The 72,089-nt window shown below is 36.7% G+C and overlaps 2 protein-coding genes and 1 non-coding gene across 3 annotated transcripts; all 3 read right to left on the bottom strand.

Annotated features, from left to right (window-relative positions):
• Positions 1-20,462: 20,462 nt before the first annotated feature.
• TRNAP-AGG lies at positions 20,463-20,534 on the bottom strand. The gene has a single exon. It is a non-coding gene; the product is annotated as a tRNA-Pro (tRNA).
• Positions 20,535-20,691: 157 nt separating this feature from the next.
• LOC113330848 (probable cinnamyl alcohol dehydrogenase) lies at positions 20,692-22,623 on the bottom strand. Its single transcript, XM_026577655.1, has 4 exons — positions 22,455-22,623; positions 22,258-22,371; positions 21,623-21,850; positions 20,692-21,530 (listed from the first exon to the last, which is right to left on the bottom strand). Exons 1-4 carry the CDS (start codon positions 22,553-22,555, stop codon positions 20,888-20,890), a joined length of 1,086 nt encoding a protein of 361 aa, XP_026433440.1. The 5' UTR covers positions 22,556-22,623; the 3' UTR covers positions 20,692-20,887.
• Positions 22,624-28,830: 6,207 nt separating this feature from the next.
• Positions 28,831-30,678, bottom strand: LOC113293055 (transcription factor MYB44-like). Its single transcript, XM_026541827.1, has one exon. It carries the CDS (start codon positions 30,477-30,479, stop codon positions 29,394-29,396), a length of 1,086 nt encoding a protein of 361 aa, XP_026397612.1. The 5' UTR covers positions 30,480-30,678; the 3' UTR covers positions 28,831-29,393.
• Positions 30,679-72,089: the final 41,411 nt, after the last annotated feature.

The following is a 72,089-nucleotide window of genomic DNA, read 5'->3' as shown; positions in this document are numbered from 1 at the left end:
AACCTAAAAGAATAAATCGTACATTCCGTCCAGTCTAGACTTACTCAGTTTTCTGGGTCTTCTGATGAAAACAAGATCCTTCCCGTGTAAAACCGGCTTTGTATGTAGTATTGTCGTGACTGCGGAAAGTCCTCAGTCGCTTTGGAGCTTCCTGTGAAGTCCCCAGCCATCTCTTTGCGGATCACGGCTGGTAACCAGGTTGTCTGGTAATCGAGTTATAGATCCCAAAACAAATCGCTTATTTTCGCCGTCCTGAGGTCTGGATCGAAGTATAGATCGAGGATTGAAAACTGGCATTGTAACTGAAAGATCAATCTCCCACTGTGGTCGCAATTGTTTATGGTGTGAAAATCGTTTCTGCCGATTTGGTAATTCCGGTGGTGTAAGTGAGATAAACAGATCTAAACCTAAACAAATGACTTCACGGGGAGTACTTTAGATTCGAGAGATCAATCTGTACACTCGGCCTAAACCAAGAAATGGTCGTTCCGGATTTGCTCGTCACAAAGAGGAGGAGAAGGGCAGGTTTAGGGAGGGAAGCGAAAGAGAGTGTTGAGACCAAAACAGTTCTGGAAGAGTATTTGACTTGTATCAGAAGGTGAAAGCTTTTGGGAAAGCTAGCAAAGTTGCCATTTCTGAGATTGTATTTTCTGACCAAAAACTTGTTGTTCTTGGTGGAAATAGGTAAGACTATTATACAAGTATAAGTGAAACGTACTCTGGCCTCGTAAGAAAAAGAAACGGATGAGTTAAATGGGAAGAGGTGGTAACGCCTGGTATTGATGAATTTGATGGAATTGATGTTCCATAATGAAAGAGAGTTTCACCCATTACCTGCATTACTAACGTTTTATTCTTAATACACTGTCTTGAAACGGGAATTTGTGTATGCCGACGCTGAAAATGCCAAACCAAAACCCTAAAGAGCATCCCCCAGTTTGTGACATGTATTGATGTCTCGAGTGTTTTCGTGGAAAACGTGTGTAGCATGTCGCGTGGTGTTTGATAAGTGAGCTTCAGAGATGTGCGGCTCAGTGGCGACCTTCGACGGTCGAGATTTTGCATCTTAGAGAAATGGCCTTTGATGTAGGCGCGGGCATGCTAAAGTGCAAGGGTTCACGGCATGTGCCAATGGCTTGTGCGGAATGCCTTGGTGTAGGTTGCACATGGGGTGCAAGTGTGATAATGCCAAAATGCAAGTGTTGCATGGCATATGCCAATGTGCGCGTAGCGTCTTTGGCCCTAGGTTTGCACGGCTTGGCATGCTAGGTTTGCAAAGGGTTGGCTTGGCATGTTGCAATGGCGTGTGTTGTGACGGCTTGGCACTAGGTTTGCACGGATTGGCATGCTAGGTCGCAAGCGTCGCTTGGAATATTCCATGGCAACGTGTGGCGGCTTGGCCCTAGGTTGCATGGCTTGGCATGCTAGGTCGCAAGCGTCGCTTGGAATGGCCAATGGCGAGTTGTGGAGGCTTGGCCCTAGGTTTGCACGGCTTGGATGCTAGGTCGCAAGCGTCGCTTGGCATGTGCCAATGGCGCGTGTGGCGGCTTGGCCCTAGGTTTGCACGGCTTGGCATGCTAGGTCGCAAGCGTCGCTTGGCATGTGCCAATGGCGCGTGTGGCGGCTTGGCCCTAGGTTTGCACGGCTTGGCATGCTAGGTCGCAAGCGTCGCTTGGCATGTGCCATGGCGCGTGTGGCGGCTTGGCCCTAGGTTTGCACGCATGCTAGGTCGCAAGTGTCGCTTGGCATGTGCCAATGGCGCGTGTGGTGGCTTGGCCCTAGGTTTGCACGACTTGGCATGCTAGGTCGCAAGCGTCGCTTGGCATGTGTCAATGGCGCGTGTGGCGCAATGATTTTGCAGCTCGAATTTGGCACGGTTGTCGTGAAGCGCAATGATTGTGCGGCTTGGTTTTGGCATGGTTGCCATGATGCGCAACGTTTGTGCGGCTTTGGTTTTGGCATATTTGCCATGATGCGCAGCGATTGTGCGGCTTTGGTTTTGGCATAGTTGCCATGATGCGCAGCGATTGTGCGGCTTAGGGTTTTGTGTGTCGAAACCCTAGTTTAGCATTTGAAAAAGATACCTTGTTTATTTTTTACATTAGTGCATTAAATGTTCTAATAAATGTGTTTAGCGTCACCGGTGACGTCATGCTATGCGTAAGGTTTTACGATTTTACCCCTTGTCTAAAAACCACCATCAACACAAGTACTATGCAAAAATTATAGCTAAAACAAGTATGAAACCGACACTCAAAACATGTAAATTAGGCACTTATCAAGGATCTATACATAATCTTATTCACATACTATCTCACAAGATTTGTGCCAATTTTTTTATAAAGTTCAAACGATAATGAATTTGAATCTCTAAAATAAGCATGAATGACAACGTTCCTTCAAAAGATAAACAATTTTTTGGTAAAACAAATTCTATAAAGCTCAAGCGAAAAAATTTTGAAGCTCTAAAATAAGCAGGAATGATAGGTTCCTTCATACGACTTTGGAATGACCTCATCTTTTTGCATTGGGTTCGTATTTCTATTCTCTCCAAGATGATGATAAAAATTCATGGATATGAATGAGCTTTATTTGTTCCTTGGTCATTTTAGCACTTTGTAGCTTCTTCTTGGATGATTCTCCTAATATGACACATAAGATATAAAAAAAATGCAATAACAAGTACTATGCAAAAATTATAGCTAAAACAAGTATGAAATTGACACTTACAACACTTAAATCAAGGATATATACATAATCTTATTCACATACTATCTCACAAGATTTATGTCAGTTTTTCTATAAAGCTCAAACGATAATGAATTTGAAGCTCTAAAATAAGCATAAATGACAATGTTCCTTCAAAACATAAACAATTTTGGCAAAAATTATTGTATAAAGCTCAAGCCAATAGATTTGAAACTCTGAAATAAGCAGGAACGATAGCGTTCCTTCAAACGACTTTGGAATGACCTCATCTTTTTGCATTTGCTTCGTATTTTTATTCTCTTCAAGATGATGATAAAAACTCATGGATTTGAATGAGTTTTATTTTTTTCCTTGGTCATTTACAAGTATGACCGAGTATGTTGTAGCTCCTTCTTGGATGATTCAACTAATGCGACACATAAGATAGAAAACAAATGTAATAACAAGTACTATGTAAGAATTATAGCTAAAAAAAGTATGAAATTGACACTCAAAACATGTAAATTAGGAACAAGGAATGAATTTACAAGTATTAAACATGTAAATTCTTTCTATCTGGTCCCCTTTCTTTCTCTCTGGTATATCTCTCTCTCTCTAGTGTACGACTGCACCTTTATCATCCCATTTTTTCTTTATCCTCGGAAACCACCCTTTGGGGTGGTTTTCTCTTACATCTTCCTCTTTGATGCCTGAAAACCCTCTAAAAGAACCGTTATTGTGTCATTATATACCGAGAAACCTGGGATTTAGAACTGGTTCTGATCGGAGGTGCCGGGAATCAAAACCTAGATTCATGATTTAATCTACAACCCTTTGTCAAAATCTCAGCAATAGTGTCTTTCAATCTACCAAGTATTGATCAATAATCATATGTTACAAAGACATCAAGATACTTCTTAACTCCGACACACTCGAATTATTTTTGGGAGACCGAAGACACCTAGTTACTAAGACTTTTGTGATACTAAAACTCTAATATTTTCTGTTACAAGTACCTAAAGAATCAAGACCCATCAAAAAAACAAAAAAAAGGAGCAACGTTTTTGTTCTTGACCTGAAGATTAAGTCAACCGAAGACTATTGTCCTCCGATCCACTTTATTTTTTTCCTCCTTCTTTGATTCATATTTGTTTGCAATTAATCTGCTACTTGTTTTTCTTTCAGTTTGGTTTCCCTAAGTTTTATTTGCCATTGCATCACTTATGATTTAAACTGTTATTATTGATTTATTTTTTAGTTGAATTTGGTTGAGAATTCTTTGTTGCTTTCTCTAATATATATTTCACACCCCTTTTCAATCTCTTTTCCCTTTTTATTTGTCTCAACAATTAAACTTCGGTACGTTTGTTTTTTGTTAGCTATACCTTCAAATTTCTGACTCACTTAACTTTTCAGGTGCTTCTCAACTTTTGGACTAGATGGTGCCTAATTGCAGCTCAAAAAAGAGGGTGTGTGTTCAACTCTGAGATTCGGAGACACAAAGACCTTGAAGATTCTTAAGACTCTATATCCCAGAGTTTCTGAGACTCAGAGACTCTAAAACTCCCTAAGGTGCAATTAGGAGCATCTGTTTTAGGCAGGCAAGAGTTGGAGCTGTTTCCAGGTAACAAAAGCTTGAGGATAATTCTTGTAGGTCTTGCAAGGATAGGATTTAATATCCCCAAGTTTTTGATTTCTTCATATTTTTCAATTTTTGATTGATGCTTGTGTTGCTCTGCCTTATTCTTTCTATCTTTTGACGATATTTGTTTAGTTTTTAATCCTTATGCTTTCTGGTCCTAGGCTTCAAACCTTAGAGTGTTAGAGCATAGCTCGGTTGAACCCACCAAGCGTTGGTATGTCAAGTTTGGTTGTCATATTTTAGTGAATCAAAGATCATTTAAAGAGTCACTTGATTATTTAGTAGAGTCAATTTCGTATAGGTTAGCTTGAAAGTATTAGGATATGAGACATTACAAGTATTACGTGAAGACTTGAAGAATGTGAAGAAGTAAGGATCTACGATGACGACATTATCCTTCCACTTGAGGTTAGTAATATTTGACTTGAACTATTTCATTCCCTAACTTATCTTTCAAGTCGTGCATATTGAAAACATAACTGCAAAGATGTGAATAATTATACTCTAGTTAGACGTAGTATTAAGGAATACAATACGAAGTATAACGCTTATCTTTTGAACTTCGTATATAAGACGTCGACATGATCGTTTGAATGCTATTGTGATTATGTATGGGTATGAGGTGAATATTTCGTCTTAGGAAACAATGTTTTACATTCGTTTAAAGGAAGTACATTCATAAACTTGTTTTGTGAATCGAAAGGTAAATCGCTAGGCTTATTGGTATTTGTTATTCATTGCAAATATTTTGAATTACCAATATGTGTGTTTAGTATAACCGCTCATGACTTGCTTATGTTCTTGGTAAGACTATTCACAAGGCCTGACTTTTGTATTGGTATGACTTTTATTGGTGAAACCGATCTTAAGTAATCACCTAAGATGGTATGATCGATTTTTTGTAATTGGTATGACCAACTCTAGTCATTGGAGAACCGATCCTAGTAAGAGGTGCAACCAATCACAAAAGGGGAATCGATCCTTGTAAGAGGTGCAACAAGTTTCTAGTTATTGGGAACCGATCCTATGAACATGTGCAACACGTTTTTAGTTATTGGGAATCGATCCTATGAATATGTGCAACAAATACAAGTTAGATACTACATATATATGGGAACCGATCCTAGTACCTAGTCAACCAAGTTTTGGTAACTAGCGTGACTAATTCTAGTACTTACATGGAGGTAGAACCGAAACTTGTTTTGGTAGAACCTTGAAACCCATGTTTGGTGATTTGATAGGATAATCAATCACATAGTGCTTGGAAGTCAGATGAACCAATTCTAAACTTGTTTTGGAAGTGTGGCAAATCGGTTCCAAGATAGTAAATATGAAAAAGGATTTACTAAGTAAAGATGTCGACATACTTTGAACATATATGCAGTAACGCTTATCTTTTATTGGTCAAAGATATTCCTTAATAGCTAAAGGAGAATCCCGGATCGAAATAAATTGAGAATCTTTTAATTAAGGTTTTTAGTTTTATATGCTTTTAGTTTCCATCAATTAAAATGCATATCTTTAGAAAATAAAAATTGGTAATGTACATTTACTAATTGGATATTTTCCTGAGATTTCAGTCATTATTTGGACAAAGCTGTTAGAGCATAGCTCGGTTGAACCCACCAAGCGTTGGTATGTCAAGTTTGGTTGTCATATTTTAGTGAACCAAAACTCATTTAAAGAGTCGCTTGATTATGTACTAGAGTCAAATTCGTATATGTTAGCTTGAAAATATTAGGATATGAGACATTACAAGTATTACGTGAAGACTTGAAGAAGTGAAGAAGTAAGGAGCTACAACGACAACATCATCCTTCCACTTGATGTTAGTGATATTTGACTTGAACTGTTTCATTCCCTAACGTATCTTTCAAGTCGTGTATATTGAAAACATAACTGCGAAGCATGAATGATTACACTCTAGTTAGACATAGTGTTAAGGAATACAATACGAAGTATAACGCTTATCTTTTGAACTTTGTATATAGGACATCGACATAATCGTTTGAATGCTATCGTGATTATATATGGGTATGAGGTGAAGATTTCATCCTAGGAAACAATGTTTTACATTTTTTTAAAGGAAGTAAATTCATGAACTTGTTATGTGAATCGAAAGAGAAATCGCTAGGCTTATTGGTATTGTTATTCATTGCATATCTTTTGAACTACCAATATGTGTGATTAGTATAACCGCTCATGACTTGTTTATGTTCTTGGTAAAAATATTCACAAGGCCTGACTTTTGTATTGGTATGACTTTTATTGGTGAAACCAATCTTAAGTAATCACCTGAGATGATATGATCGATTTAGTATTATTGGTATGACCAACTCTAGGAAAAGGGGAACCGATCCTAGTAAGAGGTGCAGCCGATAACAAGAGGGGAATCGATCCTTTTATGAGGTGAAGCAAGTTTCTAGATATTGGGAACCGATCCTATGAACATGTGCAACACGTTTTTAGATATTGGGAACCGATCCTATGGACATGTGCAACAAGTACAAGTTAGATACCATATATATGTGGGAACCGATCCTAGTACCTAGTCAACCAAATTTTTGGAAAGCTAGTGTGACTAAATCCAATACTCACATGGAGGTAGAACCGAAACTTGTTTTGGTAGAACCGTGAAACCCGTGTTTGGTGATTGAGTGTTCTTAATCAATCACATAGTTCTTGAAAGTCAGATGAACCAATTGTAAACTCGTTTTGGAAGTGTGGCAAATCGATTTCAAGATTGTAAGTATGAAAGAGGACTTAAAAAGTAAAGACGTCGACATACTTTGAACATGTGCAGTAACGCTTATCTTTTATTGTTCAAAGATATTCCTTAATAGCTAAAGGAAAATCCCGGATCGAAAAATAAATTGAGAATCTTTTAATTAAGGTTTTTAATTTTATTTTTGGAAAATGAAAAATTAGTAATGTGCATTTACTAGTTGGAGATTTTCTAAGAGATTTCCGGTCAATGTTTGGACAAAGCATTTCCAGGAATTATGGAAACCAAATTTGGAATATATTGCATATCTTGAGAATATTTTCGGTTTTGGAAATTCCTTGGAGTCCAAACTTCCTTGGTCTATAAATATCAAAGTTTTCATTTCGAGCAAACTAATACTCAGAGCTACCAAAACTACCTAGTTGTGTTGTTACTGGTGGAGCCGCCTATTCAGAGAGGAAAGTAACCTAATTAGGCGATATCTCTTACAACCGCTCAGTTTAAAGACTTCTTTGGGATTGAGAAGCTCTATTAGTACCGTTGGTGGGAAACTAGATAATTGCGGTTTATTATTAGTTTTCGTTTGATTTGATTGACTAACAGTTGTTGAACTTTGATTGCACCTAGTTTGTTTATGCTTGAGAATCTTCTCTTCTGATATAAGATTCACTCAAACTATATCGAAGTTTCGACAGGGATCTTTAGACTGTTTGTAGATCTAAAGACGTCTTGTGATAATCCATTGTTAACAGACTCCGTTCTGTGCATATAAGAGATTCAAGTTGATTGTGGGCAGGTGTTTATTGAAGATCTAAGAAGATTTGAAGATAAAGAAGACTTTGAAGATTTATGATTTGGGTTCATAATCTTTGGTGTGCACAATACTTGTTTCGGTTAAAGAGGATCCAACTATAATCGGTTTATCCTTGTGGAGATTGGATTGCTTAGTTGAGTAGATCGGCATCAATACAATTCTTTGTGATTCAAAGTATTGATTGCAAAATCTTGACAATTACCTTGGTAGTTGTTATTAGATAGATCTAAGGACATGACAAAAGAGTTTATTAGGATAAACAGAAGAGACTTTTGTCGAACTCATATCACTTGGTTGAAAAGAGTTGTTACCAAACAGATTTGTTGTTCCTCTACTATTTGGAATACGAACCAAAGGAATTGTTCCAAGTACGTGACTTATTACAAGTTGGAGGCGTGGAATACAGACGGAACTAGGTGAACTATAGGTTTAGTTGCTTGGTCTCAACTATACGAAGTTGGTTTAATTTTGTATAGCGGATTAATCCCGAGAGTATTCAATTCTGGACAAGGTCCCGGGGTTTTTCTGCTTTTGCGGTTTTCTCGTTAATAAAATATTGATGTGTCTTTTACTTTTCTATTTCCGTAATTATAATTGTTTTTATTATAATTATAAGTAAAATACACAAACGTTAATTCCTATTTACTTGATAGTAATCCTATTGTGTTTGGATAAGTCCGAACCCTTTATCAAGTAAACATACTTCGTTGTTGTATTGTCTCGATCTCGTATCCATAGACGATCACACGAAGTGTGAACCGATTAGTTGTATTGTCTCGACTCAGTCCATAGACAATCACTTTCAGAGAGAGGACTTATAGGTGGAAAAGTTTTAGATTGAGGTATATTTGGGTACCATCGTCTTTTCAATTGGTATCAGAGCAGGCAAACACAAAAAGATCTAACAATCTGTGTTTGGTGCAACCCAACCTATAAGAATGAACTCGAGTTCTCACGAATCGACTTCAATTAACGTACCGCCAAGATTTGACGGAACAAACTATCTATGGTGGAAATCTTCTATGAGATATTTTCTTCAATCACGAGACTTTAATACATGTCTATTAGTCGCCGATGGCTATATTCGTCCAAAGATAGAAAATTCGGAAACTGAGTTTAAACGCTTAGTAGATTTTTCAAACGAAGAAAAGGCTCTTGCGAAGCAGAATTCAGATGGTTTGAATGCTATAATACATGTTGTAAGTCGTGATTTAAAACATCATGTATCAACATGTCAAACTTCGAAAGAAGCTTGGGATAATCTTCAGATCGTATTCGAAGGAAACACTTCAGAGAAAGAAGCTAGACTTCAAACTCTTACGTCCGATTGGGAAAACCTTCAAATGGATGACAACGACACTTTTGAAGAGTTTCATCTTAAACTCTCTGAGATAATTAATGCTTCTTTCTCTCTTGGAAAGACTATTTATGAAAAGGATATAGTGTGCAAAATTCTCAGATCGTTGCCATCTAGATACGATTCTAAGAAGCATGCAATCATAAAAGCAAATGATCTTTCAACCCTCTCACGAAGCACACTCGTTGGAAAGTTAAAGATCTTTGATCATGAATCACAGTCTATTCAAACAAAAGGAATCGCTTTTAAAGCTGCAAAAGTTCTGAAAGCTCCAATGGAGAGGAATAGACAGATGGATGATTCAGATGAACAGATTGCACAAAATTCTGATGATGAAATTGAACAATCACTATCATTGATTATTAGACAGTTTCGAGATCTCTTAAAGAAACGAAATAAGAGATTCATAAAGGATACTCATCGATCTTCTCGCCCACATGATCGAGTTCCTGTCAAAAAGGATCATGAAGAAGATGATGAATATTAGCCGCAGTACTTTAAGTGTAAAGGGTTTGGTCATATTGCTAAAGACTGTCCCAATCTTAAGAAATACACTGGAAGCAAGGCTTTGGCTGTAACTCTAAATGAGACCTCCGATTCATATGATTCTGAAGAAGAGGAAACAACTAATATTTCATAAGTTGTCAATCTTATTTCTTCCTCCTCCATTAGTGATTTACCCATTTTAAAAATGGACCTGTCTTCCGATGTTATTAAATCATCTAATGGTAAAGGGAAAAATAAGACAAGATGCAAAAACTGTCTCAAAAACAGAATTGCTAAAAGTTGCATAGGCAACTGTTGATGGCGGTCTTAGTTCAGGGTTAAAATTGTAAACCTTTCTTTTAGTATGTCGTCACTCTGCAAAGAAACGGAGCCATGTAAAAGTGATGAGTGTTCAACCTCTTCACTGGCGCATTTATTGAGTAACTCAATATTTTCTTATGAAATTTACCCAGAATGGTGCATGTAGCAACAATCCCAGATATTCTGTAAATTTCGGCACCTTGCCTTGCCTGTATTATAAGCTTCTTTGAATACTTTTTGTGCTATGTTCCCCGGCCGAACCCTTAATATTGATATGGCATGACAATTTATGTTCACTCGCAGCAGAGTAGCGCGGATTTCCAAGTATCGAGGTTAAGGTCCTTGCATAAAAGTACTCAATCAGAAAGCATACGGCTCTCTGGCAATAAACTTAAAGAACTCTGTGTCAACACATAGAATTCAATCAACTATGTGATAATTCACAAGATTCAAATATTACCCTGATTAATTTGCAGAAATTAGGGTTTTACGCCTTGCGCAATATATTAGACCCCGTTGGTCAAAATTAAGCTTAGGCGAACTAAGCAATTAATCTGCCATGGATTAGTAGGTGCAAAATCCTACCCAAAATCAGAAAACAAGGAATAAAAAGAGTCGCAGAATAGGAGCAGCAGCAAAGGGAGGTGTGTCCATGCCTTAGGCCAGCCAGCGCCATTTGCAAATTAGCCACGCCCCCATGTTGCCCGAACGGACTTATTTCCCCGTCGACCAATCAGGTCACCTTAAACCCGCCACACGTTGGCTGGGCCCATACTTGTCGGCCCTGTTTCCCATCGACCAATCAGGTCGCTTTAAATCTGCCACACGCACACCAGAAGTGTGGCCACGCCCATGCTTGGCCGACCCCTCTTTTTTCGACCAATCGGGTTGCTCTAAACCTGACAAAATATCAAAAGAGGAAAAGTTGCGCCAGTAGGTCACAATGCCAAATTGGTTTTCCAAAAGCCGTGCCAACGTGCTAATTGGCATGCCAAACATGGCAAACGTCGCAGTAGCATGCCGATCGTGTCAACACTCCATAAATAGCGCGCCAACGTGCCAACCCACTTCTTGTTCGTGGCCAAACGCCATAACATATTTCAGTTAGGGTATTCCAAACACGTCTTTGCCTTAGTGGCATTAGTCGAAACCCTAATTTCCGGTCGTGGCCCAATTACGCCACTTTGGCCCTACAACATGCCACGAGCCATGTGGGACCCGCCAAATCCTAAAAATGGCGCCATTCTATAATCACCCGTGGCCATCCTTGTGCCAGTGGTTATTTCCATATTATGGCCTGCCATGATTCCTTTAATGTGGCCATGACACCGATTGCATAAAGCGCCACCGTGTCGCGGCCATGCCGTACGCGCTAATTAGGTTTTTGATATGCCAAACCCTAATTTAGCTAAAGTTGCCACGCCAATTAAGTCAAGTAATTCCCCTAAGGCCTTAAGTTTGATATAGCAACAGGGCCAATGTTTCCAGATCCATATTTGGGTCTAACATCAATATGCCAAAATAGTTGTCGTGCTACGCCAGGCGCCACTGGCATGCCGCTACATGCCACTGCACCATTGGCACGTGCCAATGACGCCACTGTTCTACCATCAGGCGCCAACAGAATGTGGCCATAACTAATGGCTACCCTTTCTCATGAGTTACAATCTCATCAGTCCAAATTCTCCACAGAATGGACAGGCCTGTGGCAAGTTTTGGGCGACCAACTAAGACAAGCCAAATAACATCACGTGTTATTCTCTTGTGGCAAGTCTCCTGACTTTGACTTGCCACACATAGCAACCTGCTACATGTTTTCCATGAAAACACTTGAGACATCAAACATGTCACAAACTGGGGGATGCTCATCAGGGTATTGGTCTGGCGTTTACAGCGTGCGGCGTGAAACACGCCCATTATAAGAAAGTGTCAGAAAGCTGGGCAGTTAGTGGTGGTAAGAAGTAGTGGGGTGTAAACTAACCAGTTTCCTCCATGGTGGGAACGTGGTCTCTAGCATTTACACATAATACCATTTCTCCATTACTCAATCACTCCCACTTTCTACGAGATCATGGTGCGTTCAATATGACTTGTATAAATAGGTTTTACCTATTTCGACCAAACAACAAGTTTTGGTTAGAGCAAAAACACAATATCCAGAAAATTACCAAAGAACTGATAGCTTTCATTCCGCAAGCCAGTTCCAAATTCTGAATACAAGTCATAAAATAACCACACCTTCAGAATTAACCATTCTGGTCTCAACACCTTCTTCGCTTCCCTCCCTAAGACCAACCCTTCTCCTTCACTTTGTGACTGAAGCAAGATTGGAACGACCATTTCTTGGTTTAGGCCAGGATTGTATAGATTGATCTCTCGAATCTAAAGTACTCCCGTACAGTGCATTTGTTTTAGGTTTAGATTTGTTTCTCATCCACACACCCAAATTTACCAAAACCAGCAGAAACGGTTTTTACCCATAAACAGCAACGTAAGTCAATCTCAAGATACTTCGCTAGTCCGAGGTAACAAGAGGAGAATTTCTCATACGATACTAGATCAAGGACACTCTGGTTGTTCAAAATTCCATAATGAGAGAAAATATCATACTAATACCACCTGATCGGTTAGAATTCTTTCCTCACCATGTGTGCCAAATTTTTGTGAGGAAGAAGAAAAATCAAGGTACTTATGTGTAGATTATGGGAATAAAATCTAGTATTTGAAAATATTTGATATATTCGTATTTATAGGAATATTATATTTTCGGAAGTATGAAAATTATAAAAAGATCCTTCTCTTTCTTTGGTCATTCCTTGTCCGAACCATGAGTCTGGATCCAACATCTTCTCTTGGTAAGATGCTAGATCAGAAAGATCAACTTAAGATTAAGTCGACATCTTCTCTTGATATTAAGAGCAAAATCAAAAAGAGAGATTGGCTTAGCAAGAAGGAAAGAGAGAATATGTTGAAGAAAGATCAGTGTATTGAAGCATTGACACACTTTTGTGTTCAATCAAAGACAAAATTACATGCTCTTGCAGAATCCTTCATGAAAATTTCTCACCTGCAAGAAATTCTGGTCAAGCAACAAGGTTATCTACTTGAAGAAATTCACAAGCTGAAGACTGAAAGTAATAATCTGCCTTCATTTAGCACTGATATGAAGGACTGATTTGCAAAAAAAGTATTTGTGGTTTCCTTGTTAACAAAATCTTACTGCGTCTTTTACTTTTCTACCGCAATTATAATTTTTTTATTATAATTAGAAGTAAAATAAACAAACGTTAATTCCTATTTACTTGATAGCAATCCTATTGTGTTTGGTTAAGTTCGAACCTTTTATCAAGTAAACATACTTCGTTGTTGTATTGTCTCGATCTTGTATCCATAGTCAATCACACAAGTTATCTTGTTGTCGTATTGTCTCGATCTCGTATCCATAGACGATCACACGAAGTGTGAACCGATTAGTTGTATCGTCTCGACTCAGTCCATAGACAATCACTTTCGGAGAAAGGACTTATAGGTGGAAAAGTTTTAAATTGAGGTATATTTGGGTACTGATGAGTGCTAAAAAGTGCATATTTCTATATATTTTTCTTGGAATTTAACTCATCTTTTGTGCATTAATTCTACATTTTATCCCATATTCTGTATTTTCATTGTTTTCAAGAATAAATATTTTTATTAATTAATTTTGCATTTTTAGGTAATAAATAAAGTTTGGATGAATAGCGGAGCGAAAAGAGCAGAAAAGTAGTGAAAAGCCGGGAGGAATTACACAAGGAAGCCGCGAAGAATGTTGTGCACAAGACCAAAAGGCTAGAAGTGGGCTTGAAGAGGAAGAATTGTTCTTAAACAAGATATGGGCTTGGCATACCCAAGGCCCAAAACCCTCACCCAAACCCATTACCAATATCCATACCCGCATTCATCTTCAGCCGTCAGATTGGATCATCTCAGCATCCTACGGTCGCTTCATCGTCGTGCATCGAAGTCTGAAGCTCCTGTCAAACACTACAACACCTAACTCCATCTTGGACCGTCAGTTTTGATGTATTCCATATCCAACGGTCGCTCCACATCCATTTACATCACATCGTTGGATCTTTCCCTCATCCTATCATCCTACGGATTCCCCTCACAAAACATCGAGATTTGATGGGTCTGCTCAACACCCAAACAACCAAATACCATATACCCAAAACAAACACACCCTAGCCAAAACCCATCGAGCCATCTCCTTCTTCCCCTCTTCTGCAACAGCGACGCTGTCTCCATCACCACCACCATAACCCACAAATCACTCAACCACCACCACTCGAGCCATCATCACTTCTAACAACCAAGACCTACCTTTCTAGCCACTTATAACATCACCTCCTAATCGTTTCATCTCACAGGAACCCTAGGTTAGGAGTTGATGAAATAGGTGAGGTTAGAGGATAAATCTAAGGCATGGGTAGCATCAGCAGACGACAAGGAAGCATGGGTGAGAGCTATCAATCGTTTTCAGAGATTAGGTAAGGATTTTTTGTAAAACCCTAATTTCATAAATTGGGGATTTTTGGGGAAAGTTAGTGTACGTCTAATTAGGGGCATGGGTGAAAGTTCTCGAGTAGTTTTCAATGTATTAGGTGATTTAATCTCACTTTTTGTCAGAACCCTAGTTCACTGTTTTGGGGATTTTAGGTTAAAAATTATTGTTTGTATAAATAGATGTGTGGGTGTGTAATAGAATCATACTGGGCTAGCGAGTGAACAACATGCTTTGAGTTATAAATTTTACTTCTTAAAAATTGCAATATTAATTTGATACTTGATATATTTTCACCTTGACTGTGTATGCTGTTATGATGATACTTTGAGTATGTCTACACCTGTGAAGATGATGATAATGGTCATGTATATGTTCTAGTTTCATCTGCTAGGGATTTGAGGAAGCCCTAACTTACTGTTATGTATTACACTATGATTATGTTGTTCTTGATTGATAAACAAGTTTAGGAAAGAATCAAAGTTAGTAAATCATCATTCTACTCTCACATTGTATGTTATGAATACATGGTATGTTATGAATACATTGTAGTTAGACTTATAGCATGTTGATAAAACTACAACTCATGTTCAACCAGACCACTCTTAATCCTTAGACTAGTTGTGTCTTAACCAAGACAATTAGTGCTTTGGAGTCATACTTTAGTTGATTTGATCTTTCTATAGGAGAAACTCCTTAGATGTAGAGAACCAAGAATGGAATCTTAATCCTTGCATCTTATAAGGCAAGAATAGCATAATCTAGTGAATACATGGTGTAAGTTAGAGGTGGACTTAATAACCCTAGTAACTCAATCCTTTTTATCAACTTTTGTCACTAGCTCCTTTGAATTCAGTTAACTTTTGAAACTTAGAGAACTTTAGCAAATCCTCCAAGTCCCTGTGGACAAAACCCTTATTTACTTTTTCTTGCTTCAACTTCCTTGTGCACTTGCAGGCTATTTTAGGTACTTCTTTTCCTTTCTACCAGGTACCCTCGTATTTTCATAGAGTTTATGTAATTTCTTTCTAGCTATAAAGATAATCGCATGGAATGCCCAAAGGTATGGTAAGAAAAGGACTAGGCAACATTTAAATCATCTCATAAACTATGAAAAACCTGATATTCTGTTTTTGTCAGAAACCAAATCTCAGAAACCCCTTATGAACACTCTTCTTAGTGTTTTTCCCAATTTTCATTTGGTTGATCCAGATGGAATAGCTGGGGGTTTGGATATTGCTTGGATAGACGACTTACAATTTGATATTGTTCAACATAATCTGAATATGATAAATGTTCTTGTTAAATCTAATTTCTCTTTTAAAGAATGGCTTTTAACTTGTTTCTATGGGAGTCCTTATGACTTCAATCATAAAAAAATAGGATATGATTTCCTCGAAGAAATCCTTATCAAAGTTAATATAAATAATTTACCTTGGGTTGTGATGGGGGATCTTAATGTGGTTTTTCATCAATCGGAAAAGTTAAGAGGGCCTCCTTTTAAGAAGTCTGAGACCGATATTTTGTGGGAATTCTTAGTAGAACAGGACTTACGGATTTGGGTTATCTCGTCTTAGACTATACTTGGGATAACTATAGAAAAGAGACAAGAATATTTAGCAAAGGATAGATATATCCTTGCACAATGTTGAGTGGCAGCCTTCAATTCTCCAAGGCTTCTCTTAAACATCTAGGGGTCATGGGCTCAGATCACAGTCCGATTTCTTTGTTGTTGGATGAAAGTTTAAACCTTTGGTTTTTAGTTATAAATTTTTTGACACTTAGCTGAAAGAACCTAGCTGCATTCAACTAATTGAACATTTCTGGAACTATTCTCTTGAGAATTATTTTGCAACTATTGCTAGAAACTTGGTGACTTTAGGGGAACAATTATCTGATTGGAGAAAACATGTTTTTGGTAATCCTTCTAAGAAGATTAATAATATGTTGAAATTCCTAGAAAAACTGAAATCTAATGTACATCCGAATCACAATTTAATTATACATAAGTCTAAAGAATTGGAGGATTTACATGATACTGAAGAGGCCATTGCCAAACGACTATCTAGAGACAACATAATCAATTTAGGGGAGAAAAATACTAAGTACTTTCATGTGGTCCCTTTAAAAAGAAGGATGAGAAACAATATTGACTGTATAACTGATAAGTTGGGGAATGTAGTAAATGATAGAAAGCATGTTACCACTGTTTTAACTAAATTTTACAAAGACCTCTTTACGGCTGCTATTTTTGAAGATATCCTTTATTGCATTTCAGAGGAAGAGAATTCTTCTTTAATAAGGATCCCTTCTTCAGATGAGATTTTTCCAATTGTTAGGAAGATGAAACCTAATAAATATCCTGGGTCAGACGGGTTCTCGGTTAATCTTTATAAATATAATTGGAACATTGTTGGTCCTCAGATTGTAGATATGATCCAAGAGTTTTTTAAAACTAAAGTCATGTGTAAGGATTTCAATCAGACTCATCTTTTTCTTATGCCTAAATCTAAAGATCCGAATTAAGAATCCTTCTGAATTTCTCCACATTGGGCTTTGTAATACAACTTACAATATTATAGCAAAGCTTCTTGCCAATAGAATGAAATTTCTATTAGATAATCTAATTTCGCCTTTTCAATCTGCCGTCCTTCCCTCTATACAAATTCCGGATAATATAGTGATAGCTCATGAGATGATTCATGCTTTTAAGAGAAAAAAAAGGGAAGTATGAATATCTTGGAATTGAAATTGACATGTCTAAGTCCTTCAATAAAGTAAGTTGGGATTTCCTCCTAAAAACTCTATCCAAATTTGGATTTAGTGAACATTGGTGTGCTCTGATTGAGCATATCTACATCTAATATAGTTGTTCTCTTAAATGGGCATCCCGAGGAGTCTTTTAAACCTACTAGAGGGCTTACACAGGGGGATTCTTTATCCCCCTATCTCTTTATAATTTGTATGGAAGTTTTTTTTCCAGATTATTACTTTCTCAAGAGAGGAAAAAAATTATTCATGGAGCCAAAATCTCTAGAGCCAGTGCTCCAGTTTCTCATTTTTTCTTTGCATATGATTGTCTTTTGTTTACAAAAGCGGATCTGAGAGAATACAAAAATATTTTAAATTCCATATATAGACCTTTTTTGTTTAGCTTAAACCTGTGATTAATATCAAGGATTCTTATATAGGGGCTCCATTGTTTGTAGATAAGTCTAAACTAAAAACCTTTGATCTGATTGTTCGAAAAATGGAAGCTAAAATTCAAGCTTGGAATAGTAAAATTCTTAGTCAGGCTAGTAAAATTGTGCTTAATAAATCAGTGATTTCTAGTTTACCAATTTACCAAACGGGTTGTTTTCTTATTCCTAAAAAAGTTACTATGAAAACGAATGCAATTCAGAGGGACTTTTGGTAGGTAAAAAAGGTTAATGCCAAAGGAATTCGTATTAAATCTTATCTTTTTATGTGTAAGCCAGTGTCTCAAGGAGTTTTGGGTTTAAAGATGCAAATAAAACTAATCCTGCTATGTTAGCTAATTTGACATGGAGACTGTTAGAAAACCCTAACTCGTTAATGGCATCTCTGTTAAAACCCAAGTATTTTAAGAACTCTTCTGCTCTTGTTGCCAAATTGTCCAAGTCTAGTTCGTGGATGTGGAAGTCATCAGTAAAGGCCTCGTTCTCATAAAACAAAACAACATATGGGAAGTAGGTGATGGAAAGTCCATCAATATATGGTTTGATAACTGGATACCCGGTCTTGATAAAAATTTGTCAGAAGCATGGAGACTATTAGAAAACCCTAACTCGTAAATGGCATCTCTGTTAAACCCAAGAATTTTAAGAAATCTTCTGCTCTTGTTGCCAAACTGTCCAAGTCTAGTTCGTTGATGTGGAAGTGCATCAGTAAAGGCCTGGTTCTCATAAAACAAAACAACATATTGGAAGAAGGTGATGGAAAGTCCATCAATATATGGTTTGATAACCGGATACCCAGTCTTGATAAAAATATGTCTGAAACGGGTTTGCTCATTAACACCAATCTAACACTTGTTGCGGACTTAATTGATTGCAACAATAAGTGGAATTTAATTTCTCTTCAGTGTTGTTTTCCTTATGTTATTATCTCTAAAATTTTGAACATCAACTTATTTTGCAATACTGACAATTTGTTACATAAAGACAGGATAAGATGAAAGTTAACTAGGAATGATAACTTCACTGTTAAGTCAATGTATGCTAAACTTAATGATCCTTCATTGTTGTTAGGGAGTAATGAGCATTCTAAAACTTTTTGGAAAAATCTATGGAACTTAAAGGTTTCGCAAAGGATCAAATTGTTCATTTGGAAATGTTTGAATGATGCTTTATTTGTTAACTATACCCGGACTAGATACACTAAAAAAGCCTCTTCAAGATGTATTTTCTGTGAAACAGAGGATGAGACAGTGGAACATCTATTCTTTAAATGTCATTTTGCTAAATCTATTTGGATGTTGCCTCCTTGTCCTTCTCTTCTTTTTGTTCATTCTAGTTGCTCAAGGAATTTTCGTAGAATCTGCAGCAAAAAAATGTTGGTTTATATGGAAGGAGAGGTGTAATAGGGTGTTTAGGGATAATGCTAGCTCCTCAATTACGACATCCCTCAGTATTCAGAGGCACATTCAGTTTTGGACACCTAGAGCTGAACTTCTTGACCCGAATGTTTTATTTCCAAGGAATGTAAACACATTACACAGTCAACCTCAATGGGACACTCCGGGTCTAAATGAGTTGAAAGTTAATGTGGATGATGCTTGGAAGTTGGATGCTAATTCTGATACATGTGTTGTCATTGTTGTTCGTAATCATGCATGTACTACGGAAGGAGCAAGAGCAGGACCCAAAAGTATTTTTTGTGCAGAAGAGGCAGAAGCAATTGCGACTGTAGAAGGAGCCAATTGAGAAAAAAGGAGCAAAGATACCTGCATTTAGCATTGAAGGGGATTGTAAGAGAGTGATGGATTACTTGAATGGCACAAACAACAAATTTTTTTGCAATGTGAATCTATTCTAAACGAAGCGAAGAAAATTCCTACTCGGTGCGATACTTTTTGGGATTTAAGTATGTTCCAAGAGAAGCTAATAGCATTGTGGATATTCTAACCAAAGAAGCACATATTATGCGTAGTGTTAATTGGAGTATTGCTGCTCCTTATTGTATTCGCCAGTCTTTATTAGTTGATAAATCTAAAGCTAGGACGTTACAACAACCAGCTTTACCTATCTCTGACACTAATATTGTAAACCTCTCAGGTGACCAAGTTAGTTAGCTTAGTTAGTTGTTTTCAATGCATCTTCTTTCTACAAAAAAAAAAACTCAGCTCTCATTGAGGTTGACTGTGTAATGTGTTTGTTTGGATGTGACGATTATCTCGCCCTTTGCAGGAAGTCGTACTTTGGAACTAGGACAAGCTCTCAAAGACGCTGTCATTCGTAAGAACACCAAGTATCTGGAGAAGTGCACATCGCAGGGCTATGGGTTTGAGGCTTTGGCTTTTACTATTCTCGGTGAGCTTGGAGTTGAAACGATTAATTTTATTAAACGTCTTCCCAATTACATGGCCAGCTATGATGCAAATGTGCGCGTTGGGGACTTTCTTTTTCATAGGCTAAGTGTGGTAGTACAAAAAGGGGTTGGAATCCAGCTTGTTGCTAGGCTGCCAACCAGTTTTTTGTCGGATGAGAATCCTTTTGAATAATTTGTATATTTTTCTCTTTTTATTTAAAAATAAAATTTGCCAAAAAAAAAAATGTAAACAAGGAATGAATTTTTATCATAATCTTACTCAATCTCAGGTGAAGAAAGAATGAAATAGGAGATAATAACCTTCTTCAAAAAACAATTGGGGCAATCCGAGAATTGAACTCGGGACCTCTCGCACCCTAAGCGAGAATCATACCACTAGACCAATTTCCCTTGGATACTTGAAATCCTAAAAACAGGTAAAACATTTGGAATCGCTTTGCAGGGAAATGGGCATGACCTCAATCCTGCTTCTGTCTTTGTGTTCTCAAACTTTTTGACTAAATAGTTAGCCGTTAGTTGACTTCAATCGAGTTACCACAAGGATGAATGATATTGATTTACTTGGATAATCTATTTGCAAAACACACATACATAACCCCTAAAGAACTGAAATGAAATAGTGCACACACGAGAGGTAACCTCACAACCCCTTTGCAGAAAACTAACATAGTAGCAATCCCCCTCCAAAGAGGATATAAACAAACTGTTTACAACTCTCACGCCCCTCCTTACACCTACGAGCACTACACAAGCTCACTGCCAGAAACATCCAGCACAAACCTATATCTGACATCATTCCGTTCCATTCTCTCAAATGCCTTGTTCACATAATCCATTTTCACAATCTCTATCATGGATTTCAATCCTTTTTCTACCCAAAAATCCAATACTTCCTGTGTCTCCTCCATGCTTCCTATAAAACTTCCTCCAATCCATTTCTTTCCTAGAATCAAGTTTGAAGAATTGAATTGAAGAGGTTCTGCAGACACCCCAACTAACAAGAGCTTCCCATCAAACTTTAATAGTGAGAGGTAAGCTTCCAGAGGGTGCACGGCCGGGATTGTGTCGAGAATGTAGTCCAGACTGCCAGCGGCTCTTTCCATCTCGGTTGCGTTGGAACTTACTACAAACGCGTCAGCACCTAGAACTTTAAAAGCTTCATCTTTCTTCTTGTCAGAAGAGCTGATCACTGTTACATGATGTCCCATGGCCTTGGCTATCAGGACACCCATATGACCAACTCCACCTAAACCCAAAATCCCCGCTTTGATTTGACTCTTATTAGATCCAATGAACTGTTTTAATGGACTGTAAGCAGTCACTCCTGCACATAGTAATGGTGCTGCTTGTTCCGCTGCAAGCTTCTCAGGTATCCTCACGATGAATCTGAAACATTCCGTATGAAATAATACTATTGAATAAAGAGAGCAATTATATGATTGATTTTGATACCAAAACATTTGATTCATAATACATACTTTTGATGAACAACCATTGCAGAGGCGAACCCTCCCTGGGTTTGCGTTCCATCGTGGTAGATACCATTGTAAGTGAAGATCATGTTATTGCAGTATTGCTCCGCATTGGAATTGCAGCAAACGCAATCCCCACAAGACCCAACCATACATCCAACTCCTACCAAGTCTCCCACCTTGAATTTCTCTACTTGAGATCCCAACTCCACCACTTCTCCTACTACCTCATGCCTTCACATGTATACATACATTTGATGAGCAAATGAACAAAGTGAATTATCAGAATTCAGAAACCAGTACAAAGGAGACAACTATGTATATGAAAGGTGCTACTTCAACGGGTGAAAATAGGTTGTTTAATTCCAAGCGGACGCTGCTTTCTCATACGCATACAAAATGAGCATCATATCATCCTAGCCTTGGCCGTATAGCCTACTTTTGTGTACTTGCACGCTATAGACACAACTCCTTATGAAGCCGCGCATTTTGGTGATGCGCCCTGATTTTGTTTTTACGGACCTCTCTGCTATAATTGGTGATGTGGAGGTCTGTTTATGCATGGAATGTATGTAAATCAGTAAATGTAAAATACAAACTTAAACAGATAGTTATCATGGATGAGTGGTGAAGGATATTACCCTGGAACCAAAGGGTAATTGGCCATGTGTATCTCATCCCTTATCTGATGAAGATCAGAGTGATCTATTCCACAGTAGAGAACCTTCAGAAAAACATCCTCTGGACCTGTATTCCTGGAGGTATATATTGGTGTCAGAATAAATTTAGAGTGACAATTCTCTAAGAAGTTACATATTTAGTTTCACAAGTGGCGTACCTTAGAGTAAATGAATATGGAGATAGAACTCCTGCTGAGTCTCTTGCAGCCCAACCAGACACCCTTCTCCCAGTATCCATTTCGCTACCTCCTTTCGACATTGATTAACTGTACGCAAATTAGAGAATTTCTTGTTTAGTTATAAGATTGCAACTGATCGGTAAAGAAAAATTTGTCGTATTTTTTTCTTCTATACTTATCATCTCAAATGTCTAGCTATATATATATATATGGGATAGTCAGTCCATTACACTATTGGCAGGTTCTGTGAACCTAATTATTCAAAATTCAAATTAGCGTCTACTAATCAACTATTAAATTTAATAATCCATATATCATCCAACACTGGACCATTTATTAAGAAGCTTTTACCTTTAACTCTCTGTTATGGTACAGAGTCAAATGTCACAACAAAATAGAGTAACTAATATGGCAGTTTCTTGACTAATATTTTGGAAAATGCCTTGGTCATCACGTACGATCACATAAAGGAGTTGGTGATTAGTTTGTTTTTCTTAGGTCACTGGATAGCTCAGCAATGTTTTCCACCTCTAGCAATAAGTGGCATATCTCTGAAATCATTTGACCCCTGGAACACTGAAGTAGAAAAGCATTAACAACAGTAGAAAAACGAATCATTGGATGTGGGTTCAGCAAAGTTACCAACACAACCAAACATCTTATTCAATTTTTTCATATCAGGATTGATGCACAATTTTCTTGGCTTCTTTGCATGTAGACCAGCATGCCGTCACAACAGCTACAGGCAAAGAACCTCACTCCCAGGGACAGTTGCGCATGGAGCTGTCATTGGATTATTGTCTGATTCAAAACATTTCTCTTTCGAAAACAAGCGTTATCAGTTTTCTTGCAAAGGGAGTTTGACTCTTTGGAACTGTTAAGGCCGTGTGGATGTTAAGGGCTGTCATTAATTAGGCGGCGATTTTGAACAAATTGTGGATATTGGCACCCTATCCAATCTTATATGGCACCATTCGTAGAAAATTGCAGTTTGAATTTCACTATTCAATCAACGGTATACATTTGGCTGTGCTGTTCTCGTTGACATTGAATGCTACTTACATGTGACGCCAAATTTCATGAGAGGGATGTCTATCGAACTAAATTTCAGAATAAAGAGTGAATCCGAACAGCATTTTTTGGAATAGTTTACATTGCAATTTTGGAGGTGAAAAATACTAGAATCACCCAACTAAATGGGTTCTATATTTTCAAGCCCCACCAAATGGATTCATTACTAAAAACTTCATAATTAAACTTTTTGATATTTCTAGGCCCAGAACTTTAGATTTCAGGGCTTGGTAATAAAGTTTAGGGTTTGGAAGAAATTAGTAATACCAAAAATACCCTTGACTATATATACCTAATAAAATAGGCTATGAGTTTCATTTCCAGATTCATTTCCTGTTTCACTTTCTCTCTCTCAGCAAAAGATCTCTCGGCAAAATTGTATCTGCATCTTCCTTTCACTAGATTTTCTCTTCATGATATTAAATCTTCCGAATTCGAATTGTTTCTTCACAAAATCGTTGCATTGAAGAACAACAAACAAGTGCGTTGATTTTTGATTCGCTGTATTGAAGACGAGAGGAAGAACAACACATATTTCCCAGAAAATCGTTGAATTGATTCAGTTGTTTTCAGATCTGACGAGAGGAAGACGCTGCATTGAAGAACAACAAATAGGTTTGTATCAATTTTTATTTTCTGTTTGTATAAAATAGGTTTGATTCACTAGTTTTTTCTGATCTATTTTTTAATTTCGATTTTCTACTGATTATCGTTTTTTTTGCTTGGATTTTGCTGAGTCTGAGAAGAGGAAGAAAACAGGTTGGAATAGAGAAATCAACATAGTGTGTTTTTGATCTAGTCTTGAATTCCATTGATTTCGATTTTTATGATTTGGATCTTTCTTATTTTGTTTTTATATTTTTTGATTTGGTTGATACTGAGAACAAGAAGAGAAATAATATTGTTTCAGAAGAAGGAAAACAACAAATCTAGGTATGAATTTTATTTGGCTTGATTTCAAAACTTTTTTCATTTTTTTTTCGATTATTTGTTGTTCTTGCATGTCCGATCCGAGAATTTTTTGTGAATTTGTTGTTTATATTTTGTTGATACTGAGAGGAGGATGAAGAAACAATTTTGTTTCAGAAGGACAACTTCAAATTGATGTAGACATGCTGTTTTTTGTTACAGTATGTGTAACTTGAGGTTACACATATGTATCTTGTTGTATTTTTAGCATGAAATTTGTATTTTTCTGTTGTTTTTTGTGAATTTGTTGTGAGTTTTTTATTTGATACTGAGAAGAGGATGAAGAAACAATGTTGTTTCAGAAGAACAACTTCAAATTGATGATGTAGACATGCTGTTTTTTTATACAGTATGTGTAACATAAGGTTACACATGTATATCATGTTGTATATTTAGCATGGAATTTGTATATATATCTTTTTGTTGTTTTTGTTTTTTGTGAATTTCTTGTGAGTTTTTGTTTGATACTGAGAAGAGGATGAAGAAACAATGTTGTTGCAGAAGAACAACTTCAAATTGATGATATAGACATGCTGTTTTTTGTTATACAGTATGTGGAACATATGTATCATGTTGTATTTTTAGCATGGAATTTGTATTTTTCTGTTGTTTTTTGTTTTTTGTGAATTGTTGTGAATTTTTTGTTTGACCAAATGAAGTTTCAGAAAAATAAGGTTCTTAATGACTCTATACATTTTTTACGTGTATGTATGGATTGCAGGGAGTGGTGGAGTTGATATTGATACCACAAAAGTGGTTAAGCAGATGAGGATGGTGTTGTCGAGTGAGCTTCAGGTAAACATGACTCATAAAATTTGATTGTGATTTTCACATTTCTAGGTATCCATATATGTCGGCATATGGATGTCTAACTGCTAGTTATCTGAAACCTGTAACTAGCAGGATGTGTAACTGCTAGTTACACATCCTAGGATATAAAGTTTATGTTCTATATTTGCAGGTTCTTATGAAAAGGTATATCATGAATATTGGAATGACTAGATAACATTGGTTGTAAGTTGCTTTATGGCCATCTTGTTCTTAGTAAAGGGCCATCATTCAGTTTGGATGATGATCTAGCAGTAACTAGCAGGATGTGTAACTAGCAGTTACACATCCTGGGATATAAAGTTTATGTTCTATATATTGAAGGTTCTTATGAAAAGGGATATCATAAGAAACTAAGTGGATGCGTAACTTCTAGTTACACAAGCTATATAGATAAGATAATTGTTGCTTACCTTCTAGGTACACAAACTAAGTGGATGCATAAATTCTAGTTACACAAGCTAAATAGATGTGTAATTTCTAGTTACACATCCTAGGATATAAAGTTTATGTTCTATATTTGCAGGTTCTTATGAAAAGGTATATCAATCATATTGGAATTACTAGATAACATTGGTTGGAAGTTTCTTTATGGCCAGCTTGTTCTCAGTAAAGGGCCATCATTCAGTTTGGAGATGATCTAACAGTAACTAGCAGGATGTGTAACTAGCAGTTACACATCCTGGGATATAAAGTTTATGTTCTATATATTGAAGGTTCTTATGAAAAGGGATATCATAAGAAACTAAGTGGATGTGTAACTTCTAGTTACACAAGCTACATAGATAGGATAATTGTTGCTTACCTTCTAGGTACACAAACTAAGTGGATGTGTAACTTCTAGTTACCCAAGCTAAATAGATGTGTAATTTCTAGTTACACATGCTAATTAGATGTGGGATTTCGAGCTACACATGCTAATTAGATGTGTAACTTTTACTTACACATACTGATTTTGGGTACACATACTAATATGAATGTGTAACTCCTAATGACACATGTTATATGCATGTGTAACTGCTAGCTACACTAGTCAGATGTTTGTGAAACTGAATATACATTGTTGTATTTATACGGAAGTTGTATTTATACGTACCTGAGAAGTGTTCTAGCTTCTTGATTACTTACGACTAGCTACTTCTTTTTCTTGAAAGGTAGTATATGGATATAGGTCTGGAATGGTTTCACTTAACTCATACATCTGTTTAACTGCACATCACACAAGCCATATGCATGACAATTTGCACGTTTAACTAGCATTGGCAGACTATGGATGTGTAACTAGTAGTTACACATGCTAATTAAATATGTAACTTCTAGGTACACAAGCCACATAAATGTGTATCTACTAGTTACACATGCAAATTAGATGTGTAACTTATAGTTACACATGCTAATTTGATGGGATATGCATATGTAACTTATAGTTACACATGCTAATTTGATGGGATATGCATATGTAACTTTTACTTACACATACTGATTTTGGGTACACATATCAATATGTATGTGTAACTCCTAGTTACACTAGTCATATGCATGTGTAACTGCTAGCTACACTAGCCAGGTGAATGTGTATCTCCTAGTTACACAATTCAGATGCATGTGTAACCGCTAGCTACACTAGTCAGATGCTTGTGAAACTGAAATATACATTGTTTTATGTACTGTTCATTTTAATCGTATAAATACTGATTGCTTGTTGTTATATTTCATGTTTTAGATAACTTCATAAAAGCTAATTGCTTAAACGTGGTAATGGTCTCGCTGGAACTGGAGTTGACGCTGAATACACAAGTCAGATGCATGTGTAACTCTCAGTTACACTAGATAGACACATATGTAACTCTCAATTACACTAAACAGATGCGTGTGTAACTTCTAGTTACACATGCTAAGAAATTATTGTAAATGAATATTAAAGTAATAACTTTTTTTTTTGTGTTTTTTTTTTGATGTCTATTTATTTGCATATATATACAAGTGTAACTTTGCATTACACATATCATAAGGATGTGTAACTTCTGGTTACACATGCCATATGCATGTGTAACTTCTGTTTACACCTTCGCACTGTATTTTAATAATTTCGGGCTTAGATTTAATAATTTTGGGCCTAGATTTAAATTTTATTTAATTATGGGCTTGACAATATGCATAAGGGTATCAAGGTCTTTTAAAAACTCGGGGCCTAGATTTAAACTTTTTTTAATTAAGGGCCTCATATTATGGATTATCCATGGGTTGGGCCTGAGCCTAATTTCCCCATTTTGGAATGCATATCACTGAGCGTGATAGATAGATTGGACCACATTTTATTGCGCTGTAACCCTTTGTGAGTTTATTCGTATATACTCTCTCTAAGATGGTGACTTTGATCACGATTTCAGTTTCGTTTCACTGAATTTTCCTACCATCTGCTCTTTCCCATCAATTTTTCCAGCAACATAAATAAGTACACGTGTGCCAAAAAAATAAAATTTGTTGCGATTTTCCTTCTTATGCAATCGACATCAGGCAAACGTTTCCCGGGTGTAAACATTAATTGCAATTACATATTTACATGCATTTAGTATGTGCTTAAAAAGATATTATTTTTCTCCTTTGACATAATTGAAAAAAGAGTTAGCATGCAGGTAGAGCAAACACAGCTGTATGAGTCTTATCAGTAGAAGAATAGAACGCAAGTGTGCAGCAGGTGCTTGTGGTAATGAATGAAAAGGTCGAAACAGAGTGAATGACAAGACGAACAGAAGAAGAAGGATCACATTGAGCATTGTGGCAGCGAAAAGATTGAGTTATCTTGTAATATGACATTGTTGAATCAAACATGATACTCGTGTTCGTTTAATATTCAAGAGATTTGAATGACAATCGACAGCAATATTGCATCAAAAAAGAGATAAGATTTTTTTTGAATTGTCTGGGTATGAGTGGCAAATTTGAAAATTTTCTGTTTATTTATTTACAATGTTTTTTTGCCTTACTGAGTTTATGTTACCTAAAAACTAGGGATATGCCCCTTTGATGATGAGATAGGAATTCACGACTATGCTTCTTGATCCAAGTTGAAAATCCCATCATCTAAATCATATCTAAAAGTAACACACCCCCAAAACACATCCACTAGAGCACAAAGTCGAGAATCCAAATTCAGAGGGTAATTGTTGTGTTTTCCAATGGGTTCTTCAGTTTTGAAATTTTGATTGATTAGTTCCCACTAGTGCGTGTCACTGTAGTCTGCTGTATGGGTCTATGGCCGAGTAATCACTACTCTCGTTCATCCATAATTGAAGAAAAAGACGTTTTTCCATTTTTCCCTCCTTACCTATATTTCTGTTTCCTTTATTACATTGGTTTTTCTGTTTCGGAGTTTTATAATTCAACAATGGTCAATTGTTCATTTCATAAGAATCAGTGTCTCATTAGGACCTAAAAGGCTAAAATCCGACTAACCTGTTTAGTATCCTCATCAAGGTTTATCACGTCCCACAAACAGAAATGATGAATTGCTACCCCATTTTTCATCTTGTTCTCAATTCAAAAATACAGGAATTTAAATAAGGCTGACAAAAATTTAAACTTGAATTGAAATTCCTTTTAGGATTTTTCTTCTAAAAATTTAATGAACTAAAGAAGAAAAAGAAATCCAGTCCTTTGGGTTCAAAAACTAATGAATTGAAATTCTCTAATTTGATGGTTCATGAACAAAATCCATTGGTTCATTTGCAATCGTTCTCGATTCTTTTCTTCTTACTTCTTCTCTTATTTTTTTGAATTTTTTGAATTTTTTCTTCTTCCTAATAATAGTAATAACGGTTGATCTCAGACTAGTGATTCTCTTCGTCTTCCTTGATCTTCTCTTCTTTTTCTGTACAATGCCCAAAATTATTTGTATAAAAAAACAGAAGGAAATGAAAAAACAAGATCGGTTTTTTACTTCTTCCTTCATCCATCTCTATCTACTTTTCTTCTTCTTCTTCTTTTTCTCCATCTTCAACTAATTCATCTTCTGATTCTTGAAATCAGCGATTCAATGATTCATTTGGACTACTCGATCTTACTAATACCCATACGCTTCACAACAGCGCTACGAATCCCATCAGCAGCTTGTAAACAGATTCCACCTTGTTCAAGTCCAGACATATAATTCCTAACTTCATTCTTAATCATATCTTGCATCACAGATAAAAACTCAGGACTAAATGGTACAAAAGGTTTCTCAGCAGGAGGATGAATTGAGAACGAATTAGGAAACTGTCGATTCTGATTCTGATGATTCAGAACCATATGTTGTGGTACAAACTGTTGCATTTGGGGTAACGGTGGAAGAGGTGGTAATAACTGAGTATTAGTTGCAGGAGTAGGAGGTAGTGGTTGAGGTAGTGATGTTTGTAATTGCGGTGGAGGTGATGATCTAATTACAGGATTAGATCTAACAGGATGATTTTGATTTTGATTTTGATTTGGACCATCAGATGATGATGAATCAGTAATTGTTCCTGGTAATGATAGACAGAGATTGAGAGAAGTCTGCAAATCATTATTAGAAGATTTTTCTGGAGTAGGTAAAACCCCAGTAGCAGCAGGAGTTCTAGGAACGGGGCGATAAACATGAGGGGGAGAAGAAGAAAGAAAAGGATGACTAGAATCACTGAAATCAGATCCAGTTGGACTACTTGGGTTAAAATAGATACCAGAAATTGTTTTACCAGTAATTCCACCACTAGCGGATCTTTTCAGAGGCTGTTCCTGAGGCTCTTGATCTTCATTATCCGATGAAATCGAACAACATTTTCTTTTCAAAGTCGAATTCCAATGATTCTTAATAGCATTATCAGTTCTTCCTGATAACAATCTAGCTATTGTCGCCCATTTATTCCCAAACTTCGCATGAGCTTGAATAATCTTTTCATCTTCTTCACTACTGAAAGCACGATGTTCTACTTGTGGTGATAATTGATTACACCATCTTAGCCTACATGATTTCCCTGATCTCCCTGGTATTGATTTGCTTATCAATGACCAATTTCTTGCTCCATGTTTTGTCACCAATCTCTGTAACAAATCATCTTCTTCTGGACTCCATGGCCCTTTTATCCGATCCAAATCTTTCCTAGATGATGATGATGCCATTGCTTAAATTTTACAAAACAAAAATAAAACAATTTTTACAAACAAAAACCCTAAAACCTAAAATAAATAAATTGTTTTTTCAGTTTTTTCTTCTTCTTGAAGAAGATCAAGAGAGAATAGAGTGGCGAAGGAGAAGGAAGAGCCTACCTAGTTTTATATGAGAGGAGATGAGTAGAAGGTTTTTATTAACGGAAATAAGGATAGGTATGACTGGTTATACCAGTTGTTATAACCGGCAATTAACCCCCTTTAAAAGATTTTCCAGAAAGCACCGTTTCTTCAAATTCAGTCGGTTTTACTTGTATACAGCTGTCTTTAAGACACGCATTCCCTTCACTGAAGGAAAAAAAGACCAAATTTAATTAAATTTAAATATTTTCATTCTCAGATCTCATTTTATTCATAGATACTTTCTATAAAATTTAATTAGTTTTAGATATCGCGTGTGAATGTATGATTGAAGTTTTCGTGATAAATTAAGTAGTACTTACGATATTTCAGTAGTTAGGAAGAGATTTTTGACTAAGCCAGGCTGGAGAGCATTGTCATAATAATTAGAAGAAAAAGTTTTATCTTATTTTAGGGTTTGCTTTATAGTATGGTCCTCCTATGAGATTAGAATGCCACATCACCGATCAAATCATCAATACGATGCCCGAGGAATATCGGATGGTCTACAACTTAGAGGATGATGACATTCTTTCTTCCTTTTTAAAGGATCATAATAAGGTTAGCACGGAGTATGCTGAACTGGATAATAACGACAAACTCGGTCGCTGAATCGGAGGGCGGATCATTACTTGCCATCCTGTCAGTTCAGTCTGCCACCTGAACAAACAGTCTAACGGCCTTCTGTTTCTTCATTTTACCTCCACCTCCTCTAACCGGTCACTCCAAATCAACTTCCTAGTGTATACTTGTGGTAATCGCAACCGTCTCCTCCGGTTACCCGTTCTCCCCACGGTCACTCAAGAGTTTCCTGGTACCTTCATATTTCTTCTTTTTATGCTTGATCTTAGTATTGGAGAGTTTAGTATTGGAGAATTTAAAAAAAAAAAGAAATTCAAATACAGCACGGAGATGTGATAGTCGGACTTTAGTATCGGAGAGTTTTGAACTAAAAATGTTGTATTAACTTCGACATATAAGTCACCAATAAATTGGTTAGGACAAAATTAGGAAAATGATGTAATCCCAAGGAAATTAGAAGTAATCTAATTCTAAGAAAAAGAAAGACATGTAATAAGGTAATAGGATTAGGAAAGGAATTCATAGTTCTATATATATATATATATGATTACCAAAATTGTTGTCGATGATATGAGCAAAATTAGAGTTTGTGTTTAATTTTGAGAGATTTTCTAAACATCAATAAAGAGAGTTGTTTTTATATAATCAAAGTTTCATTTTTCAATTGACATCAAAAACACGTCATTAATTAGATTTATTTAATTATTAAAAAAGTACTGAAATTAATGAATAATAATAAATTAAAAAACATATAGAGAGTGAGGAGGAGTAAGTGGGGGAGGGGCCAGAGGGCAATAATAAATGTAGAGATTCTACATAAAAATGGATCCGTATCTATATTCTGTTACTCGTACGCCGTACCTACTACCTAACGCCTGTTTTTAATTTTGTTTGTTGGGTATGGGATAAACAAGTATTCAAATATTTATTCAATACTTTGACTAGTGTGTATCCTCCGTATTCCTATATCAACACCCTAGTTTTTTGGTTCCCCATGTGCACACAACTGACTCGCCCGATTCGATTATTAACTCAGTTGGTAAAATTTAAAAAAAATCAACACCGTCACGAGATTTTCTCATCGAAATATCGGAGCGTGAAAATGGGATGGGGGTGCGTAACTAATAATAACGGCCAGTAAATTTAGTTGTGGCCTACTAGGATTTGCCTAGAGCTGAAAATTCAAAGAAATAGGGTACAAAACAGTAAATTCGAGTAAAGGTTTTGTTTTTTAAAATAAAACAAAAAGGAAAAAACGGAAAAAACGGAAAAGTGAAAAAGAAAACAAGTAAAGAATGCGAGATATGGGGGATCGTACTTTCAGCGACCGTTACTGTTGGACAGTTGTCACACATTAGTGTTACAGAGAACTTGGACTCTCTCTGTATGGCATCTTCAACTTTACCCCACTTTAACCTCTTTTGTTTTCTGTGTCTTCTTAAGGGACACGTGGGAGATCTTTGATCTAACACCAGAAACTTATCAGGTTATAATTCCACTTATTAAGCATGTATCATGTGGTGCATAAATTTTGTTTTTCTGTGGTGTATATGCCTCAAACTGGCTTGGCCCGGGCTCTGGTCTGGTGAACAATCATTTTTGGAAAAGATGCGTCCTGTTCCCATATGTGTCCGAATCCCCTCACGAATCAGAAATGTGTTTAATGCATTTGTAGTGATGCGCATCCGTATTTACCTGAACGCCTTAATTATTTTTGAGCAAGTAATCATTTAAGATGAACATAAAACGTGATGTTAAACCACAACACGCGTATAAATGTTCCATCTTGGATTTTTTGTTTTCTTTTTTTTTGGTATTTATAGTAGCTCTTACGGAGTGATTTATTTCATGTAATAATTGTAGATCGATCACTTGTTTCATTTTCGCTGCATATTCATTTATTGACAGGTCATTTAAATTTTTCACTTCGCTGTCATACTCTTCGAGGCTTCTTCGGTTGGTAACTTGGTACTACTGGTGCATTCGCAAATGAAGCTCTAGTAGAGGACTCACGTGCACACATCCATGCACGGTGGAAATCAGGGAATATAGAGATGGATTTATTTTATTTTTATTTTTATTTTTATTTTTAATTGTTTTCTGAACCCTTGGATAAGAAAACCTTAGAGCTACAACCTTATCTATGGACCTTAGTCAATTAGTGAGGCAGACGTGTATTATATAGTACTTGGCGTGGAAGGTCTTCCTAACCAACAGACAATCAACCACTCCAACCGTGTCTCTTGAATTTATCTCAATTTTCAATTTAGCCTTCCTCTTCATTTAAAAGCCGATTTAGCTGACAACAAAAATTTGATTAATAATGTTAAATCGTGTGCGTAATCCTACACTAAACATAGTTTAAGGGAAAGAAGAATTTTTGTGGAAGTAGAAGAAGACTAGATCAAGAATTAAAGCAAGTGACAGGGTGAATAATCTCACATGGTGAGGCAATTTCTTGGTTATTTCCTCGCATTTGTGTGGTTGATGATTAAACTGTTAATTATTGGTTCAGAATTTTAAGCTTTTAGCAGCGTCAATAATATTTAATTGTCCATAAAGAAAGGAGTAAGTAGGAAAACTGGGATCTTTGCTTCCCCAGGACACTAGAACTGCCGATCTTTCGTGTTCGCACGAGTCTCCCAACTTCCAAGTCCTACGTCCTAACGTTAAAGAGTAAAATAAAATAGGGAATTTAGGATTTTGATTTCAAATAAACCAGTGGCTAAATCAATTAAGGCTCCTCGATTAAGCATCTTTCATTTTTTTTTTTTTGCCGTTAGTCTAAAAAGCTTGATTATAGTTTACAGTTTAGGGCTGCTCGAGGCTCATGCTAGACAGTTGGACCAGACTAGTTTATCAATTTAGTTGCCTCACTCCTATATTCACTGTCCTTCATTCAAAATCAATACTAGCATTTATTATATTTTCATTTTATTTTTATTTTTGCTTTTGAAGCAATAATTATTTTCTAATAATTAAAAAAGAAAAATGAAGGTATCACTTTTTCTGAAACGAATATAGTATTTTATGATACTAAAACTACAAAATACCTATAAACTCAGCACAAAATTGGTCAAAAAGACCAAAAATAAAAATTCCTGGGTGAATAGATTTCTAGGTTTAGATACTGTTTATATAGCCAAAAATCAGAAATATACTGTTTAAATAACCAATTTGGTTATTTCACCCAGAATATTTTTTATGAATTAATTGAAATAGACCAATATGTCCCTATCTTCTTCAAATGTTTACTGGGTTGGAGAACAAAGAGTAATCTGCAAAAAAAACAGAGTACAGCAAAAAAACATAGTACAACAAAAAAAAAAACAGAATTAATTGCTCTGTTTTACGAATTAATTGCAAGCAAAACAGAGTAAAAAACAGAGTACGTAAAACAGAGCAAAAAAAAACAGAATTTTTTGTCAAACTCAACTGCAACTATTCAATCTCTGTTCACAGCCACTGCGCAACAGCAGCAGCACATGTATCTTCTTTGTCCCGCATCTGTAGCTCCAATTCAACTGCAATTACATTTCTGCAGCGCAGCGTTTTACTCTCTCCCTGTAACATGAACCTGCAACTTGAGCATTCAACCATTGTAACTGCAAAATCCTTCCAGCTTCCCTGTAAGCAGTTACAAGACCACCTGCAGTTCACTACCTTCTCTGCCAGGCCAAGTGCTAGCAACAACTCCACTTCCATAGTTTAATAACTTCAATCCATTGCAGATCCTTCATCTCTGCCTCATGCCAACCACAACTGCCATCACCTGCACATTTGTAATGTCATCTCCTGCATTCATTCCATTGCAATACCAACCAGTCCACCCGACACTTCACTAGAACCAGTTTCTCCATCATCAAAACAACACCACCAGTACCCATTAGCTCCACTTCTGCCACCAGATTCGACAACTGCAGCTGCAACCAAACTCCAGTACAAGCACCTCCAAGCCATTACATTTAACCGCAACAACATCAGTTTCATATCCTCGACATCACAGCAATCTCATTTCAGCATCACCCCTGCAACTTATCCGTTCAAAAAAATGACCAATTTTCCGTTCAAAAAAATGAAGAAAGAAACCTATCTGTAACATTTACAGCATATATCAAACCACGTCTCAAAAGAATTACGCCAGATATATTAGGATTTTCCTTCTTTGAAGAGTATAAATCCATTGGCACAAAATGCAAATAATGGGACATAAGCTGCTAACTACCCCAAAAAAATTTGAAACTAGAGCTAAGACCATACTACTGATAATTTTTACTAGTGTGATGTGTACTTTACAGGTTGTTATAGTAGTCTTGTGACCCTATGGCTAATAGCACCATGGACCTTTTCTGCTTGGACGCTTGTTGCAAAAGCGGCTGGTGGGTCTTTCCCTGCATAAACATCATCCATGAGGGACTTGGAGCTGAGAGATATCCAGCGGTCTCAGATACTCAAGACAGTCCACATAGTGAAATGTATTTGGTGATGATGATGATATTCCACAGCTTTGAGTGGAGCCACTCGCATAAAAACTCTCTGTAAGACAAAATACATGTTTTAGCTGCCTGTTTTTGGTTTTATAATCCCAACCTCATCCTCACCAGTACTAATCTCTCTAAACTCCTACTTAAACTCGTATTAATCCCTACTATATAATTTTAAACATTTAGTAGCTCGGAGGAGCCCTCATGTATGTGCCGGACACCCTCTTCATGTTTTAATCAGATCATTAGAATCTACGTTCTGTGATCATTAGAATCATTACCATTTTTACCATTATCTCTTATGTTAATAGCACGCAATAATACTTTCCTCCTATATTGGCAACTACCTATGGTCCTATATACCCTAGCAACTTTGATTACATTCTATCCCTTTCCTTAGATATTCACCCATACTGCAATGATACATAAACGTCATGTTACTAATATCACAAACCTACCCTCCATTAAAATTAGGTGTACTGGTAGTAAACACACTACTACTACTGCTTTATTCTACAGTTTGAGAAATGAGATTGCTGGTTAGTAAACACACTACTACTACTACTTAAACAGGTACTCACACATTAAACCTGGATGAAACAAGTTTCATCCTAGTTTAAACGTGTTGAAACAATATACACCAAAAATTAAACCTAAATAGAACTGATATCACCCTAGTTTGTACTATACTAAACCTGGATGAAAACCATTTTCATCCTAGTTTAAACATGCTGAAATTATATACAACACAAATTAAATCTAAATGAAACTGGTTTCATCCTACTTTATATTATATTAAACCTGGATGAAACTGGTTTACATCATAGTATAAACATGCTGAAAAAATATACACCACAAATTAAACCTAGATGAAACTTGTTTAATACTATAGGAAACATTCTCACTTAACCAAATTAGTCTTGTAAGAAGTAGTACAATGTATATATGTATCATGCTATGGATATTAGGCACATTCTCATGTAACCAAGCAAAGTTCATATGAAGTCAATTAGATTTACAATCACTAGTTAGACTTAAATTCATCAATCATAAGAAATTAGGGAAAATTACTTACTTAATTACATCAAATAACATGAAAACTAGGACGCGAACAAATAACAGAATCAAATAATATGAAAACCAGTTACATCCTATTTTTATGCTAGATGAAAACCAGTTACATCCTCCTTATTATCATCTTTATTAAACTTCAAATATGCATGTATCATATGAAAACCAGTTACATCCTATCTTAGTGCTAGATGAAAACCAGTTACATCCTACCTTAGTGCTAGATGAAAACCAGTTACATCATATCTTAGTGCTAGATGAAAACCAGTTACATCCTTCAACATTTAGCCATAAAAACGCACTTGGGCATTTCTTACAATCACTTGTTGCGGCATGACTTCGATAACCAGATGCAAACCATACAATACACATAACCAGATGCAAACCATTTTCATCCACAACATAAACTTTAAAGTCATTACAATAACCAACTAAAATCCAGTTACACCAATAGATTCATCCTACCTATAGATGAAACCAGTTTCATCCTAGTTTAAAATGGGTGAAAGCAAATTCGACCCAATTTAGTATAGGATGAAACCCATTTTCGCCATATATGTTCAACTCAATCTAGCACAAGATAAAACCAGTTTCATCTAATTAAGATGAACAAATTTGAAATCAAAACACAATTAAGGTCAAGAAACTTACCAATTTGAGCATAGTCTTCATCCATTTCTTATCAAAAAACAGAGTACTCTGAAGAAATTGCAATGAAGATGAAAATTAAATTCATAAAATCAATTAATTTCAACTTAGGTTCAGCAGGTAAGGTTAAATTAAAATCACCATACACCAATTTGTGCTAAAATAAAGACAATCAATCCATTAATTTTTGAAAAAAAATAAAAAACAAAATTAGGGTTTCCAGACCTGCGTGTTTTGGTATAATCATGAGTGATTTTCTAAAATTGGTTGATTCAAACCCAAATTAGGCATCTGCAGATCTCTTTAACGATAGTGGAGTTGATATTGGTGTTTTGTGGATGTTGATGTGTTTAATGGTGAGTAAAGTTTGATATGGCGGAGGCGGTATAGAAGGATGATGATGGTGCAGACTGTGTAGAATCAGGATGGCGGTAGTTATTGTCGATGTTGGTGCTGACAGATCTGCTTATAGTTGATGATGGTGGTGGTGGAGAAAGAGAAGATCGAGAGCAGAGAGTAGAAGAAGAAAGTAATGGAAACGGTGGAGGAGATCGATATTATCTAGAGAGGAAGAAGAAAGGTAAGGGTAATTAGGTCAGTTTCATATAAAAAGTTTCATTGTCCATTTGACCCAGACGAAATCTCTACCCTTCCATTTGGCCCATGAAACACGCCTTTTTGGCTATATAGCCCATTTTCTGTAAACTCAGCCATTGCAATTTGGTGTAAAAGGATGAAACAGTGTGACAAACCAGGTTTTTGAGTCTCCTTCAGTGCACACCTTGGTATATTGTCTGTTTGTCGCCATCATTGTAGCCATTAACATGATTTGTGTTTTTACGATCAGTATAATTATAATCTTTAGAAGTTGTGCGAGAGTTGTCACTGTCGTGGTTGAGGAGTCTCTGTAAATGAACCCTGCTCTGGAATAACCTAGATGACCCCTAACGGAAATTATCATTGTAGTTCGTACAGTTAGCGCCTCACCTACAACAAGAACTCACCTGCGAAAGAGGGCTAATGCCCTCAGAACTCCCAAATACTCCACCAACCGCAAACTTAAACAATACCATACGAACTACAACGACAATTTCCATTGGATGGGTTCCCTTGATGCCAGACTTTGTTACGATAAACCAAGACGTATATTTTAGATGGAAACGTAAATTTTAAGTCACAAACAATGCCACTCATTTTCTGGGCCATAAAGGATATTTCTGTTTGTTATAAATTTTTAGATTACTGGGGGATCATTTGGGTCAGTTAACAAATTATAAGTGACGTAGATAATTATTACAATGTAACCTTGATAAATGTAAGCTGGGACATCCTGTATTTTCCTATGATGCGTCGATACACAAGATGAAGCTTCATTTCGAGCTTGTGTTGCGAACTGAGGTTGCATGATTGCATCAATTCAAATTAGTAATGCACATTTTGCAAAAATGATGCATTAATTTGGCATTGTGATGCTAATGCATCACTATGCTTGTTTTAAAAAGGGAAGGGGCTTCGACTATGAACTAAAATGTATCACTATTGTGCATTTAACAAGTTCGGAACTGGTCCAAAATTGGATATGCATCACTAAGGCGAATGATGCATCTTCCTATAAATTGTTGTGGCAAAATCAGGTGGGACTTGGTACATGACTATCAACTCTCAAATCCTTATACATATGGAGGAGGTGTTGGTATGATATGAACATAGACGCGTCATCTTGCCTATGTTGCATGCACAAAGAAGCATATAATGCACATGCATTATGTTGTTGTGTTGGTGTAGTCAAAATCGCTCTCCTCAGCCAATTTACTCATTGAATAATCGCTCCTCACTATATGACCGATGTGATTTCCTATTTCAAGCCATTTTCGATTTTTAGTGATTAAGGAGGACGATTTTGCCGATTTATACCAATTTTTGAGCAAAACGAGTTGCCGATTTTTCCAATTTGACCTTGCATGCAAAATCAAAAAAGAAAAAAAATTCCCAACCACTCATATAGTGATAGACGCATTTATGTGTCTATTTTGTTCTCAATATTCTGTATTGTTAGACTCGATTAAGTACTTATTGTGTTATTTTGTGTTTTTGTAGATGTTTTTAGAGAAATAAGCCTTTGCGGCGAAATGAGCTCAAAAAAGTGATGATTTACACCCCGGAGAAAAGTACTAAAGGCACCCCAGAAATGCACCGGAAGCGTCCCAGAAATGTACCGGAGGAACCCAGAAAAATTACTATTTCCACCCCAAAATTACTATTTCCACCCCAATTGCTAAAGGGACACCCGTACAGGATTAGGGGGAGGACACTTTTCTTCTCATAATTCAAATTTCATTTTTGGCGGGAAAATATATTCTCTCTCTGGCAGATTTTCAATCAACAAAATGAAGGTGTTGTGGTGCGATTCAATGGCTAAAAATTGGTAGGAAGATGTGATATAGCTTAAGGAATACAGTATGTGTGTCAGAATCGATCGAATTTGGCTAGAATCGGCTAAACAAGTCATCATCAGAGAACATGGCAGTCACGGGTTTGAGAGGATTTTTTGAGGGATTCGGACGTGTTATGATGATGCATGGAGGACTCTAGCACACTTTTGGACCGTGTAGAAGCTAAATAAGGGAGTATCAGAGGCTGTTTACGCGTGGAGAATCATTTCAGGGAAGAAAATATTCGGAAAATATTTTCTTTAAACACCGAGTAATGAAGATTATATGGAGTAATTGAGGGAGATTCAACGAGCTGTAGGTGTATAAATATGTTCCCTGGGAGTACTAGAGAGGCTGTCGAGAGTTGGGAGAAGAGAGGAGAGCCACAGAGCAGAAATCAAGAGTTGATCAAACTCTGCTGCGCTGCTGATGAAGAACACCAAGAACACGAAGAACGGACGCAGTCAGCAGTCGTTTATCAACAGTGAAAATGACTCACACGTGGGTCGTAGGTGTGGGTCTTAGCATTTCAGCGACAACAGCACCTCAGCTTTGTCGTTAATTTTGGACGCCTTCTGTGGTCGCAGAATCCTGTTTTAGAACATTTACTTATCTTTCTCTTTATTGTAAACATCAATTGAGCTTAATAAAATATTTTGAGAGGTTTTCCAACATGATGAGTTAATTCCCTCGTAACCAAGGCAATGGAGGAAGCTATTCACGCAACATAAATGGGTAACTATTTCATTTAATTATATAATTCACCTAATCGCTGCTTTTGCAGAGTTTTAAATTGTTTGAATGATTGTCTTAATTATTTGTTATTCAGTTTGATAGGTTATGCTTGGTTTAATCTCTTGATAATCTATGCTTAAGGTTTACAAATAATGTTTGAGAATTTGTATGATTGATAGTGAATTAAAGATAAAAGAGGACTTAAGAATTGAATAGAGTTTTGAAATATTTATCATTCAATCTTGCGTAGTAGTGGAATCTAGTGTCTTGGTTACCTCTCGCCCAAAATTGTTAATATTTTGTATATATATTTTTATAAGTCTAAAAAAATCCTTTACCTTCACAAGTCTTAGAGTTCGAACCTTTATTACTACAACCCCATTAAATCTTTAATCATTTTGGCGCCGCCGACGCGGATTTGTGCTTAGGTAGAATTTTTTTTTTTTTAGGTTTACTATTTTTTTTAGAATTATTTGTTCCTTTTTACTTTGTCTTTTTGTCTTTGATTTACAGGTTCGAAGTGGAGCACTAAGGACTTGGAGAGGAAAAAGCTTAAAGCGAAAAGCGAAAAGAGAAGAAAAAAGGACAATTTTAGGATTTAATTTTTAATTTTTTTTAGAGTGTGTGAGGAAAACTGTAATTTTTTTTATTTTGGACTTTTTTTTATTTGGACTTTATTCTGGACTTTGGACATTATTTTTAAAACCCTACGGAAGGGTTATAAATTAAAAAAAAAAAAATTAAATACAAACTGTTTGCAGGAAGGACGACGATTACTATATCGTCTCGGCCCCTCGGGTTCGCACACGGCATAGGAGTCGTGGCCCGAGTCGACGACAACGGTTCATCGCCCGTCTGGTACGGGAGGTAAGTCCAATCGAAACACCCGCGAATCTCCTGCAAGCGGGTTACTGTCTGCCTTAAGGTGATAATTGTTTGAGGACGAACCGGACTGTCTTTATTTTCCTAGTAAAGGGCAAGGCCTGGCCTAAACAAGATAAGGGTTCGGATTTCATCACCGTTCTCTTCTTGCCCGCCTTAGGAAAACGAAACCGAACGCGAACCTAAGCTTTAAAATTTGGAATAGAACGAGACCGATAGGGTAACGAGCTTAATAGGAAACTCGTTCGAAAAATATTGGTTGCTCTTTAAGCACACTCCAAAGTTCATGATGGTTTCTGTGAGTTGAATGCGTGACTGCGCCGCCTTGTGATAGCGGTGAGGCCTTGGGTATCAAAGCTCCACTGAGCTTCCCTCGCCTCAATTCAACTTACTTTGACTCGGATTGATTCCAGAGGGGTTTGCTCAAATTGCAACGAATTCCCTTTCGAAAGATAGAAGCTGGTCTAGAAACAATCTAAGTGGAGCCATCATGCTTTTTGTTTGCTAGAAATCTTTAGGTTTGTTTTGGTGGAGTCGAGTCGGCTTGTTTGTGGTTGTGTAGAATTCCCTTGCAATTAAGAATGTCGAACTGGTATGATAGAAGCCAATACAATGAGTATCGACCTGAATTTGAATATGGACATCATCAGTTTTATGACCATGGTGGGAATAGTAGTTGGGAACGCCAACCTTTTCAAGGTTATGGTTCATACCATAGTGAGCCCAATTACTTATCCCAACACGAATTGGTCTTACGAGCAAGAAAATCAGGAATATTATAGTACTAGTCATGCGTTTTTGGAAAATTACTTAAAAACTAGTCCTGATTATGACATTTATAAACCTGTTCAATCTCTAGAAGAAACCTACCAACAAATTCGAAGGGAGTATGAACGTGCAGATAGTTCAAGAGAAGAGAGTACACAACGGTCTAAGATATTCAATGAGACTTGTGAACATATAAGTGTTATGCTCAGTGAAATTCAAGCACGTTTAGAGGCAGAAAATGAACAGTTAGCTAATGCTGCTCGAAATAATCTAAATTTCCAAAATAGGGTTTCTAATTCTACCCTTGATATCAATAGTGAATATTTGCCTAATTTAGAGGACGAGGTTAGAATTGGTAACACTACTTGTTTTGATAAGGTTCGATCATTTTCATGCTATTATAATGATGATGATGATGAGAATAGTAGTAATGAAGAATCTGAAATATGTAGGCATAGTGATCAGGAATCTATTAATCCAATTGAGCTTTATAGTGATTATATTATTTCTAGTTCAAATCCAAATAATTTTTATGATTATTCACCTATTCAAAAGGACGAGGATTTGATTAGGGATACCACCTTTTTAGACGATGTAGTTCATGATCCTTTAGCCTACATAGTATTGGACAATCCATTATTTGATGAACTTATTAGTGGATCGGAGGAAGTAACTATGATTAACACCTTAGTTAATGAGCCTTTACTAGAAACTTTTTCTCATAATCCTTTATATGATGGTGGTTTAGAGGAACCGGTTTATCCTGAGAATCACCCACAAGATTACAACTTAGAAAAATCAATTGCCCATTTTCAAGAATCTGATGACATAGAAATTAGGGAAGTTGTGACCAGTCTATCTAGAGACACTGAAGACTCTAAGTTTGGGGGTAATCATCATTCTCCGTGTACTTTAACTCTTAGAAAGATCCCTTACTTGGGACTTGACATCAATGCCTCAACCATCTTACAAGATTATCTTCATACTCGTTTTCCCGAACCTCATGATGTCCAGGAAGAATTTCAGTCGTTAGAAACCCATCCTCTGGTTGATGTGGTTTGCCCAGGATATGATACCCAGATTGACTTTGTTTTCCCACCAAATACTTTTCTACCAATTGTGGGAACATATAAATTTCAGATGTGTCAATTATTAAGTTTTGAGACTAAACCTAATTACTTTAGGAGATTAGGGTCGACACATCTGTTTAAGGAAGACCACCACTCTCTTTGTGGTCAACTGTGTAAGTCAAATCTGATTGACTTTAAGGATCCCCATTTATTCAGGTTGTTATTATTTTTAATTGAGTTTTTCCAGACTTTTAAACCTGAACTGTTGGATCTTAGCTATGAGGAAGTGCATCCAATGAAAATTTTCTATCAAGATCCTTTCATAGAACCTGAACCTGAACCACAATGGGACATAGGTATCTTAATCAGGAAACTAGATAAGGGTATGCAGTACATGTTCATTTTCTTGGCTTGTTGCAGATTCCTTTTACTTGTGATAGCTCTATTTGGTTTCGATAACCCACAATTATTTCGGCTATTGCTATATGATTCGAGGAGATTAAACCTTTCTTAGTCTGGCTGAAGACTTTAAACTTAGCACTTCTTGGGAGGTAACCCAATCTCACGCAACACGGTAATATCCTTCAATAAATCTTTTACTTCAAATAGTAACCGTTTCTCCTTGTTCATGTTTTTAATTTTATCTTTAGAACATTGAGGACAATGTTAGATTTAAGTTTGGGGGTATGGGGAGAAACTTTTTAGTTGCGTAATAAATAAACTCCAGAGCCTAGAAATTTACGCCTATTAAGGATAGCACTAACCAATCTAAGTGGATGGAAACATTTTTGTTTTAGGAGTTGAGGGACCAATCTGACTAGATGGAAACATCTATAGAGTCTATTCATAAAAGCACAGAGCTCAGGTGTTAGAAATAACATGATAGTTTCGCCATATCTCGTCGAGTCCTTTTCACTTTCTATTTTTAGTTTTCTTTTATTTCAAGTGATTTGGTGGGGCACACGATTCAAGTTGTTACCTTTGCTAGGGTGAAATAGAGTGACTGAGTTACCTTTTCAAAAAAAAAAAAAAAAAAAAAATTAGACCGGACCAGTTAGACCAATCGGAATAAGTATTAACACTTGGATAGCAATATGCGTGTGTTCTCCCTGTTTCCGTCGCCTAAGCAAGCGTGGAATGCAGGACCCGTGGGAACTATCGTGTAATCTGCTGACAAGAAGCATGCGCTTGGATCCAAAAGATCTATTCATGCCGTTAAGTTAAAAAAAAAAAAAATGGTTATTGTTATGTGTAGTCAACTGCTGGTTCCCTTGTATTTGCCAGTTTGTTGATCTAAATTTAAGTTATTGACCACTGGTTCCCTTGTATATGCCAGTGTGTTAATATTAGTCAGACCGGTATCTCAGTCATTTAGGTTAGGTTCATCTTGGCAGAGGCCTTCAGACAGATATGGGAAACACCGTTCACTTTTCAACCATCTACATTTTTCTTTTTCCATCTTCTTAATCTTTTCATGTGATTAGTCTGACTCCGAGTATGATGTCCATCGTGAAACTATCTTAGTAGAGCTCTGTCACTTATATGAATTTTAGTATGCTTGAGTGCAAACTCGTGTACACCAATTGGAATTTCGCATCAGGGTTCTTCCTCTTAGAGTCAATAATTGTATGCCAACCAAGGAGGTTCTTTAGTGCTTTCCAAGGTTCTGCGTAGATAGCTAGGGTCTGGAGTATTGGTTTTTGTGGGTACACCTCTGATAAACCCACCCGAGATTAACTCGGTCACTTTTCAAGAATAAATTTTGCTCGAGGACTAGCAAATAATAAGTTTGGGGGTATTTGATAGACGCATTTATGTGTCTATTTTGTTCTCAATATTCTGTATTGTTAGACTCGATTAAGTACTTATTGTGTTATTTTGTGTTTTTGTAGATGTTTTTAGAGAAATAAGCCTTTGCGGCGAAATGAGCTCAAAAAAGTGATGATTTACACCCCGGAGAAAAGTACTAAAGGCACCCCAGAAATGCACCGGAAGCGTCCCAGAAATGTACCGGAGGAACCCAGAAAAATTACTATTTCCACCCCAAAATTACTATTTCCACCCCAATTGCTAAAGGGACACCCGTACAGGATTAGGGGGAGGACACTTTTCTTCTCATAATTCAAATTTCATTTTTGGCGGGAAAATATATTCTCTCTCTGGCAGATTTTCAATCAACAAAATGAAGGTGTTGTGGTGCGATTCAATGGCTAAAAATTGGTAGGAAGATGTGATATAGCTTAAGGAATACAGTATGTGTGTCAGAATCGATCGAATTTGGCTAGAATCGGCTAAACAAGTCATCATCAGAGAACATGGCAGTCACGGGTTTGAGAGGATTTTTTGAGGGATTCGGACGTGTTATGATGATGCATGGAGGACTCTAGCACACTTTTGGACCGTGTAGAAGCTAAATAAGGGAGTATCAGAGGCTGTTTACGCGTGGAGAATCATTTCAGGGAAGAAAATATTCGGAAAATATTTTCTTTAAACACCGAGTAATGAAGATTATATGGAGTAATTGAGGGAGATTCAACGAGCTGTAGGTGTATAAATATGTTCCCTGGGAGTACTAGATAGGCTGTCGAGAGTTGGGAGAAGAGAGGAGAGCCACAGACGCAGAAATCAAGAGTTGATCAAACTCTGCTGCTGCTGATGAAGAACACCAAGAACACGAAGAACGGACTCGCAGCAGCAGTCGTTTATCAACAGTGAAAATGACTCACATCCGTGGGTCGTAGGTGTGGGTCTTAGCATTTCAGCGACAACAGCACCTCATCTTTGTCGTTAATTTTTGGACCCTTCTGTGGGTCGCAGAATCCTTTTTTAGAACATTTACTTATCTTTCTCTTTATTGTAAACATCAATTGAGCTTAATAAAATATTTTGAGAGGTTTTCCAACATGATGAGTTAATTCCCTCGTAACCAAGGCAATGGAGGAAGCTATTCACGCAACATAAATGGGTAACTATTTCATTTAATTATATAATTCACCTAATCGCTGCTTTTGCAGAGTTTTAAATTGTTTGAATGATTGTCTTAATTATTTGTTATTCAGTTTGATAGGTTATTCTTGGTTTAATCTCTTGATAATCTATGCTTAAGGTTTACAAATAATGTTTGAGAATTTGTATGATTGATAGTGAATTAAAGATAAAAGAGGACTTAAGAATTGAATAGAGTTTTGAAATATTTATCATTCAATCTTGCGTAGTAGTGGAATCTAGTGTCTTGGTTACCTCTCGCCCAAAATTGTTAATATTTTGTATATATATTTTTATAAGTCTAAAAAAATCCTTTACCTTCACAAGTCTTAGAGTTCGAACCTTTATTACTACAACCCCCATTAAATCTTTAATCATATAGGATTTATCAAATGAAACCTCTAAAAATATGATAAATTGGTTCAATATAACAATGTTACACGCTTAACTACATGATAGTATTAAAATTTTAATTTTAATCAGGTACAATTCATGACTCATGAGTAGTAATATATAAGTCCAAATTCATTGCTCCTCGCTCCAAGTTCCCCAGCCGAGTAGGATCCTGGAACGATTCTGACTACTTTTTTTCGAGAATGCATTAAAATGATGCAAAGCGAAGGAAAGGTGAACGTTGCAATAATTTGCATGACCCGAACTAGAGAACGCAATACGAATTAGTTTTGGTTGCTGGTCCGACATTGATGAGCTAGATTTGTGCTTGTTCCTTTCATGGTACATGTTAGGTATGTAGTTTAATATCTTGTAATTATGATGCCAATTGTTCGCTAACAACACCATGTCGCTCATATTGTGACGTTTTGGTAGTGTATATCACATGGCTCAGCAATGCGAGACAAAGAGATGATTGTTACCATACTTGATGAGGTAATTATAGTCCATTCATTGGATACTCATACTTCTTATCAAGCTATATAATATTGGCATGCACCAATTATGTTTGGTATAGCCAAAAAAGGAAGCTAACCAATATGCAAGTCACAGGAGCTAGGATCGGCCAGTTACATCACAAGGATGATGCAAGGCTAAGATGGCGTGATCTTGGATGATGCACCCTCGGCATGAGAAAAATCAATCCATTCATCTAAATCATATTCAAAGTGAAGTAAATGAGATGAATATCACAATTTCCTATGTGCAAGTCCAATGCATGCATATTCCCTATGCCTAGATGCCCGCGAAATTGTGATGTGATAGACGCATTTATGTGTCTAATATGTCTCTATTGTATGTATTGTTAGTGCTCAATTTTGTATTTATTGTGTTCTTTTATGTCTTTGTAGGAATTTTTAGATAAATAAGCCCTTGCGGCGAAATGGGCTCAAAAAGCAGTGTTTTACACTCCGGAGAAATGTATCGTAGGCACCCCAGAAATGCACCGGAAGAACCCCAGAAATGTCCCGGAGGAACCCCATAAAAATTACTGTTTCATCCCCAAAAATTACTATTTCCACCCAAATTGCTAAGGGGACACCACTGTTTGCTAAGGGGACACCATATTCACGATTCAATAAATATGAATTTGGCGGGAAGAAAACATGCAGACGCTGTTGAAGTTTGGTCGGATTGTTGGAGGAATTCTAGCGAGATTCAATCGATGGAAATTATTGGGTTAAGCCTGTTAAGGCTAAACAGGCCGAATGCAAATGATTTTAGCGATCAAGTTGGGCTGAAATGACCGGGAGAGAAGATCAAAGTCCAAACAGGGGATAGCAATATTTTTGGAAACAGAGAGAGAATATCGAGTTCCCTGTTGGGTTTGTGGAAGATACTCGAGTAAAGAGGGAATATATGGTACCTATATCGAATCCTAGAATATTGAAAAAACGAAATATCTGCCATTAATGCGTGAACAGAGTCCACAGGGAAAGAAACATCGAATATGGCTGTGAAGAATATTGGAAGATATTCGGGATTAAATCAAGGATATTTTGAAGGTTGTTGGGTATAAAAGGACCCCTTGGGTTTAGTAGAGAGGCTGTCGAGAGTTGGGAGGAGAGAATGAACGCTGCAGAATCGAGAACCATGATTTCTCTCTGCTGCTGCTGCTGCCATTGATGAAGATGAAGAACACGAAGAACGGACTCGCAGCAGCAGTCGTTTATCAACAGTGTCTAAGACGCACACTCGTGGGTCGTAGTTCGTCGTACAACAACAGTTATCATTTATCGTTCTTCTTGTAACAGCTGAACAGCGCCTTTGCAACAGTTATTTCTGTTGCGATTTTTCTGTTCAATTGTTTTATACCTTTTCATCATTTGTAAACCACTTTTTGAGCAATAAATAATTATTTTGAGAGCATTTTTACTATGATGAGCTAAAACCCAACACTGGGACGACGGAGGAGGCCAAACTTCATACTTGGGGTAATTTCATTTAATTCTTTTTTATGACTTTTGCATTAATTTAAAATTTAAATATGATTTGAATTAATTGGTTGTTATTTAATTTGATGATGTATGCTTGGCTTAGGTGTTTTGATACATCATGCTTAGGACTTACAATCAATGTTTTGAAAATCTACTTTGGCAAAATAAGAGTCCATATAATTTATGTTTTGAGCGATTATTGTCGAGAATAAATCATTGATCCCTATTTATGAAGATTGGCCGAATCATTAGTCCCAGTACCTCTCGCCCATTGTGACAAATATTGTGTATATATTTTTATTTTTAAATCTTTACAAGTCCGAGCAACGAACTTTTACTACCACTTTCAAAATTACAACAAAAATGGCGCCGCCGACGCGGACTTTTATATAGATTGGTTTATTTTTTTTAGGTTTATTATTTTTTTTTAGAATTGTTTGTTCCTTTTTACGTTTCTTTTTGTCTTTATTTTGCAGGTTCAAAGTGAAAACTAAGGACTTGGAGAGGAAAAATCTTAAAGCGAAAAGCGAAAAGAGAAGAAAAAAAGGACAATTTTAGGATTTAATTTTTAATTTGTAATTTTTTTAGAGTGTGTGAGGAAAACTGTAATTTTTTATTTATTTATTTTGGACTTTGGACTTTAAACAATTGGACTTTGTTTTTTTTTTAACCCTACGGAAGGGTATTATTATTAATAACAAAAAAAATTATATATAAACTGTGTGCAGGGAAGGACGACGATTACTATATCGTCTCGTCCACTCGGGTTCGTACATGACATAGGAGTCGTGGCCCGAGTCAACTTCAACGGTTCATCCCCCGTCTGGTACGGGAGGTAAGTCCATCGAAACACTCGCGAATCTCCTGTAAGCGAGTTACTGCATTCCTTAAGGTGATTCATTGATTGAGGACGAATTTGGACTGTTTTTAAATTCCTAGTAAAGGGCAAGGCCTGGCCAATACAAGATAAGGGTTCGGATTTCATCACCACTCCCTTCTTGCCCGCCTTAGGAAAACGAAACCTAACACGAACCCAAGCTTAAAATTTGGAATAGAACGAGACCGATAGGGTAACGAGCTTAATAGGAAACTCGTTCGAAAAATATTGGTTGCTCTTTAAGCACACTCCAAAGTTCATGATGGTTTCTGTGAGTTGAATGCGTGACTGCGCCGCCTTGTGATAGCGGTGAGGCCTTGGGTATCAAAGCTCCACTGAGCTTCCCTCGCCTCAATTCAACTTACTTTGACTCGGATTGATTCCAGAGGGGTTTGCTCAAATTTCAACGAATTCCCTTTCGAAAGATAGAAGCTGGTCTAGAAACAATCTAAGTGGAGCCATCATGCTTTTTGTTTGCTAGAAATCTTTAGGTTTGTTTTGGTGGAGTCGAGTCGGCCTTGTTTGTGGTTGTGTAGAATTCCCTTGCAATTAAGAATGTCGAGCTGGTATGATAGAAGCCAATACAATGAATATCGACCTGAATTTGAATATGGACATCATCCTTTTTATGACCATGTTGGGAATAGTGGTTGGGAACGCCATCCTTTGGAAGGATATGGGTCATACCCTGGTGAGCCCAATTACTATCCACACACGCATCAGTCTTACGAGCAAGAATATTATAGTACTAGTTCTTCGTCTCTAGAGGAGACAATCAAATTATTGAAAACTAGTCCCTATTATGATCCTTCTGAACCTGTTCTTCCTCTAGAAGAGTCTCTCAAACAATTAACTGAGAATACAAATAGGTTTGTGTTAGAAATGAATAAACAAAATGCACCCATGAGTGAACCTTTTATACACAATACCATAAGGAAGCCATGTGAGTCGATTCAAAAGCTTTTATTAGAGGCCCAGAACAGAACTGCTCAAGATAGTCTTAATTTCCAATATAGTGTTTCCAATAATACCCTTGAAAATGAGGATAGTTGTTTGCCTAATTTAGAGGAAGAGGTTAGAATTGGTAACACTACTTGTTTTGATAAGGTTCGATCTTTTTCATGTTATTATAATGATGATTATGATGAGGATAGTATTGATGAAGAACATGAAATATGTAGGCATAGTGATCAGGAATTTGTTACTCCGATTGAGCTTTATAATGATAGTGTTGTTTCTAATAAAAATCCAAATAATTTTAATAATTATTCACCTATTCAAAAGGACGAGGATTTAACTAGAGATACCACCGCTTTAGACGATGTAGTTCAAGATCCTTTAGCCTGCAGTATGTTGGATAGTCCATTATTTGATGTGCCTATTAGTAAATCGGAGGAGGTAACTATGATTAAAACCTTAGTTTATGAGCCTTTCGCTGATAATCCTTTATATGATTGTGATGATGGTTTAGAGGAAAGAGTTTACCCTGAGAATACTGTTTTAGAATCTAGCGATTTAGAAACACTAGTCTTAGAAGATGATAAACTCGTAGAAATGAGTGAGGATGAACCCAACTTAGAAGAATCTATTGACCATTTCCAGGAATCTGATGACCTAGAAATTAGGGAAGTTGTGACTAATCTTTCTAGAGACACAGAAAACTCTAAGTTTGGGGGTGATTATCATTCTCCGTGTGTTTTAACTCTTAGTAAGTACCCTCCTGTAGGACTTGACATTTGTGCCTCAACCATCTTACAAGATTATCTTCATACACGTTTTTCCGAACCTAATGATGTCCAGAAAGAAGCTCAGTTGTTAGAAACCCATCCTAATGATGTGGTTAACCCAGGCTATGATACCAAGATTGACTTTGTTTTCCCACCAAAAACTTTTCAACCAATTGTGGGAACTTTTGATTTTAAGATGTGTCGGTTATTAAGTTTTGAGACTAAACCTAATCACTTTAGGATATTAGGGTCGACACATTTCTTCAGGAAGACCACCTCTTTCATTGTGATCAGCTGTGTGAGTCAAATCTGATTGACTTGAGGATCCCAGTTATTCAGGTTGTTGTTATGTGCTTATAAGTTCTTAGTTGAGTTTTTCCAGACTCTAATACCTGAACCGGATCTTAGCTTTGAGGAAATCCAACCGATGAAAACCTGTTATCTAGACCCAGTTATAGAACCTGAACCTGAGCCACAACTAGATGTAGTTGTCTTAACAAGGGTATGTTTGGCATCTTTTTGGTCTGTTGCAGTTTCCTCTTCTTGTGGGTAATACTTTTTGATCCAGATGACCCACAGTTATTCCGACTACTTCTATATGATTCTATGAGGTGACTAATTCCTTCCGATGTCTGGCTGAAGACTTTAAACTTAGCACTTCTTGGGAGGTAACCCAATCTCATGCAACCCGGTAATATCCTTCCTTCACTCTTTTGCTTCAAATAGTAACTGTCTCTCCTTGTTCATGCTTTTAATTTCATCTTTAGAACATTGAGGACAATGTTAATTTTAAGTTTGGGGGTATGGGAGAAACTTTTTAGTTGCAATAAATAAACTCCAGAGCCTAGAAATTTACGCCTATTAAGGATAGTACTAACCAATCTAAGTGGATGGAAACATTTTTGTTTTAGGAGTTGAGGAACCAATCTGACTAGATGGAAACATCCATAGAGTCTATTCATAAAAGCACAGAGCTCAGGTGTTAGAAATAACAAGATAGTTTCGCCATATCTTGTCGAGTCCTTTTCACTTTCTATTTTTAGTTTTCTTTTGTTTCAAGTGATTTGTTGGGGCACACGATTCAATTTGTTACCTTTGCTAGGGTGAAATAGAGTGACTGAGTTACCTTTTCCAAAAAAAAAAAAAAAAAAAATTTAGACCAGACCAGTTAGACCAATCGGAATAAGTATTAACACTTGGATAGCAATATGCGTGTGTTCTCCCTGTTTCCGTCGCCTAAGCAAGCGTGGAATGCAGGACCCGTGGGAACTATCGTGTAATCTACTGACAAGAAGCATGCGCTTGGATCCAAAAGATCTACTCATGCCGTTAAGTTAAAAAAAAAATGGTTATTGTTATGTGTAGTCAACTGCTGGTTCCCTTGTATTTGCCAGTTTGTTGATCTAGATTTAAGTTATTGACCACTGGTTCCCTTGTATATGCCAGTGTGTTAATATTAGTCAGACCGGTATCTCAGTCATTTAGGTTAGGTTCATCTTGGCAGAGGCCTTCAGACAGATATGGGAAACACCGTTCGCTTTTCAACCATCTACATTTTTCTTTTTCCATCTTCTTAATCTTTTCATGTGATTAGTCTGACTCCGAGTATGATTCCATCGTGAAACTATCTTAGTAGAGCTCTGTCACTTATATGAATTTTAGTATGCTTGAGTGCAAACTCGTATACACAATTGGAATTTCGCATCAGGGTTCTTCCTCTTAGAGTCAATAATTGTATGCCAACCAAGGAGGTTCTTTAGTGCTTTCCAAGGTTCTGCGTAGATAGCTAGGGTCTGGAGTATTGGTTTTTTGTGGGTACACCTCTGATAAACCCACCCGAGATTAACTCGGTCACTTTTCAAGAATAAATTTTGCTCGAGGACTAGCAAATAATAAGTTTGGGGGTGTTGATAGACGCATTTATGTGTCTAATATGTCTCTATTGTATGTATTGTTAGTGCTCAATTTTGTATTTATTGTGTTCTTTTATGTCTTTGTAGGAATTTTTAGATAAATAAGCCCTTGCGGCGAAATGGGCTCAAAAAGCAGTGTTTTACACCCCGGAGAAATGTATCGTAGGCACCCCAGAAATGCACCGGAAGAACCCAGAAATGTCCCGGAGGAACCCCAGAAAAATTACTGTTTCAGCCCCAAAAATTACTATTTCCACCCAAATTGCTAAGGGGACACCACTGTTTGCTAAGGGGACACCATATTCACGATTCAAAAAAAATGAATTTGGCGGGAAGAAAACATGCAGACTGTTGAAGTTTGGTCGGATTGTTGGAGGAATTCTAGCGAGATTCAATCGCTGGAAATTATTGGGTTAAGCCTGTTAAGGCTAAACAGGCCGAATGCAAATGATTTTAGCGATCAAGTTGGGCTGAAATGACCGGGAGAGAAGATCAAAGTCCAAACAGGGGATAGCAATTTTTGGAAACAGAGAGAGAATATCGAGTTCTCTGTTGGGTTTGTGGAAGATACTCGAGTAAAGAGGGAATATATGGTACCTATATCGAATCCTAGAAGATTGAAAAAACGAAATATCTGCCATTAATGCGTGAACAGAGTCCACAGGGAAAGAAACATCGAATATGGCTGTGAAGAATATTGGAAGATATTCGGGATTAAATCAAGGATTTTGAAGGTTGTTGGGTATAAAAGGACCCCTTGGGTTTAGTAGAGAGGCTGTCGAGAGTTGGGAGGAGAGAAGGAACGCTGCAGAATCGAGAACCATGATTTCTCTCTGCTGCTGCTGCTGCCATTGATGAAGATGAAGAACACGAAGAACGGACTCGCAGCAGCAGTCGTTTATCAACAGTGTCTAAGACGCACACTCGTGGGTCGTAGTTCGTCGTACAACAACAGTTATCATTTATCGTTCTTCTTGTAACAGCTGAACAGCGCCTTTGCAACAGTTATTTCTGTTGCGATTTTTCTGTTCAATTGTTTTATACCTTTTCATCATTTGTAAACCACTTTTTGAGCAATAAATAATTATTTTGAGAGCATTTTTACTATGATGAGCTAAAACCCAACACTGGGACGACGGAGGAGGCCAAACTTCATACTTGGGGTAATTTCATTTAATTCTTTTTTATGACTTTTGCATTAATTTAAAATTTAAATATGATTTGAATTAATTGGTTGTTATTTAATTTGATGATGTATGCTTGGCTTAGGTGTTTTGATACATCATGCTTAGGACTTACAATCAATGTTTTGAAAATCTACTTTGGCAAAATAAGAGTCCATATAATTTATGTTTTGAGCGATTATTGTCGAGAATAAATCATTGAGCCCTATTTATGAAGATTGGCCGAATCATTAGTCCCAGTACCTCTCGCCCATTGTGACAAATATTGTGTATATTTTTTATTTTTAAATCTTACAAGTCCGAGCAACGAACTTTTACTACCACTTTCAAATTACAACATGATGCACTTAAAATACATCACCTTTAGCCTTTATGGGCTTGCACCCATTGTAGAATAAGGGTGAGTTAGAATGGTGAGGAGATACATATGGAAGCTACATATAAGTATCATACTTGCAAACATTCCTTTAAAGACAAATTGACATGCATTTTCCTTGTGAGAAGAGAAGCTTTACGTCCCGGTCAATGCGTTACGAGCGGCGCGTCGGTGATTTCAGCTTGTCGAGCATGACGCTAGAGGAGAAATTTTCCTGTCCATCACACATACACTTGGAATTAGAGAATAATGTGTTTTTTCTATGACCTGACAAATTCTCGTTCAAAGCACTAATTTCTGGCTACCTGTAAAAATTTGATTCAGTAGGTATCCTGAGAGCAACTGCAGTGGTGCGAGTATAACCAAAGACCAAAGAGGGAAAAAAAGATCAAATTTTGGGTTTAGTATGGTGTGTGACGCTACGGTGGAAAGACTAAATTTGGTCAGACGTACATTATACGTTCGCCTGGTGTGGGGCGTAGACTATACCAACGCCTGATTGGGTAGATCCTAAAAAAAAAAAAAAAAAATGAAAGAAGTGGGGCGGAGGTATAAAGCCCGCCCCACTAAAATGGTTTTGAAAATAAAGAATGGGGCGGGGGTATAATGCCCGCCCCATACAAAATAATAATAAAAAAAAAATGGGGCGTAGACTTTGCGTACGCCCTATGTGGAGCATAGACTATACCAACGCCTAATGTGGGGCGTGGAATATACGTCCGCCTGATGTGGGACGTGCACTATATGTCCGCCTGGTGGTGGGACGTGAAGTATACCAACGCTCGACTATATTTGGGTTTGGTCTTGGTCCCAGACCAAATATACTCTGGGTTTTAGTCGTTGATCAAAATTTGATCGATAGTATGTTCCACTACGTCTGTTCAAAAGACCAAATATTTGGGTTTACTCTCCCACTGTGGACGCTCTGAGGTCACATTATTGATTTGAGTCGTAATTATGTAATATTCCCCATGTCCCCCAAAAGTGGTATTTTCCTGTTTTAGTTTAGCATGTTATAGTGTGTTGGCAGCCGCGTTAAAAAACTTTTTATAATAACCAGATATGGTAAGTTAATTAGAAGATTTGGTAGATATCAATGGTTGAAATAAGCATGGTGGAAACATGAATTATTATTTAAAACAATATAAAGATCATCAAACCTCGGAGTGAGAAGATTACATATCATTTTGATGACATTTGAGGTTCTAATTGGTAAGCTTAACTTAGAGAAAATCTATATGAGCCTATGACTAGTATATGTGCGGATGGTATTATTTTGGATCTTGCTTTGGAATTGCGGTATAAATGTGAGTCCCGTCTCATTACTTGCTCAGGAATGCTTATTGGTGCTTCAAAAAACATGGTTGTATGGGAAGTGATAGTAGAAAGAATGCGACAAAAAAAAACTTGCTCCATGAAAGAAAAAGAGTCATCCTAACGAGCTTCAGAGAGATTTTATCCTAATTTCCTCTCCATGATGCACCTCATTCTCCCGTAAAGAAAACGTCCAATAGAATCATGAGTAAAACTTTGTAAGGTAGGGATGAAAACAAGAACAAACTGACTTGGGTCGCTTGGTGAATGGTATAAAAACCTAAGAAGAAAATGGGAGGGGGTGGATTGTGCATCAGGAGTTTAAGGCATGTAAATAAAATTTTACACACAAAGGGGCATTGCGGTTTCCAAAGCGAAGTCATCTTTGTGGAGACAAATTATATGCGAAAAGACTGAAGTATATGATACTTTTTTGCTTCATTTTCGGACTGAAGATCCCATAAGAAGAAGATTCGATAGCTGAAAGTAATATATACTTAAGTTGAAACACAATATTAAAGATGTGCATTTATTGGTTGGTGGGGAGGATAGTCTGTCGGGTGAATTATATAAAAATTTGAGGGAGGAAATTGAGAATTAAAACTATGATAGACTGCAGGGATGTAAAATGATTCTAGCTAAAGTTTCATCTATTCTTTGGGCGTATATGTATAAGTTAATGCCATCTAGAAGTATGTTGCAGTCTGGGAAAATTATTTTTGCTTCTAACTTTTGTGTATTATGCAATAATAAAGTCAAGACAAGTGACCATCTGTTCTTGCATTGTAAATGGGTAATGGGTTTGTGTAATTATTTCTTTTTAGTACTTTATGATACATTAAAAGGAACCTTTTGGAACTTTATAAAAGCAACCGAGAGTTTGAAGAATCACTAGATTCAACATAAAGTAAATCGCGATATGAAGTGTATTGTCATACGACATAATATGGGAACTATCGAGGGAGAAGGTTCACGAGTGCACGGAGGAAAATTGTAATGACCTATCCACGGTACTTTCCCAACTTAGCTATTATGGTCATCCATCAATGTAAGGCTTTCAGCGTTGCGTTCATCCACCACATCTTCCCAGCAGGTCAACCATCTTAAATTACTCCCATCCTAGCACATTATAATTTTGTTTTCCAACTCTAAATTCAATTGTGTTGAAAAGGCCTCGGTGTTAGTACGGTTTAAGTATTATTTATATACCATTCAACGAACCCTACTTGCTCAATCGGAGTATTATAATACCACCATCTTAAATTACAGTTATCCTCAGCTCCAGTATATATACAAGCCCAAATTTCCGATGATCCCCGCTAATATGAAACGATACCTAACCCAAACTGACCAGTGTACTCTCTCACCATCGACAAGTGATTTGTTCTTGACTTTGATATCATTGTAACAGTAAATGTGATGGCGAAAAGAGCTTGGATCAGCTAAATTCTTACCACATGTTGATAAACACATTTTTGTGTCTAAATTGTACTCAATGTCTCTATTGTTAGTGCTCGATTTTTGTACTAATTTTGATGCTTTGTGTGTTTGTAGGTGTTTTTGGAGAAATACACTTGTGTGGAAAAGGTTGCTCAAAAAGTGCTATTTGGACTCCCGAAGAAAAGTACTAAAGGCACCCTCAATTTGGATAAGGAGCACCTCAGTTGGGCACCTGCTATTCGCACCCCCAGTTTGGTTAGGGGGACACCATCTTCTACCTTTCAAATTTGTTTTTGGCGGGAAAATCTGGTTTCAAAGAACCAGAATTAGGGTTGGCAGTTTGGACGAGAATGAAGGAGACTCAACGACTGGGAATTGTTGGGATGGCTTGAATGGTGGTAACAGGCGTGGTATGGTCGATTTCGTCAGCTATATTTGGCTAGATTCTCGGTGAGAAGAAAACAGGGGAGTGCGTAGTTGAGAAGAGTTTTTCACGGGATTGCACGTGTTTTCTGTGCATGGCGTAAGATGGATGTGTGTTTAACTACTTCTGGGACGTGTTTCAGACTAATTGGAGTGTGTCAAATGTGCAAAGACGTGTGAAGATTCAAAACAGGGAAGAAATCTCCGTATCTTGCATGGGAATATTTGTTATTAACTGCCGGGAATTATTTGGAGTTATGAGAACATATTCTCGGTCAGAATGGGTACATATAGGCTGCTAGCACCACAGAGAAGGGGGTCGAGAGTCTGGGGGGGTGAGGAGAGCCAGAGAAGAAGAAATTCGAGTTTTCCCAAACTCGGTTTCTGCTGCTGATGATGATGAACATGAAGAACACGAAGAACAGACCATTCAAGACCGTCGTTTTCCAACAGTAACAACGATTCACAGCCGTGGGTCGTACATCAGAGGAAGACTTATTTGCCAGCGTTTGCGACACAGAGCTGTGGGTCTTAGAGCAACAGTAACAGTGACACATGCTCTGTATCGTTGTTTTTTTTTTGGTTTGTAACAAATATAATTGTTACAAAACCAGGTTTTGAATTATTTCTCCATTTTCATCATTTGTAAACACCCTTTCAGCAATAATAATGATTTTTGAGCGTATTTCCAACATGATGAGCGGCTATTTCTCCCACAACCAAGGCAATGAGGAAGCTATTTACGCATGAATAATTGGTAACTATTTTATTTTCTCTAATATTTAATTATAATTCACTCAATCACTGCTTTTGCAGAGTTTTAAATTGTTTGCGTAATTTTCCTAATCAGTTGTGATTCAATTAGATAGGTTATGCTTTGTTTAGATAATTTATGCTTAAGGGATACAATTGCTGTTTGAGAATTTGCTTGATTATTAGTGAGTTAAGATATAAAGGACTTAAAAGATAATTAGAGTTTTGGATTATTTACCATCATTAATTCATGTGTAATAGTGGAATCAGTGTCTTGGTTATTTTCTCATACCTCTCGCCCACTTTGTTAATATTTTTGTATATAATTTTATTAAATCTTTAAATTTAATCTTCACAAATCCGAGAGTTTGAACCTCATTACTACAACAACAATCAAAAAACATAATCACATGTAGGGAGTAAACTTTATCTTAAAAACCCAACAAGATTAAATTTTATCGTAAAAACCCATTTGCAACCAATGGTTGTTTTACCAGGTGGTAAGTCTACCATAATCCAAGTATTGTTGGCTTCTAAAGCAACAATCTCTTTAGCCATGGCTTGCACACCATTTAGGACATTTAGTTGCATGTGAAAAATATTTTGGTTCTTCGGTGAGAGTGACACCACCAAGAAAGGCTTTATGAGATGGAGTGAACTTATCAAAAGATAAATAATTAGTCATTGGATAATCTAAAGTTAATGTACATTAAGTTGTGGAACAATGATAGTCTTTTAAATATACATGAGGATTTTGAACACGAGATGGTCGTGATGTTGTCAGGGAAACGAAAGATTCAGATAACGGGACTGCAAGAGGAATATGTTGCAAGCCAGATGGAGAAATAGAATTATTATCCGGAGAAGGTGATGGATCTGGAGAATAAGCACCTGAAGGTATTGAAATATGACCTAGCGGTGATGGTGTAGGTGATGGACTTGGACCAACATCGGTATGTATGAATTCACATTGGGTTGTGAATGAGATACGGTAGACTGTATATAATTATCAGTCAATAAAGGAAGTGAATGGAAAATGGAGTCATAGTATGCAGAATCAAGATGTTGTACCTGTACAAGTTTTAACACATGTAAAAACCTTGATAAATCATGAAAGGGAAAAACATTTTCATGAAATACCACATCCCTGGAGGTATAAGATGTTTTGTATTCCAAATCAAAAACCATATATTCTTTCTGACAATACAGATATCCACAAAAATGCCTGGCTTGGAACGTTGGTGAAATTTGTGACAAATTCTTGTATTTCTCCCAAAACATAAGCAACCAAATACCCGTAGGTAAGAATAATCTGGTGGTTTATGTAAAAACATCTCATGCGGTGTTTTATGAGATAAAATTAGAGTTGGAAACTTATTGATCAAGTATGTAGCAGCATGGACACATTCTCCCCAAAAATCAAGAGACGAGTTAGATTAAAACCATATTGCTCGTGATACTTTGAGAAGGTGGCGGTATTTTCTCTCGACAACGCCATTTTGTTGTGGAGTATAAACAAAACTTGTTTGATGTAAAATACCATGTTGATGAAACCATGATTATAATTCATTAGATTTGAACTAGGACCCATTTTCATAACGGAAAGTCTGTAGTTGTATGGATTCCAGAGGAGATGTTAGAAATTGATTGATAACAAAATAGAAAAAATATTTAAGAAACTTTAAGGTTACCGATTTGACTTTCATAGGTACACCCAAGTGCATCTAGTATAACTGTCGATAATTGTAATAAAATATTTTACACCAGTGAGTGATTCAGTTGCAAAAGGACTCCATATATCAGCATGAATTAATTGAAAAGGATGTGAAGATGAAGAAGTACTTTTATTAAACGAAAGACGAGTCTGTTTTGCCTGAGGTCACACATCACATGAGTGACTAAACTGAGAGCTAATATAATTAATTTTTCACTAAAAAACAAAAATAATCCACATTTAGATGGTCGAGACGGCGACGCCATGTATCAACATGTTTATTTGCATCTAAAGATAAAGCAAACGACTTAAACATAAAATGGTAGAGGCCAACAATGCGGCTACTCCGTCCAATCTCCTTATTCGTGTGACGGTCATGAAAGATTCAAGACGCTTGTGAGAATTTGATACAACAATTTGATATAATAGTCAGCTGACTGACTGATATTAGATTAAATTTTAAACTCGGAATATGGAAGACATCGAGTAATTTAATAGTGGGAGATAAATCCACACTTCCAATGTGTGTCACAGAGGTATGAGAACCATCTGTTATTGCACAATTATTGGTTTAGTAATCAAGAAATATGTAGTAAAAAAAGAAGAAAATAATAAATATGTTGAGTTGCGCCACTATCTACTATCCATACATGAGGGGAACAAGATAAGAAAGTACTCTAAAAGTTGGCAGATGGGATTAAGTCCGCGCCTTCATGTTATGGATCGAGAATAGAAAGCAAACGGGCATATTGTGCAACACTGATAGTAGGTGCAGGTGCATTGACAGCAGTAAGAACATGAGTATCTGAATCTTGCGGCTTTGGCAAGTCTTTTGGGTACCCATTCAATTTCCAGCAAGTCTGCTTGGTATGTCCATGCTTGTTACAATTGTCACAAAATGGCCGGGGGCGTTTATTGTTTCCATTGTTGGTAAAGGGAATTTGATTCCTTGGGTCACTGCGAGTAACATTCAGAGTTGCAGATTCAACAGCGATGGAAGAGGACTTGTGTTAGAGCACTGCTCGGTCGAACTCGCATGCGTTGCTATCTCAAGCATGTTTGTTAATGTTATTGATCAAAACTATAAGTCTTGATTTCTAGCCTATTTATAGATGTCTCGGACTAGGACATAGATAATTTAGTTGAGCTTAGATTTCACAGAGTTCATCATTTGAAGACGAAGAACTACTAAGGGGAGCTTGTGGAACTTCTTCGACAAAAGGTATGTGGAGACTTGAACTCATCTATCACTTGGAAAATCTATTTCTACTATCTCCTATATTGAGACATAAGTTGTGTTAAGATATAGTTTTCTTTATACACATTTGAGATTTCGAGCTGAGTATATCTCGCTTACATATTTCTCGAAATATGTGTTGGTAAGCTTTCGCTTCGACCAAGTTCATCTTATATCATGAGAATTTCCGAGTAACATCTTACATATTTTTTGTGATACAATCACTTGATGTAGGCTTGTAATGTTTCGATAATGATTATTTCAATATCTTGAAAATTGCTTTGATGCTAATAGTGTGTGAAAACAGCTATTGTCATTATAGAAGAATGTTTCAATGATTGAAATAAAGAGTTGAGAATGTAACCATGTTTGGATATAAGCATATATAGTATGTTCGCACATTGGTGTATAAATCCACAAACTGGGAACCAAGTGTATGCATATGTGTGTATACCAAATTGGTGAAGGAGACAAGATAAATATGCGTACCCGTACACATACTTGCGGAAGTTTTCGAACCGAAAATATCTGCTGAGTTTGGGAATTACAAACTCCTAAGCTAGTCACCTTAAGTATGCGTACCCGTACGCATACTGGCGGAAGATTTCGAACCGAAAATTTCTGCTGAGTTTGGAAACTTAATAAACTCAAATCTGGTTGCTTAAGTTCGCATACCCGTACGCATACTTAAGCTGGTTACTTTGTCAAATCGGTCAGTTCATGGACTTAAACATTTAAATCATAAGGAATGCAATCTTTGCAAACCGTGGCTATAATGTTCATGATTGATTCAAGTGAATCAAACCGATTTGGTTTCAATTGTGTTTTCTATAAACAATTGAAAAACTCTTAAACTAGTTTCATTTGAGTCATTTGAACTAGTTATGGTTGAGATGAATAAGGTTGATATGAGAGTAATCATATGGCTAACCTCGGTTAACTGTTTGTGAACCAACATGGTGTACACGTTTAGGTACGGTTACATAAACCTAAATGAGGGTACATTTCATTTGTGTGTAACAAGCTAAGTTCGATCTAATGGTTCAAAGATATTAGCTTGGTTGAATCAGGTTTTTCATCTAACGGTGAATATTGAATGCTTTGTTACCAAGGTAACTTGGATTGCAAACCCTGATTTGAAAACTATATAAAGGAGAACTCTAGCAACTGGGAAACCTAATCCCCACACCTCCTGTGTGCTACTAGTTGCATAACTAGACTCGATTCTCCTTTAACCTTAGGTTTCTTCTCGAGACCTTGTAGGCTAACAACTGAAGATTTCATTGGGATTGTGAAGCCAAACCCAACTATTATCTTTGTAGTTGCGTGATCTGATCTTGCTGTTTCTATCATGTTGAGTACAATTGAAATAATTGGCTCGAGATTTTATAACTCCGATAGGCAAGATAGAAAAGTAATCACAAACAACTTCGTCTCATCGTTTGTAATTCCACAATAAATTGTTTCTCTTGTTGATTAAGTTTATTGTGATGTGATTGATATTTCTAGGCTGTTCTTCGGGAATATAAGTCTGGTATATCAATTGGTTCCTGTTCACCTTGATTTATCAAAAGATGGAACAAAAAATCTTGGGTATTTATGTGGGTGACAGATTTATTCAATCCTATAGACTTTTCCGTGTGAGACGGATTTGTCTATCAAGTCTTCGACTTTGGGTCGTAGCAACTCTTGGTTGTGGGTGAGATCAACTAAGGGAATCAAGTGCGTAGTATCCTGATGGGATCAGAGACGTAAGGAGCGCAACTATACCTTGAATCAGTGTGAGATTGATTAGGGTTCAACTACAGTCCAGTCCGAAGTTAATTGGTAGTAGGCTAGTGTCTGCAGCGGCTTAATACAGTGTGGTGTTCAATCTGGACTAGGTCCCGGGGTTTTCCGCATTTGCGGTTTCCTCGTTAACAAAATTCTGGTGTCTGTGTTATTTCTTTTCCGCATTATATTTTGTTATATAATTGAAATATCACACGTTGTGTGTTAAGATCAATCAATTAGAATATCCAACCTTGGGTTGTTGATTTACATTGATTGACACTTGAACATTGGTCTTTGGTACCATTCAAGTTACTCCTCTTATTCAACGAGGCTCGCAGATTTCTATTTGATGATTGCGGATTGATTTAAGAGTTAGAGATATTAAACTCTTTAATATACTTTATTCTAGATTGAGTCTGACTGTCTAGTTGATTCTATAGAAAGTGTATTGGAGTAAGTCCTCTCAGATTGTCAAACGAATTGTTGGGTGTGGTTGTTAAACCCCCGCATTTTCAAATTGATAACTTGTTGTTCTGCTTCTTATCTGACATGATTATATATCTTGGCAGGTGATGGCATAGGCTCCATCAACAAGATCTGGTTGCACAGTTGAGATAATCGATCATGCAATCCTTGAAGAAATTCCATGGACCTGTCCTGATTATGATTAACCATGAAGCTCTTGCCTGCTCCACAGATACACGGTTGAGATGGTCAAAAAGAATCCAATTGGTCCCACAAAGACTTGAGACGAGTATAGTATATAGCAACACTTAATTTTTCTTATTTAAGTGTTGAGATAAAGTGTTTGAAAACAATTTAGAAGCATTGTGAGGAGAAAAACTTACCTTAATTTCAAGCCACATATCATGAGCAGAGGGAAAATTCATGATGTTTGGACGAATTTTCGGATTGACAGGGTTTGAAATCCAGCTTCTAACCAAATCATCACAGCGTATCTAGTGTGGAGGATCCGATGCATCTGTTGGTAGTTAATCATGCCATCGATGTAGCCTGTCTTACCATTTGCACTTGGGGCTAGTCATGCCTCTTTCCAAATACGGTAGTTCTCACTGTTGAGCAGAGGAGTGAAGATCGCGTTGGTGGGATTATCAGCCGGATCTACATAATAAGTATTGGTTGGAGAAACACCTGAATCCTTGTCAGAAGCAGTGATGCTTGGAAATGCCATTGAAGGGTTTAGCTCGACTTCGACAGTCATGAAGATGTAGAGAAAAAAAATTTCTAATCTAACTCCGATATAAGATAAATAAATAAATTTAGTGAATGTGAATGGATTTTTATTTCTCTCACAACTGTGTAGAGATCTGTTTATTAATTGATATATATTGTGAATACTAAACACAAGAGGTTATAAAGATCCACATACATAGCAAGAGAATCGAAAGAGTTGGAAGACTAATAACCAAATACTTATCAAGCTAAATGGAAGGAGGACTGACTTGACCATTGACTTTGGTACACCAACCTAATTAAGATGATATTGTACACCAACTTAATATAGCTAGGGGGTGTACACTATGGTATCTGACCTAGAAAGAGTCATTCGTCTTTTTTTTTAATAGATAAATCAGGTATTAAACCTGGAAGTTACAGGACATGACACAAAATAAGAACATGACACAAGATAAGAACATGACCGACTGCAAGTGACATTCAAACATGACCAAGTGACGAATCTTCAGTAATAAAATCTCAGTTAACATAATCACGGATACCACAAAGAAAAGGGAAAAGTTATACCTTTCTCTTTCCTCTTTCTTTCTTCTCTTCTTCTTAACGAAAACCCTACCTGTTCTTGCCGCCTCCTGCTCAGATCGGCTCCTTTGGAGCAGATCTGAGCAGCCATCTTTCCCTGTTAGTCTCCAGTCTTGTTTATTGGTTGATAATAGCTTTAATTTTCAATTATGTAGTGTTTTATTTTCTATTCATGATTTGGTTTTTGCTGTTTTTCTCTTTTGGGTTTGGGTTTTGGGTTGTTTGTGCTTCTATGATTGGGGTTTTGATGAAGAAAAGAGACCTTCGATTAGCATCATTCTCAACTCCGACCTACAGGAAAAGTGCAGTTTCAGCATCAACTCCGGCGGCTTTGTTAATATCGGCGTTGTTCATCAGCTTTGGATATCCTCTGGATTTTCAATCAGGGTTTATTCTTGATCTATTTTCAACCAGATCAATTTTTATTTCGGCTGTTAGAACTAGTTCTAGGTGTTTCAGGTCTGCAATGGTGGTTTCTTTGATGGCTTATGTGTTAATCTTTGTCATGAGATTCTCATGTTCGGGTCACTATGTGTTTGATATTAGCCCCAAATGTGGTAAAGATCTCTGCAGGAAGGAACAACAGCTCCATCGTTTATTCCGGCGAGTTCCATATGTTCCGGCAAGCAAAGTTTCTGTTAAATCTTACTTGGAAGGTCTTGGGTTTCAGATAAAAATTAAAACTTGTTCTAGGGTCGTGGATCATGTCTCAACGATCCAAGCTCTTCCGTATATATGCGGGTGTTACTGTTACTACTATTATGGGTCTCTCCTGTGTTTAATCAGGATTACTGCTACCGATAGAGTCATTCGTCAGCCGAATGGATTAGCTCGGCTTTTGATATGTCGCAGTCGATGATTTTGCCAACCATCCGTAGTTTGACAATGGTTCCAGCGGATCCGTTTAAAGAAAAATGTTATCACCAATCCATTTATTAATATCTGACGTTCTTAACGGACCTAACTGTCTCCTTTGGAATTTAGTTTCTGAAGAAGAAGTCGTTGTCAATAAAAATGGGACGTAAGAAGGAAGCCAGCTATACTCCACTTAGAAGAGGAGGCAGGCATCTTATGTCTGTGTCCCCTTAATACTCTTCCCCAAAAGAACAGGCATCTCTTTTGGTGTTCTCGATTAAGAAATGCGAGTGTGGTACAACACCACCATATGCCAGTGCCACTCCTCGCTTATTCGTCCTTGTTTTTTTGTTTTTTTAATTTTCTTACTTCCCCTGATTCTCGCTTTTCGTAGCCGTATGCACCATCGTACTACACCCTCATCATGTTACCACCCCCTCGTGCATTTCCCATATTCCTTCCTGCTGGTTCCGTAAACGTGGGTAGATACTGTCCTCGTATTTTTGAATTTTGCAGATTTTTTTTTTTAATCAGGTAAATTTGTATTTAGATCATTTTACTCAGTTAAGCAAAAACAGGTAGCTAAAGGAACACAGAAACTTTGAAAAAGAGCCCGCCAACTTTGAAAAGATGATAAAAATTCTTGAATTCTCAGCTAAGTAATGTACTACTTGGCTGACATTTTAAAGTTGATCGGTGGTACTGTATTAAACTAATGAGTTATCTTCTGCTTTATTAGTTGTTAATTAGTAATTAGCATGTAAACAGTAATCTCGTCTTTTGAAATTGTCAATCTCTTATAAAGGGTTATGTTCCTTGATCTGATTAACTAAACTGTCAACAGCTGCTACAACTTTTACTTTATTAATGAAAACTAATCTATTAGCTCCAAGGGACCTGGTTGTTGACCCTTGATACCTGAAACTGGTCAGTTAAATGCATTATTAGTCAAGTTTTGGTGATTCTAGTGATTTAGTTGGCCAGGGGTTGAGCACTCGTGTTATAGATTAGAGGTCCGATTCCGGTTCTCAGTCTCCCACAATTTTTCTTTCCTGCCGAAAGAAAAAGAAATATAAATAAAAGAAACCAAATTATGAAACAGAAAACGACGTTGTATAATTAGTTTGTACCTTTTGTTTTCTTGGGGGAGCCCATAATCATCATATAGTCTTAGACGCAAACGACTATATTAGCTGGTCCCAATTATTGGAGGATTCAAAAAAAAGTTGAAGGATTAGTGAGCTAGACACTACTGTGAATTGATTTCTAGAAGAAGCCAATAATCCTGTTTTCTGTACTGATTAGTGAGAAACCTATTGCTGATAACTTCAATTGATGAATGACAACATATCATCACTAAAAGACAGCAGAAGCCGTTGTTAATTAACGAGGCTAGTAATGCTAACAATAATTTGTTGCGCTCGAAATTGGCCTTCATCAACTACTCCTTTCCCATTCGTTCATGTCAACATCGTTTGTTCTGCTTCTCTTATCTATTCTTCAAGCAAACAGCTGGGAAAATATATCTATAATACTAGATAGTCATCAAATCGGTTGATCTTAGTTCATTTATGTAAATGTATGATAGCAGCCTCCATCAACCACTAACGTTGTCTTACTTACCTTCGTCATCTCTCTTCCAATAATTTTGGGTATATCTACTGACGTATCTTCGAGATCTCGTCCGGTTACGTGGTCTAACTAGTTCAAGCCAGTAGGATAAGTCCTTGGCAGGTTGTTCCGGAAAAATTTGCAATTTTGTTTTAGGAGACTTCAGTTACTGACATCGATATCTAATAACTTTACCATTGTATTACAGTCATATTTGCACTTTTGCCGCTAACCAATTTTGTTTGATAAAAAAAAATTATGCATTGGCTAAAGGCAGAGTTTTTTCAACTTTGTGGGGATGCATGCAGTGATGCAAGCTAAAACCATTGCAGGACCACAATTTCTGTTGGCACGGTATAACACAACCTGCAAACCAGTCATCATAAGCAAAGAAATGCATGGGTTTGGTTGGTAATTAACAACCCCTAACTAAGATTAGAGCAAATAAAGTTAATCCGTCTATGTTCTCCATTTATTTATAATTCATATGATATACATTCCACTATCTAAAAGCAACAAATCTATAGATTATGGTACTAATCAAAATGTACCAAGGAATATACTCTTGTTCTCCATGCAATAGTCTATCAGTTGATTGGCCCATCTTGTATTTAAGTAACTAACTAGTTGCTAATTAGGGAAGACTTTAAGATTAGACATTAGTGATTGTCTCAAAAAAGTGATTATTGGATTAATCTAGTATTATATATAATAGTGTTTGGATTAGAGAGAAAAAAAAAAAATTAAGAGATATGCTCAACTAATCAGTAAAGAGAGCGTATGCTAATACCACCTATCTATAAACACATCCACAAGAGAAAAATATTAGCTCCTCCCAGCCTCCCACTTCATTTTCTTGCTAGGATAGTGGGGTTACTTAGTGGGTAATGCTTTTTACTTAAGAAAAAGCATAGCTCGGAGTATGTGATTGACAAAAGAAATTAAGAGAGGTGATTAAAAAGTTTAACTAATCAAAAAAATATGCTTTACTTGATATTGGAAGATTAGTGGCCATTTTTATGGATTTAAAAAACTTTAAGATATAGATTAATTGGTAGTTAAGTAATCACGACTTGACTAATTAACTTTAGTGTACTCAATGAATGAATAAAGTTGTGTTAATTTAGGGGTACATGACAAAGCTAACCAATGGTATTCATCAACCAAGAATACACCAAGTTACGGGCATATTTCTTTTTCCCTCCTTTACGATTTAATATGCATTTCTTTTCTTTCTTTTGTGGTGTACACACTTGATGGAATCTAAGCAACATCCTCTCTTTTATTTCCTTCAGTCCCGACACTCGCAATATTTTTTTTAAAAAAATTTGGTTGGGATAGCCAGGTGCTTAACTAAGAATGAAACCGGATTATGCTTCATATTCCCTCTTTACTTGAACTACTTTTTGAAATTCATAGCGAATTAAACACCAAAGAATTATGCACCATACATATATCAGTAAAGTTGGAACCATGCGTAGTACTGTACGTTCTATACTTGATTATCACAAAGATTATGCATACAATACTTTTTTAAAAGAATTCTTCTTGTTTCATCGTGGACTCTGTTTTTCTAGTCTGGCCAGCTTCTTTGGGTTCTAGTGGCAGAGGGCCAGAGATTTTTATGTTCACATTGGGTGTCTTCAAGATTGCTAATAGCGGATGTGTATCAAAATCTATATAGGACTTGGACAAACAAAAAAAATTATATCTTTGAAATGGTACACCCCCAAACGAACGGGTACCCTTTATTAACAGCCATGCATGTCGGTTTAAAGTGTTGGTACTCTGGATAATCCTTTCCATAGGTGCACATCTTTGTTATGCCTTTTGCTGGTTGCTAGCCCTGAGAATTGTTCGCATCGGTAGCTCGATAGTGCTAGAGCGATCGATGGGATTCCTTCGTACTGACACTCTCTTTTGACATGATCATGACATGTCTACATCCATTAATAAACCGTTGAAATTTGTCTCACTACCAGTGGGAATCTTTAGGTGTACATGTCGACAATAAAATAAGCAAGTTTGAGCTTTCCCGGTCATCATCTTCTTTGAATGGAGAAGTTGTACCATGTCCAGAATAATTTCAAATTATTATTATTCAACCATATAAATAAAATTTGTGGCTATGTGTCTTCTATGACTATACATTTAACTTGGAAATAAAAAATTAGATCAAAAGTTTGGAAAAAAAACATCTTAGTACGTACTATATATATTCTTCAAAACTAGTTCGTGGAATTCAATAACAATAAAACGCCGATACATTTTGAAAACGGAGGACTACTAATAGCAACTACATATGACTTAATATCACATCTTAATAGAGGTTATATGTACCTGTCCCCTCATGTTTGGCATCAAATTATTAGTTTTGTCAAGTGGAATCAAACACTTTATTACGGTAACAATAACAAAAGTTGGCCGTATGCATCCAGAGGTTGTTTGTCTGTTATATATCCAAGTAAAAACAAGTACAGCCACAAATTAATTGATTGTTATTGTGCATGATTGGTTTCAGGTGGTTATAGCCATAGGAAAGAATCGGAGTGCACCACTCCGCAGTTACTTTCTCAGGTGGTTATGTGTCGTGTTTACAACCGATTATTTTTCCGACAGATCCGTATTTAATCGGCGATATTTTGCTCAAGAGTGATTAAAATACCACGATATGCATAAGCATATAGTTAAAAAGATGGGCATTTTAGCGCAATTCTTAGATATTGCAAAAAAAAAAATGAAAAGAAGTATATAAAATTATGTAGTACATCTTTCTCTGTATCAACAATGATTGTTGATCCCTTGCTACTGTATCAACTACGATTGTTGATCCTTTGCGTACGTATCAATTATAACAGTTGATCCCATTCGTCTATTTAGTTTACTTGCTTTGCAAGTTCTTTTCTTTCCTGGTTTGTTTAGATTTCCTTTTTCTTTTCTGTTTAGTCGGTTCTTGTGAACCTATTTAAAGGCTTTGCCTTCTTATTTTTGAGACACATCTTATTATCAATATCAATTATTATTATTATTATTATTATTATTATTATCAAATTACAACTCCAGATCTTGATCCTTGAATCAGATTTTATTAAGTTTTTGACGAAACTTAAACTATCCTCATCCCCGACAACTAGTTTGCTTTCACCCTTATATGTGCTACATTAGTTGGTATCAGATACAACATTTTTAGATTCTTATCAAAAAACAGATCCTAACACCACTTCCGCAACTACTCAAAACCCTTTTTTTTCATCAACTTCAATGGCAGATCAACCTTTTACCAAGGCAGACCTTGCTGACCTAGAAACAAATATCGTCAAAAGATTAGAAACCTCTTTGACAAAGAAGATAACAAAATCTGTGACATAGAAGTTATTAAAAAAAATTGACTCACATGAACACTACCTTCTCAAATTGATGAAACACACAGGATTAGATGAGGAAGACGTTGCAGGTTTAACTGATGATACGGAAGAAGAAGATAACAAAACAAAAGATCAAGAAGGTGATAAAACAACAAAATTTAAAAGTTCTTTTGTTCAGAATTCTTCTATTCCTGAGGAGATTTCACGATTTCTTAAGTTCACAAAACAATTTGAGAGCTTTCTTAACAGTCCTTATAAAAATCCTGCAACTGTGAATCTCAATAGTGATGAAGAAGAGGACAAGATTGAAGCCACTCAAGCTCAAAGGTGGGAAGATGAGAAAAGATTAAAATCTAATATGAATCCTTATGGATCTTTACCAGAGTATAAATTGAAAGCTGATATTCCCAACTTTCATGGTGGTTTACGAATAGAAGAATTGTTGGACTGGTTTTATGAAGTAGAGTCATTTTTCAATTTCATGGATGTACCTGATTCTTCTAAGGTTAAATTGGTTGCATATAAACTAAAAGGTAGAGCTGCAGCTTGGTGGGATAAATTCTGTGATGATCGGCGTAATTCTCACAAACCTCTCATACGTACTTGGAAAAGAATGAGAGACTTGTTAAGAGATAAGTTTTTATCTAGGGATTATATGCAACAACTTTTTGTTAAACTTCAAAATTGTAGACAAGGAGCTAGATTAGCTGAAGAGTATGTAGCTGAATTTTACAGTTTAGTCGCACATAACCAACTGAATGAACTGAAGAACAATTAGTTGCATGTTTTATAAAGGGTTTAAACAGACTTATTCAACAAGGAATGAGTCAATCCGTATACGCTATGGTTGAATCTATTCAATATGAAATCAAAATAGAGAGGCGTGTGCTTAATACTTCCAGTCAAGCATCGCCAAGGTGGCAGGGGATCAACAATCGTTGTTGATCCACAAGACAGAAATTCTAGTCAAGCTTCCCAGCAGCAACAAACTTCATCTCTTCTTTCAAACAATGCTCTGGTAATGCATATTCCATCTGCTAAGCCACCTCAGGCT

This window comes from Papaver somniferum, chromosome 1 (assembly GCF_003573695.1).
Source record: "Papaver somniferum cultivar HN1 chromosome 1, ASM357369v1, whole genome shotgun sequence".
NCBI lineage: Eukaryota > Viridiplantae > Streptophyta > Magnoliopsida > Ranunculales > Papaveraceae > Papaver > Papaver somniferum.
Note: the sequence above shows the minus strand (reverse complement) of the source record. Positions and strands in the feature narration are given on the sequence as shown.

What these genes read in the sequence shown, in the direction of transcription:
- LOC113330848 (XM_026577655.1), bottom strand. Translation starts at nt 22,555, where the DNA reads ATGTCGAAAGGAGGTAGCGAAATGGATACTGGGAGAAGGGTGTCTGGT. An exon ending in CCATATTCATTTACTCTAAG is followed by an intron (nt 22,372 to 22,454) that starts GTACGCCACTTG and finishes ATATACCTCCAG; the next exon opens with GAATACAGGTCCAGAGGATG. An exon ending in GCAATGGTTGTTCATCAAAA is followed by an intron (nt 21,531 to 21,622) that starts GTATGTATTATG and finishes GGAATGTTTCAG; the next exon opens with ATTCATCGTGAGGATACCTG.
- LOC113293055 (XM_026541827.1), bottom strand. Translation starts at nt 30,479, where the DNA reads ATGGCATCATCATCATCTAGGAAAGATTTGGATCGGATAAAAGGGCCA.